This window comes from Bos indicus x Bos taurus, chromosome 29 (genome assembly GCF_003369695.1).
Source record: "Bos indicus x Bos taurus breed Angus x Brahman F1 hybrid chromosome 29, Bos_hybrid_MaternalHap_v2.0, whole genome shotgun sequence".
Taxonomy (NCBI): Eukaryota; Metazoa; Chordata; class Mammalia; order Artiodactyla; family Bovidae; genus Bos; species Bos indicus x Bos taurus.
Window position 1 is genome coordinate 9,425,754 of NC_040104.1, and position 72,089 is coordinate 9,497,842.

Sequence of the window (72,089 nt, forward strand, 5' to 3'; positions counted from 1 at the left end):
TAATTGGATTCTGGATTTCTCACGGAAGTATTTTGTAATTTTGTTGTTAAATCTGTGAGGAAGGAAGGTCTAGGGCTTCTTTTTCTGCCATCTTGCTAAGATGTTGCTAATGTAATTTTGTGGGTTGGAACTTTTGGGCCATCAGGTAGTAGTGATTGATACTGCTGAATGTGTTGTGACACTAGATATATTATATATGTGTAGTACTTTGGTTGTTGTAAAGGATGTTACCAATAGGTGTAACACTGAAGGATGTACATCCCCTTAACCAAGGACCCAAAGAATAGATGTATGCATTAAGTCATACTCTTGTTGTGGCACATCTATCTATATTTTCCAGAGGCATGATATGTTTCTTTTATTATTACCACAAGTTATCTAAAATGGAACAATAAACACTATATCTAGGAAGTAAAACGTATTGATAGATGACAAATGGCAGCTCTGTAGTTGAGATATCCTCATATAAGAGTTTTTAGCTTCTACAGAGTGTGCTGTGCTATAAGAGGCTAATGGTGACTTAGCCTCTTAACCTCTGTCTTGTGATCAACAGCAGCTCACGGACTCTGAACAAAATAGATTCTGGGGAACAAGGCTCAACTAATGTCTCTGAGTTTTCTGAAAAGATTATGTGTCCATGGGATGGTGAAAAATCAACCAACCAACCAAGCAACCAACCCCAGCTTTACTAAACTGCATGAGTGGTGACACAGACAAGCTCTCTAGTTTTCACACATTTTCTTTTCTCAGGTCCATCACAAGACCATATTCCATTCAATAACTTTGAGAAAATATAGAGTCAATAACTTGTTAGCAAGGATACTGGTGGAAACCTCTTTCAGCAGAGATTTCCATGCCATGTCTTTACATGAATCATCTGCTGTCCTATTATAGCTGCACTGGCTTTATGTACCATGCTCATTTAGAAACGTTTGACTAGACTTCATAATGCTATTTCTGAATAATTAATAGACTCATGTTTTATATAAAAATTGTCAAAAATTATATACAGACTCATGGCTTAGAAGGGTATGTTTGAAGGGTCTGTATTAAGGGGTAGTTGGTATCTATATCAAGGAAGATATAATATTACAATAGGACAAAGGATTTGCCATACAGCATTTCCTCACTTGATTTTAAATGTAGCTAGTTCTCTGAATTCTGTTTTTCCTTTTATAAAACTCCTTTTGAGAAATACGACAAAATACAGAGTAAATGAAACATATTCACTGATAATCCTGTTGTAAGACAATGACAATTTGGAAATACTGATGAGGTTTTTGAAGAATCAGCCTGAAAGTTTGTGTTAAACTGAAAGGATACTTGCCCAACCCTGTCACTCCAATTTTCTATACTTGTGCTTACCGTACTTCTCCACCATAACACACATCAGTCTACTGTTTGTATTATGGAGCATTTGCTGGGCCACAACTGTGGATGGTAGCATCAAAGACCATGAAGGGGATTTCCCTGGTGGTCCAGTGGTTAAGAATCCACCTTGCAATGCAGGGGGCACAGGTTCAATCCCTGGTCAGCAAACTAAGATACCCACATGCTGCAGAACAAAATCTGTGCACTGTTACTACTGAGGCCACACACTCAGGAAACCCCATGCCAGAACTAGAGTCTGTGCACAGCAGTGAAGATGCCATGTGCTGCCACTAAGACCTGATGCAGCCAAATAAATAAGTAAATATTAAAAAAAAAAAACCCACGAGGACCTGTGGGGCTTTCTCTGCCACAAAACATCATATTTTGTGGACTGGCAGTCAGTCTTTGGGGTGATGCACAATAGATGCTGTCTGGTCTTTCTCATGATGGGATATCAAACATTTCATTAGAAAGAAGAATGGATAAACCGATGATATTCATCATTGATAGTTCCCTGGCATTCCTTTCTCTCTCGCTTCTTGCAGGTTGTCATTTCTGTTTCTCAGTCTCTTGGAAGTTATTGGCAGGAGAAAAATAAAAGAAGATTGTAAGACTGATTGATTTGATTGAGTGTGTTTCAAAAGCTAAAGCCCATGAGGTAACTAGAGGGTGTATGTAGAAGAGCTAATAAGAGAAAGAAGTTGAGTGTCTGGGAAGTCTGAGAATGAAGGAATGTTAGTAGATCTTGGGGGAGCAAGAACCCAGTCCTGAGCCCTGGCAACACTGCATGGAAACAGAAGACTCCTATGTCTATAGCTGTATAAGAAGCTATGCTGTCAGATGAGAAGCTCCAGATTCCAACATCTCATTATGGTGTGAATGGTAAAGTTGCTGCACCCCAGTGTCCCTTGGGCCAGTAGTAACCTGGTAATTTCTTTGAATAGACGACTGATAACCAGTGCAGTCCTCCTTGTAACCACATTATCACCTTGCCATTGTATATACTCCTAGAAGCTAGATAGCTCTGGTGTGGAAAACTTATGGAAATAACTTCCCAAAGTAACTGATTTGCAATTTTTCACCAGCCTGGAGGGAATGAGGACTTTAAAATAAATCTTTTTTGATCATATAAAATAAAAATAAGATGCCACACCAGTACACATGGACTAATATCTATCACATGTAGATTAATATCTGCTAATATCTGATTTTTTTTAATTTCCTCTGTGTATCCAAGGTTCTTAGCACACTGTTTAATGACTTACATGCTGAATAAATTATTGCTGAATCAATGAAACATTTTTAAAGCTACTTATAATGACACCATTCTGTTTTACACAAATGCATGGCACATGTTATTTTCTAATTCAACCATCAATTTACAAATTTTCATTTACATTCTTTTGGAAAATAAAAGTTGGTATTTTATTTAGTTTGTATGTCTTTAAATTCCAGTGGTTTTGTACATTTTCATAAATTTATTACTCATAGGGTTTTTTTTCTTTTGAAAAGTATATGTTCTTGCCTTTTGACCATCTAATATTGAATTACATATTCTTTCCATGATTATTAGAATCCCACATATTAATATGTAATCATTTTGAAAATTGTTATTTGGTCTTTTTTCAGTTTATTTTTGATGACTGTACAATATTTTAAAATGTTGCATTATCCTTTTAAAACTTAGAATACAGAAACTGATAAAGAAAGTAAAATATCCTAAAGGTACTTTATCATTTTGGTGAATATTAATATTTTTCTAGATTTATCCCATAAGTTTTTAGAGTTTTGTCCAATAGAGGTTTTAAATGAGTATTTAGTCAAATATACCTATATTTAAACTGCTGGTATTTGTTTTTACTAATCAGAAAATTTTCTTAATCCTGAGATATTGTACCCACATTTTCTATTGAATAATGTGACTTAATTGTTCCATTCATCATTTTAAACATGTGGAGTACTTTTTTAAATTGCTGCTGCTGCTGCTGCATCGCTTCAGTTGTGTCCAACCCTGTGCGACCACATAGACAACAGCCCACCAGGCTCCCCCGTCCCTGGGATTCTCCAGGCAAGAACACTGGAGTGGGTTGCCATTTCCTTCTCCAATGCATGAAAGTAAAAAGTGAAAGTGAAGGCGCTCAGTCATGTCTGACTCTTCGCGACCCCATGGACTGCAGCCCACCAGGCTCCTCCATCCATGGGATTTTCCAGGCAAGAGTACTGGAGTGAGGTAATTATTAGTCATTTATTTCCAAAGTTAGTTAGTGATACTTATTACATAATCATTTATTTCCATCAGTGATTTATGCTGTTCCAGTTTCCAAATTTCAAGTGTTCTACATGCCACAAACCTATTCTGGATGTCTTTTGAGTTGTAAATGCATTTGCATTTCATTTCAGCCTGTACTGCCCCAAATACTTGCACCACCTTCCCTCCATTAACTTCATTTTTTGAATCTTGCCTATTATTAACCTGTAGATAAATTTGTAACTATTTTTCAAGTTGTTCCCCTAATAATTATTCCATCAATGACTGTGCCATTAATTGGAACAGAATCAATGGGTTTTAATGCTGTTCTGTCTCTCTATCCAGAAACATACATGTTTTATTATGATTCCTTTAAAAGCATCATGACTTTCCTCAAACTTCATATTATGATCAGTCATAGGTATTTTGTATGTAGTTACTTAGAACTGCAATTGTAAATGAGGTCCATTTTCCTATTACATGTTTTTATTTATTTGTTTTCCAAATTTTACCAGTATTTGTGAATGACCCCAATTTTTCTTGTTTATCTTGCTCTTTGATTAGCAGATAGTGCCTGGAATGGAATTCCTTAAAATTGTGTCACTTTCATGAAAGTACCTTCTGGCTTTGCTTTTCTTGAGTCTTTTCTCCTAGAGCAAATACAATGAAAACAACAAAAGAACAAGATTAAAAAACATGGAAAAGGCACCTATGCCTTAAATTCTTTAGAGAAAATGGATTGTATTGGTCTGGGACTCCTTCTCCTAAGATATATTGTCATCTTAGAGAGAGGAGGGGCTCCTGCCCTCTCCTTGGTCTCCCTCGGGGACCTGCTTCAGTGACCATGGCAGGTCACAGACCTACATACACCAGTAATCTCAGAGAGCTTACTGCCCTCACTGGGCTGAGGGCTGCCAGGGCCTGAGGGGCGAGAATCTGATGTTTAAGTCTGTGCATGTTTGTAAAACACCTTCAGGGGTTGTTTATGTTACACTAGGGCACCTAATTTTGACTTCTTCATCACTAAACCTACTGGTGCCTACTGGTGCTGGTCTGGGTGGTCCAGGGAGCCTTGGGGAAGTCTGAGGTCACTGTGAGGAGGGATGAGGCTGTAGCTAAAGTGAAGGCACTGACCACCTAGAGAAATCTAGATGTAAGCCTTCCCCTGGGGACAATGACCTTGTATGGTGCCTTGGCCTCCTCAACACAGACCTGTATCACATAGCAACTGTAAGGGACAAGCAGGGGTTTACTCACTCCTTTTCCACTTCCTGGATGGAGTCAGGCAGAGGCTTATTCCTGGTTTCAGGTAGAAGTGGGACAACAAGGCCACCAAGGATGGAGCAGACTCCATAGATGATCCAGGGCAGGTGGGGGGAATACACTGTTAAGATCATCAAGAGGGGAGCCAGGGCTGCCCCAATATTAGAAGCAATTCCCAAGAATCCTGAAGCTGTTACCCTTGGAGTGAAAACAACAATACAAAAATAATCTGGTATAAATTCATACATGTAATATGAGATGTATTATTTTGCTTTGATTATGGGAGACCACATGGGGTTCCTAGGTGGAGTTAGAGGTAAAGAACCTGCCAGTGTAAGGGACTCAGGTTCAATCCCTGAGTTGGGAAGATCCCCTGGAGAAGGGCATGGCAACCCATCAGTATTCTTCCTTGGAGAATCCTGTAGACAGAGCAGCCCGGTGGACTACAGTCCATAGGGTCACAAAGAGTCAGGCATGACTGAAGCAACTTAGCATGCCTGCAGGCATGGGAGACATCAGAGCAGTATTTAGACACATGAAGACTAATGATGTATTTTTACATTTAAAATATACTCTTATTTGCTCACAAATTTTTTCAAGTGCACGTGTTTTTTAAAAAGTCTTTGGAAGCCAGGCATGCCGCAGTCCATGTGGCTGCAGAGTTGTATATGACTAAATGACTGAAATGAACTGAACTGGTGGGACTGCAACATACGGCATAGGGAAAATAATCAATAATATCATATTGGTAATAACTTGTATGATTACACATGGTAACTTGTCCTAGAATAGTGATCATTTCATAATGTATAAAAGTATTGAATCTTGATTTTGTACACCTGAAACTAACATAATATTGCAAGTCAATTATACTTTGAATAAAATAAGGTGGAAAGATAAAAAAAAAAAAGTCTTTGTCATTTAAAAATACTCTTACCCACAGCACCGTAATGGTTCAGCAGGTTATGGGAGATGATACATTAAAGGGCATAACATGCCTAACAAAATTGAGATTTTGATTAAAATTTTGGCTCTAATTTTTATTATTAATACTACTATAATCAATGCTTTTGATAATGATTCAGATTAGTTTTCTTCCTTCTGTAAGTCTTAATTAGCTGGGAAAGGTCTGTTTTGACTCTGCTAGAGCTTCCATGAGCTTGTGTACCTGAGAACGGTGGGGGTTAGTTCATTTCCATGGGCAAAAGAACACATGAGAGTCACAGAAGAAACCGCTATTCCCAAAGCTGACACAGCCATACGCAGGGTCTGCATTTCTGGAGAAGAAGATCAGTGAGACTCAGGAAATCTGAGCTGAAGAAATCAACATCCCCCAAATTATAAGTGAAAAAGACACAGTTGGAAACATTTGCATGTGTTAAATACATGGTAGAGAAAATACATGTAATGGAAAATGTGCAGAGACTAATAGCTGAGAAATGTGACTTATCTGTATATTACAGCTTAATGAGAATTTAAAAACCTGAGTATTTGAATCAATTGTATCTGCATATCAGAGATCTTAGAAGTTTCCTAAAGACAGAGGAGGTGACAAAATCAAAATCCCAGAAAAGGTTTGCTTTCATTTATTCTGTCCAGTGTCTCCTCTGTCTTTCATATATAACATAGGACTATCATATGAGCAATTACTGACAGATGTTAAGACTCATCAATATCCTTTAAAACTTGTGTGTTTATACAATATTGACATAGGGCTAGTAATGCAGTAAAGAATCATAAAAGAATGGGGCTCATGTTAATGGATAAGCTAGAAAATTGCCTGATCTAGAATAATATTTTAAGATTCAAGAATAAGGATCTGTTTTAGGGAAAAAATAGACTTTGGAAACCTCTGGAAAGATGTTTCAGACAGTCAGTTTTCTATCCCATTTAAAAAAAAATCATGAAAGTGTTACAACGTTGGAGTGGGCTCTGTTGAAAGGCAGCACATTTGCATTGAAACTGATATTCAAGATGGGATCCTGTATAAATGCCACTGCACTGGGAGTTACCTGAAGCATGGTGACCATCTGGCTTCCCCTATTCATTGCATATGGTCATTTAATTTAGTAACATGGATTTTAAGAGAGGCTCTTAACAGCTTAATGCATTTTCCCCTATTCTACACATCTACTATGCTGAAGGGAAGGGATTAAAAATACCGTGGAGTCAAGATGACAACCTGGAACCAGGTTGAAGTTATGGTGACCTAATTCCGGACACATGAGTGGATACATAGAGTCAGGTAGTAAAGTGTCACTGACACTGTTGTAATAGGAAAGAGACCAGACAGAGGAAGTGGCAGTATTGCGTCCTCATATGAGATACAATTTGATTGGCCAAAGAGTAAGTGATCAATTGCTGTCCCAGGTACCAATTACCAAATACATATCAGATATGATGAAGACAACTAGTTGTCTGAACTGTCTGAACTATTTTACAGCCACTTAATGGCAGAATCTATCCTAAATCCTCAGACTGGTTTTGGAGAATCCTTAGAACCTAGCCTTCACTTCCTACTGGCTTCAGATTCTGTCTTCAAATACCCGGGGTAAGACATTTTCTTATTTCAACCTGTGCTCTTTTCTCACCTTGAGGCACAAATGTGATGGCCAGAATGGAGATTCCAAGAAGAAACAGGAAGAGTGTCTGGCTTACTTGACGGCCCAGGTGATTCAGCGCCCAAAAAGCAACACAATTGGCTGGGAGGTTGACTGCACCAAAAAGAACTTGGAACAGGAAAACATTGCTCCCCATATACTGGAGGTGGAGAATCAGACCAAAAAATGACATGAAGTTTGCAAATCTGTGGTGAACAAAGATGAACAACATTTACCATAAGGTTTGTCTTACAAGTGATGATCCAAACTATTAACCAAGCAGCCAGCAGTTGGTTTTAAAGTATAAAGTATAAAAACATGATAGGTTTTAGGAAATATTTCCTTACACAGTGATGATTTTAAAACTATAAGATAGTTATATATTTGGAGCTCCTAATTATTGTTGTGTTTTGGAGGAGGATTTGGAGTATTTTTGTGGAAGACACATGATGGAACCTTCCAGGGCTTTAGAGTTTTTCTGTATCTTTATCTGGGTGATGGTTGCATATTTACATATGGAAATATTCATCAGGCTATATATTCTTCTTCATTTTATGGTTTGTAATTTTACCTTAATTAAAATGAAAACAAACAAGTGAAGAGAGTTAAAGCCAACATTGTATCATGAGAATGTCTGAAGTTCTTAGCCTCTGTTTCCAGTGATGAACTTGGTAGGGTGATACACTAAACAGAACTGTATGTTGTATACCTAGCTCTGGGCCAGTCTTTTCATAACCCTTTGACTATTCAACACAGTAGTTATCATTATGGCTTTCTCTCTGTTTTATCTCAGATCTGTTCCCACCATGTTGCTCTTTTGATAAGGAATAGATTCATGTCGCCACTATTTTAACATCTCTCACACACTGTGTGAAGCCCACCTTACAAAGGACAGGAGACAGATCCTTTTACGCAGGTTGGGTGTGCGGAACAAGTCAAACACAGAAGATTTGATCTGTGCTGCCTCCAGCTCCTCCTGCATGGCGGATCTCAGGACCTTTAACAACAACAAACTGTTCAGTTGTCATACAGTGGTAGGCATTGTGAGGCCCCCAATAGAGGACAAGATAGACGACTTCCTTTTCTGTCTACTGCAAAATGTAGTCATTGAAAATGTAATGATGGGTGTAAAAGTGATATGAATAGAGAATTGCTGAGTTAAAAGGGACTGAAGGAAATTATGTAGCACCAAAAATATTTAAACACAGGATTTGAGAGGGCTGCAGGGCATTGGAAAGGGATTATATGTCAGATATGCAGATAAGAAAGGGAATCAAATCAGGCTTACTTGGATAATGGTCCAAAGCTCCATTTGTGCCAGATGGGCATGAAAGACCTGGAAACTAAGCTTGGCTATCAGCTGGCTGTCCCTTGCAGAAAAACTGTTTATCTCAGGGAAAAGAACATTTCCTGAGATTCTTTGTTTTGGTTCTTTGTTCAGTCACTTTTTGGGGAGTTCCTGGCACATTGTGCCTCCATGAATGAGATGCCTAGAGTTAAATCTGAGGATGAAATCAGGAGAGATCTTGGAGTAGAATGATTTATATTCAGAACTGGTTATAATATGGAGTTACTTAATAGTCCTGCAATATGCTAGGTATATACCTTGAGAAATGTGATTAAATATTTATAAAACTCAATTCACATCAACAGCTCAATGAACATGAATTTGAGAAACTCCAGGAGATAGTGGAGGACAGAGAAGCCTGGAGTGCCACAGTCCATGGAGTTACAAAGAGTTGGACATGACTTAGTGACCAAACAACTACAACAACAAAAAGAACAAGTAGAGGAATCAGAGTAGGAGAAGAGTAGGTGGAGAAAAATAATAGCATTTCTCTCACAAGGATTTCCAGGGCCATACATGAGGCTATAAATGTGTATATGGAATTATATCCAATTTATCTCAGATACCTATTTATTAGTTATTCAAATAATATAGTCTTAATTCTTATCCCACCTCTACAAATGAAAAAATACCATAAAGTCCATTGGAATAATTTCATGAGGAATTCAGAGAAGTGAAAGCCCACCTTAACTGAGTACCTACAAATGCAATAAGATCCTTTCAGTTATAACCTGAGTAGTGAAAATATTGGACTTAGGCTTTTAGAAGAAAGGAGTCAGGATTGCGTCTTGGATGATAATGTAAGTTTAGTTCAGTTCAGTTACTCAGTCGTGTCTGACTCTTTGCAACTCCATGGACTGCAGCAGGTCAGGCTTCCCTGTCCATTACCAACTCCTGAAGCTTGCTCAAAGTCATGTCCATTAAGCTGATGATGCCATCCAACCATCTCATCCTCTGTCAGCCTTTTCTCCTCCTGCTTTTAATCTTTCCCAGGATCAGGGTCTTTTCCAATGGGTCAGTTCTTTGCATCATGTGGCCAAAATATTGGAGTTTCAGTTTCAGCACCAGTCCTTCCAATGAATATTCAGGACTGATTTCCTTTAGGATGGACTGGTTGGATCTCCTTGCAGTCCAAGGGACTCTCAAGAGTCTTATCCAACACCCGGTTCAAAAGCATCAATTCTTTGGCACTCAGCTCCCTTTATAGTCCAACTTTCACATCCATACATGACTGCTGGAAAAACTGTAACTTTGACTGGATGGACCTTTGTTGGCAAAGTGATGTCTCTGCTTTTTAATATGCTGTCTAGCTTGGTCATAGCTTTTCTTCCAAGGAGCAAGTGTCTTTTAATTTCACGGCTATAGTCACCATCTGCGGTGATTTTGGAGACCAAGAAAATAGTCTGTCACTGCTTCCATTTTTTCCACTTATTTGCCATGAAATGATGGGACCAAATGCCATGATCTTAGTTTTCTGAATGTTGAGCTTTAAGCCAAATTTTTCACTCTCCTCTTTCACTTTCATCAAGAGGTTCTTTAGTTCTTCTTCACTTTGTGCCATAAGGGTGGTGTCATCTGCATATCTGAGTCATTGATATTTCTCCCGGCCATCTTGATCCCAGCTTGTGCTTCATCCAGACCGACATTTCACATGATGTACTCTGAATATAAGTTAAATAAGCAGGGTGACAATATACAGCCTTGATGTACTCCCTTCCCAATTTGGAACCAGTCCGTTGTTCCATGTCTGGTTCTAACTGTTGCTCCTTTACCTGCATACAGATTTCTCAAAGGGCAGGTAAGGTGGTTTGGTATTCCCATCTCTTTCAGGATTTTCAACAGTTTGTTGTGGTCCACACAGTCAAAGGTTTTGGCAGTCAATAAAGCAGAAATAGATCTTTTCCTGGAACTCTCTTGCTTTTTCAATGATCCAGCAGATGTTGGCAATTCAATCTCCGGCCTCTTCTAAATATTCATACCACTCATAACACTATCCTGGGTTAAAATGCATGAAACAGCCCCTGTTTGAACCCTTGCCCAGTTGTGTCCTGGAATCAGTGTGAAAATTCATAAAAGCCCTTTGTTAAATTTTTAGATAGTTTGTTAAGCAGTTACCATCCTGTTGGTGGCTTGAAACTGACTATGGTGGTAATATTCACATCACAGAAATTGATCAGCACCACAAATCTGAGACCTATGGCTTTTTTTTCTTCCTGTAACTAAAGTGTTAAACATTTTCCAGCACACCCTGGCTTGACCCCCACTGTAAGTTCTCTGCTATCTGTAAGAGAATCGCTTTACATTTCCTGTTTTTCAGTCACTCAGTTGTGTCCTACTCTTTGTGACTCCATGGACTGCAGCACTCAAGGTTTCCCTGTCCTTCACCATTTCCCAGAGCTTCTTCAAACTCATGTCCATTGAGTCAGTGATGCCGTCCAACCATTTCATCCTCTGTCGTCCCCTTCTCCTCCTGCCTTCAATCTTTCCCAGCATCAGAGTCTTTTCTAACGAGTCTGCTTTTTGCATCAGATGGCCAAAGTAGTGGAGTTTCACCTTCAGCATCAGTCCTTCCAATGCGTATTCAGGATTGATTTCCTTTAGGATTGACTGGTTTGATCTCCTTGCAGTCCAAGGGACTCTCAAGAGTCTTTTCCAACACCACAGTTCAAAAACATCAACTGGGTAATGGTGTATGATCTTTTTAATTGTTGAATTTGGTTTTCTAACATCTTGTTGATGATTTTTCAGCTATACTCTTCAGGAATGTTGGCCTATATTTCTTTCTTTTCTTTTCTTATGGTATCTTTGTCTCATTTTGGTGTCAGGATCATATTGGCCTGACAAAATGAATTTAGAAGGTTTTTCCATTTCTAAAGTTTAAGAAAACCATAGACTTTAAATAATGGATGAAAAAAGACATTCCATGAAAATGATAACCAAAATAGAGCAGGGATAGTCACCTTGTATAGATAAAATAGACTTTAATCAAAAACTGTCACAAGAGACCAAGAAGGTAATTTATAATGGCAAAAGGATCAATCTAACACAAATATATGACATATAACCTACAAAGACTGAACTGAGAAGAACTAGAAAGCCTCAATAGATGAATAACTAATAAACAGCATGAGGCAGTAATTAAAAATTCCAGAAATAAAAGCTTAATATTATATAGCATTACAGATGAATTCTACCAAACATTTAAAGAATTAATATGAATCTTCTCAAACTCTTCCAAAAAATAGAAGATAGAAATCCTTCTAAATTAATTTTGTCAGGCCACTATTGTCCTAACAGCAAAGTGAAATAAAGAAACCATAAGGAAAGAAAAGAAAAAAAAAATACAGGCCAACATTCCTGAAGAATATGGTCAAAAAAATAAGCAACAAGATGTTAGCAAACCAAATTTAACAGCATATTAAAAAGATCATACACCATTACCCAGTGGGCTTTATTCCTGGGATGCAAGGATGGTTCAGTACAAGCAAATAAATGTGATACACCAAAGTAGCAGAATGAAGGCTAAAGATCATATGATTCTCACAATAAATGCTGAAAATGCATTTGACAAAATTCAACACACTTCCATGGCAAAAATTCTCAACAAATTAAGTACTGAAGGAACTTCCATTAAAGGCCATGTATGAAAAGCCCACAGCTAATATCATACTCTATAATGAAAAGCTGAAAAATTTTCCTCTAAGATCTGGAACTAGACAAGGATTGCACTTCAGTTCAACATAGAATTGGAAGTTCTGGCCAGAACAATTAGATAAGAAAAAAATAAGGCATCCAAATCAGAAAGAAAGAAGTAAAATGATCTTTTTTTTAGACAACATGATCTTATTTGTAGAAAAACCTAAACACATATCCAAAAAGTTGTTAAAAGTGAACTCAGTTAATTTGCAGGATAAAAATTTAACATATAAAATCAGTTGTATTTCTATACACCAGCCACAAGCTATCTAAAAATAACATTAGGAAGACAGTCTTATTTGCAATATCATCAAAAACAATAAAGCATTTAGGGATAAACTTAACCAAGGAGGTGAAAGACTGGCATATTGAAAACATTGAAGAAAGAAATTAAGGCAGATACAAGAAACTTAAAAGACATCCATGCTCATGGATTAAACAAATTAGTATTGTTAAGATGTCCATACAACACAAAGCAATATGCAGGTTCAATAAATCCCTGTCAAAATCCCATTGACATTCTCTACAGAAATAGAAAAAAAAACACCCTAAAATTCATATGGAAATATAGAAGACCCCCCTGACAGTTAAAGCATTTTTGAACAGAAACAAAGCTGGAAGCATCACATATTCTTGTTTCAAAATATATAACAAAGCCACAGGTATCAAGAGCATGATACTGGCATAAAGACATATAGACCAATAGAACAGAATAGAGAGCCCAGCAATAGACTCATGCATATACAGACAATTGATTTCTGACAGTTGTGCCAAGAATTCACAATGGGGACAAGATTGTCTTTAATAAATGGTGTTTATTAAAATTGGATATCTACATGCAAAAAATGAAATTGGAAATTTACCTTACACTATGCACCTGTGGGTGATTCATGTCAATGTACGGCAAAAGCCACCACAATATTGTAAAGAAGTTATCCTCCAATTAAAATAAAGTAAGTGAAGAAAATAAAAAATCAACTTAAATAGATTAAAGACTAAAAACCTAAAGTATAAAATTGCTAAAGAAAATATAGGAGAGAAGCTTGTTGATATTGGTCTTGGCAATGATTTTTTGGTTCTGACACCAAAAGCACAGATAATAAGCAAAAATAGACAAATGGTACTATATCAAACTGAAAAGCCTTTACACAGCTAGGAAATAATTGACAAAATTAAAAAGCAACTGCAGACTGGAAGCAAATATTTGTGAGCCATGTGTCTTATAGAGGGTTAATATCCAGAATATATAGGAAACTCCTACAACTCAGTAGTGAAAAACCCAAATAATTCAATTAAAGTTCTGTCTAGTCAAAGCTATGGTTTTTCCAGTAGCCATGTATGGATGTGAGAATTGCATTATAAAGAAGGCTGAACAATGAATAACTAATGCTTTAGAAAATGCTGGATATATGGTAAAACCAATACAATATTGTAAAGTTAAAAAATAAAATAAAATAAAATAAAAAAGATGCTGGAGATGACTCTTGATGAGTTCCTTGGACAGTAAGGAGATCAAACTAGTCAAACCTAAAGGAAATCAACCCTAAATTTTCATTGGAAGGACTGATGCTGAAGCTCCAATACGTTGGCCACCTGATGTGAAGAGCCGACTCATTGGAAAAGACCCTGATGCTGGAAAAGATTGAAAGCAGGAGGACAAGGGTACGGCAGAGGATGAGATGGTTGGATGGCATCACCAACTCAATGGGCATGAGTTTGAGCAAACTCCAGGAGATAGTGAAGGACAGGGGAGCCTGGCCTGCTGCAGTCAATGGGCTCGAAAAGAGTTGGACATGACTTCGCAACTGAGTGACAACAAAAAATGCGCATACAAACTGAACAGACCTTTCTGCAAAGACCACAAACAAATGGCCAACAGGTACATTAAAAAGTGCTTGACATCACTAATTGTTAGGGAAAGGCAAATCAAAATTACGAGTTACCACTGCACACCAGTTAGAATGGTTATTATAAAAAAAGTAATAAGTATTGGTGAAGATGTGGAGAACAGGGTACCCTTGTACACTGTTGCTGGGAATGTGAAATGCTGTGGCCACTATGGAAACAGTAGGGAGGTTCCTCAAAAAATTGAGACCAAAACTAGCATGTTATCCTGTAATCCTTCTTCTGGATATACATTCAGAGGAATTGAAATCAGGATCTTGAAGAGATATCTGCCCTCATATGTTCATTGGATCATTATTCCCAATAGTTAAGATATGGAAACAAATGTCCATTCATGGATGAATAGAAAAGGAAAGTGCCATCTATATATATGCAAAATGGTATATTATTCAGCAATAAAAGTAAAGAAATTTTGCCATTTGCCACAGTGTGATTAACCTAGAGGATATTATGCTACAAAAAATAAGCCATGTGCAAAAGAACAAATACTACCAGATACCACTTATACAAGGAATCTAAAATAGTCAAACTCAAAGAAGCAGAGAGTTTCTGAATAGTGCTTGCCAGGTGCTGGGGGATGTGAGAAATGGGACAATATTTATCATAAAGTACAAAGTTTAAGTTGAGCAAGATAAATCAATCCTAAAGGAATCTATAGCATTATGTCTAGGGTTATAATACTGTACTGTGCACTCAAAATTTGCTGTGGTGGGAGGTCTTACATTGTGTTATCACAAAAAATAATAAATAAAGAAGGATGGAGAAAGTTTTAGGAGATAATGGATATGTTTATTGTATAAACTGTGGTGATGATATTCAGATGTATACTAACTTGCAAATCCATTAAGTTGTACATTAAATAGGTACAGTTCTTTGTATGTTAAAACCTCAATAAAGTGATTTCAAAAAACTGATCAGATGTGCCAATGAGTGAACTTGCAGAAATGTTTTATTGTTCTTGTTTGACTGTCTAGCCCCTAACCTTCTCTTTTTCCTATTAACAAGGGCAGATGATTTCTCCTTGTCTCTATTAGCATTCTTTCCATTCTCTTATCATTGCAAACAAAAAAAAGTTAATAATGGCCTTCCCTTATAACTCAGTTGATAAAGAATCCACCTGCTGCAGGAGACCCTGGTTCAATTCCTGGGTTGGGAAGATCCCGCTGGAAAAGGGATAGACTACCAACTCCAGTATTCTTGGGCTTCCCCGGTTGCTCAGCTGGTAAAGAATCTGCCTGCAATGTGGAAGACCTGGCTTCAGTCCCTGGGTTGGGAAGATCCCCTGGAGAAAGGCAAGACTATCCACTCCAGAACTCTGGCCTGAAGAATTCCAGGGACTGTACAGTCCGTGGGGTCGCAAAGAGTTGAACACGACTGTTTTTCACTTTCACGTGCTCTTTTCTGCATGGTCACTAAGCTGCCCTTCTTCTTGACTTACCATCTTGACAAAAAAAGCCATTGGAATGTTAATTGGAAAGAAATGGATTAGGTTGTGTTTTTTTGTTTGTTTGTTTTTTACTTTCTCTAACACAAAGGGTGATCAATACACAGTCTTTACAATCATACATACTAAGTGCTTTCTGCCTCTGTTGAGTGAAATATCTGTGTTCAGTCCCTTCAGCAGCATCATGCTCTCTCTTAATATTCACTCAAACAATGTGGGCAGCTATTGAAGACGAGGACAATGAGCTAAGTAGACCCCAACCACACCTGTGTTCCCACCCTTTATTCACTTGGACACCGACTAGGGTGTATGTCAGGTCACGTCATCCCAATCCCCTCTCCTGTTCACCTCCATGGTTAGGGCATCTCCAGCATTCTTCCTTCCATTCCTGTGTGCAGCTTTCTTAAGTTCCTTTAAGCCCTCCTCGGGTCTGTTGGTGATAATCAGCCACCGAGCAGACTCTGCCAGCCACCTGATCAAAGAAGAGAACAGAGGTACAACCAACTCTCATTTCCTCATTTTTTCACATACCTTTTTTTTCCTGAAATACCTCTCCCCTTCCATCTAATGCCTACCTCTTGTTTTGTTACACCAGAAAATATAATGTATATTCTCTCGTACCATAACTAGGGGCTTCCCTGATAGTTCAGTTGATAAAGAACCCACCTGCAATGCAGGACAGCCCGGTTTGATTCCTGGGTTGAGAAGATCCTCTGGATAGACTACCCACTCCAGGATTCTTGGGCTTCCCTTGAGGTTCAGCTGGTAAAGAATCCACCTGCAATTTGGGAGACCTGTGTTCGATCCCTGGGTTGGGAAGATCCCCTGGAGAAGGGAAAGACTATCCACTCCAGTATTCTGGCCTGGAGAATTCCATGGACTGTATAGTCCATGGAGTCACCAAGAGTCAGACATGACTGAGCGACTTTCACTTTCACCATAACTAGGAAACGCTGAAGATGACCTCTGCATGCAGAAACGTTTACTGCCAGAGTATAGACTTGGAGTCATAGTGTTCCCTTCCTATGATTCAGAGGGACAGTATCAGTTTTAGCAAATAAAATATTGTGTTTAGTTAAATTTGAATTTAGATTACTAGTGAATACGAGTAAACCTTGAGTACCACTATGTCCCATGCCATATTTTGTGCATACACTAAAAAGTATTTGCTGTTTATTTGAAATTTTAATTTAACGAGACACTGTATTTTTATCAGGTTAGTAAATAAAAATACAGAAAAGTATTGAAAGTGTTAGATTTTAGTTGTGCCCAAGTCTTTGCGACCTTTGGACTGTAGCCCTCCAGGCTCCTCTGTCCATGAAATTCTCCAGGCAAAAATATTGGAGTGGGTAGCCATTCCCTTCTCCAGGGGATATTCCTGTTCTAGGGATCAAACCCGGGTCTCTTGCATTGCAGGCAGATTATTCACCATCTGAGCCACCAGGTAATCACTCAGGCTCCATTCAGTATTGGGGGTTACTATATAAAAATTTCGTGTTTTATCTAAAATTCACATTTACCTGAATGTCCTTGATATTATCTTGTAACACTAACTGTTCTACTTCTTTAATTGTACACAGGGCACAGATTAGTTAAGCATGTGTTCAAATATTGACTAAGACCAATCAGAATTCTTGCATCCTAACTCCATGTACCTTGCATCTAGGGTCTTCTCAGATAAAGAAAGAAATTTTATACCTTGAGGAAAGAAATAAGACAAATAATGGTACAGAAAACACCAGCTGAAGGGTGTGCCAGTCTCGAATGGCAAAAGCGAGTCCTCCCAGGATGATCTGGCCCAAGCAAGCGGCACAGATCGACAGGGTCATTCCCATGACTTGGAATCGGGGCACTGTCCATTCTACAACTGAAAGAAAACACAAGCAGGATCTTGACTTCAGACAAAGTTAGAATTCAAAAGTCAAATTGAAGGCTTGGAAAATGTCAAAGACCCAAAGTTTTGACTTACTAAGAACAGTACAATTTGTCAGGATGCTCATGGTAGAAAACCCAGCCAAGAAGCGTAGCGAGCAGTAAATGAGGTAGGTGGGAGCAAAGGCTGCACTGGTGTCAGTAATGGCAAGCTGGAGCAAACAGCATCTGAAAATTAACCTCCTCCCAAACCTGAGAAATGGAAACAGGTTAGATACAGTAGTAGTAACAACAGTATAGTAGAAATGAAAAAAAAAAAAAAAAAGAATACACACTTTGAAACTTAGGGGATGTTTTCTAATTTTCTTATTATTATTTTCTTTTTTAAAATTTTCTGTTTTTCTTCCTCCTACCTTGTTTTTTTTTTAATTAAATGTATTTATTTTAATTGGAGGCTAATTACTTTACAATATTGTGGTGGTTTTTGCCATACATTGACATGAATCAGCCATGGATGTACATGTGTCTCACCATCCTGAACCCCCCTCCCACCTCCCTCCCCACCCCATCTCTCTGGGTTGCCCCAGAGCACCAGCTTTGAGTGCCCTGCTTCATGCATCAAACACACTGGTCATCTATTTTACATATGGTAATATACATGTTTCAATGCTATTCTCTCAAATTATCCCACCTTTGTCTTCTCCCACAGAGTCCAAAAGTCTGTTCTTTATATCTGTGTCTCTTTTGCAGTCTTGTATATAGGGTCGTCATTACCATCTTTTTAAATTCCATATATATGTGTTAATATACTGTATTGGTGTTTCTCTTTCTGGCTTACTTCACTCTGAATAATAGGCTCCAGTTTCATCCACCTCAATAGAACTGACTCAAATGTGTTCTTTTTTATAGCTGAGTAATATTACATTGAGTATATGTACCATAACTTCCTTATCCATTCGTCTGCCGATGGACATCTAGGTTGCTTCCATGTCCTAGCTTTGTAAACAGTGCTGCAATGAAATTTTGTTGAGATATAATTGAAATACAGCACTGGACAAGTTTAAGGTATACAGGATAATGATTTGCCTCATGTCATGAAATGATTATCACAATAAATTTAGTGAACATTCATCATCCCCTATAGATGCAAATTTAAAGAAAGGGAAAATTTTTTTTTCTGTGTGATGAGAACTCAGGATTTATTGTCTTAACAGCTTTCATATATAACATGCAGCCATGTTAATTATATTCATCATGTTATACATTGCATCCCTAGTACTTATAACCGAAAGTTTCTACCTTTTGACTGCTTTCATCCAATTTCCCCTCTTCTCATGTCTGCCTCTGGTAATAAAGCTTTCTGTGAGTTTGTTTGCTTTTGGAGTCTAACTGACCTACAATACTAGGTTAGTTCCTATTACACAACATAGTGATTCAGTATTTCTATACATATCAAAATGATCACCATGGTAAGACAAGCTTGTCTCCATACAAAGATATTACATAGTTAATGACTGTACTCCCCACACTGTACATTTCATATCCTTGGCTCATTTATTGCACACCTGGAAGTTTAAACCTCTTAGTCTCCCTCATCATTTTCCCCCCCACATCCCTGTCCCTCTAGAACCACCTGATTGTTCTCTTTATCCATAACTGTTTCTGTTTTGTTCATCGTTTTCTTTTTATATTCTACATATTAGTGAAGTTGGCATTTGTCTTTGTCTGAATTGTTTCTTCATCCATGTTGTCACAAATGGAAAGATATCATTCTTTTTCATGGCTGAGCAATATTCCATTTTAGGGCTTCCCAGGTGGCACAGTGGTAAAGAATCTGCCTGCCAATGCAGGAGCTGCAAGAGATGTGGGTTTGATTCCTGGGTTGGGAAGATCTCCTGGAGCAGGAAATGGTAACCCATTCCAGTATTAGTACCTGGAAAATTCCATGGACAGAGGCCTGGAGAGCTACAGTCCAAGGGTTTGCAAAGAGTCAGACATGTTTTCTCAATACTGGTTCCTGAGGAGGGCCATCTATTTCCATTGTATATTCTTTAATTGCCCATAGACATGTGATGAGTTTGTTTCTGGGCTTTCTATTGGGTCCTATTGATCTGTGTGTCTGGTTTTGAGCTCATATAAAACTTTGATTACTGTACCTTTGTAGTGTAGTTTGTTTTATTTATTTATTTATTATTATTATTATTTTTTACTTTACAATATTGTATTGGTTTTGTCATGCATCAACATTGTCCACCATGGGTGTACACGTGTAGTATAGTTTGAAATCAGAAAGCATGACACTCCAGCTTTGCTCTTCTTTCTCAGGATTGCTTTGGCTGTTGGGGGGTCTTTCATGCTTCCATATAAGTTTTAGAATTATTTATTCTAGTTCTGTGAGAAATAACTTTGGTAATTTGATAGGGAGTGCATTGATTTTGGGCATCACCTTGGGCAGTATGTTCATTTTAGCAATATTTATTCTCTAATCCTTGAGGACAGTTTATCTTTCCTCTTTTGTGGTTGTTTTCCGTTTCTTTCATCAATGACTAATAGTTTTCCAAGTACAGATATTGTACCCCTTCATTTGGACTTATTCTTAGGATTTTTATTCTTTTTGATGCAACTGTAAATGGGATTGTTTTCTTAATTTTTCTTTCTGATTGTTAGTATACAGAAATATAACAGATTTCTGTAAATTAATTTTATATCCTGCTGCTGCTGCTGCTGCTAAGTCGCTTCAGTTATTTCCGACTCTGTGCGACCCCATAGATGGCAGCCCACCAGGCTCCCCCGTCCCTGGGATTCTCCAAGCAAGAACATTGGAGTGGGTTTGCCATTTCCTTCTCCAATGCATGAAAGTGAAAAGTGAAAGTGAAGTCACTCAGTCGTGTCCAACTCTTTGCGACCCCATGGACTGCAGCTTACCAGGCTCCTCCGTCCATGGGATTTTCCAGGCAAGAGTACTGGAGAGGGATGCCATTGCCTTCTCCTTATATCCTGCAACTTTGCCAAATTCATTGATGGGTTCTAGTAGCTTTTTGGTAGCATCTTTAGGATTTTCTGTTTATGATGTCATATTATTTAAAAACAGTGACAGTTTTACTTCTTCCTTTACAATTTGGATTCCTTTTCTTTTTTTTTTTTTTAATTTGATTGTTGTGGCTAGGACTTCCAGTACTATGTAAATAAAAGTGAATAAAAGAGGTGAGGGAGGGTGTCCTTGTCTTGATCCTGATATTACTGGAAACGCTATCAATTTTCCACCATTGAGTACGATGTTAGTTAACTGTGGGCTTGTCACATATGGCCTTTAGTGTGTTGAGACATGTAACTTCTTTGTTGAGAGCTTTTATCATAAATAAATGTTGGATTTTTTCAAGGTTTTTCTGCATCTATCAAGATGATAATATGATTTTTATTCTTCAGTTTGTTAATGTGTTTTATTACACTGATTGATTTGCAGATACTGAACCACTGTTGCATCCCTACCCTGGGATAAATTCCACTTGACCATGGTGTATGATCCTTTTAATGTATTATTGATTTTTTTGCTCTGATATTTATTTTTTTCCTTCTGCTAACTCTGGGTTTTGTTTGTTTTTCTTTTTAGTTCTTGAGGTGTAAGGTTTGGTTATTATTTGAGATTTTTCTTGTTTTCTGAGGTAGACTTGTATAAATTTCCTCTTGGTACTGCTTTTGCTGATTTCCATAGATTTTGGATTGCTGTGTTTTCAGTTTCACTTGTGTCTAGGTATTTTTTTTTTAATTTCTTCTTTGATTTACTCAGTGAACCATTAGTTATTTAGTGGTCTTTGTTTAAGCTCCATATCCTTGTGTTTTTGGCAGTTTTTTTTTCTTATAGTGGATTTCCAGTCTCATAGTATTGTGGTCACAAAAGATGCCTGATAGGATTTCAATTTTTTTAAATTTACTATTACTGGTTTTGTGACCTCTCATATGACTTATCCTGGATAATGTTACATGTGTACTTGAAAAGAATGTGTATTCTGTTTTTTGATGAGCTAATCTATATATACATATGTGTATATATATACACATATGTGTATATATATTAAGACCATCTGGTTTAATGTGCCATTTAATGCTGCTACTGATTTTCTGTCTGGATGATCTCTCCATTGGTATAATCAAGGTGCCGAAGTCCCCTATTATTATTGTGTCATGTCAATTTCTCCCTTTATGTCTGTTAATATTTGCTTTACGTATTTAGGTGCTCCTAATTTGGTGTTTTTTAAAGAACTTAATTTTTTAGAGGAGTTTTAGGTTGACTGCAACAATGAAAGGAAAATACAGAGATTTCTCAATATACCCTGCCCCTACTCATGCAGTGTCCCTCCCTGTTTGCACCAATAGACATATTTGATGCAACTAATGAACCTATAGTGATATGTCATTATTTTCCAAGGTTCATTAGGAATACATTAAGATGCACACTTGCTATTGTACATTCTATGGGTTTTGACAAATGTAATGACATGTGCCCACTGTTACAGTGTCATAAAGAGTAGTTTCACTGCCCTAAAATACCTCTGTGTTCTGCCTATTCTTTTATTTTCCTCCTGTGTGTGCTGTGTGCTTGGTTGCTCAGTCGTGTCTGACTGTAGCCTGCCAGGCTCCTCTGTTCATGGGGATTCTCCAGGCAAGAATAATGGAGTGGGTTGCCATGCCTTCCTCCAGTGGATCTTCCCAACCCAGGGATCGAGCTCAGGTCTCCCACATTGCAGGCGGACTCTTTACCATTTGAGCCACCAGGGAAGCCCTATTTTCCTCCTATCTACCACTTATCATTTTGCTGTTTCCATAGTTTTATCTTTTCCAGAATGTTATGTAGTTGGAATCATACAGTATATAGACTTTCCAGATTAGGTTCTTTCACTTTGCAGTATATATCTAAAGTTCTTCCATATCTTTTCATGGCTTGATAGTTCATTTCCTTTTAGCATTGAATAAGATCCTATGGCTTGATGTACCACAATTTGCTAAAATAAATGCATTTATCCATGCTTTCATCTTCTAAGTTTTGGCTTAGGAGATATGAATAAGGCTGCTATGAACATCCCTGGGTAGGTTTTGTGTGGACATAACTTTTCAGCTCCTTGGTAATTACCAAGGAGTATGATTCCTAGATTATTTGGCAAGAATGTGCTCAATTTTGTAAGAAACTGTCAACATGTTTTCAAAAGTGGCTATATTATTTTACATTCCCATCAGCAATGAATAAGAGAGAGTGCCTGCTGCTCTACATCTTTGCATTTGATGTGTATCTATCTATCTATCTATCTGTATAATAGGTATGTAGTAGTATATCATTGTTTTAGTTTGTATTTCCCTAAAGATATATGCTGTGGAGCATCTTTTCATATGTTTATTTGCCATCTGTACAACTTCTGTGGAGATGTCGTTCAAATTTTCTGACTATATTTTTTTTAATTTAAATTCATTTATTTTAATTGGAGGCTAACTACTTTACAATATTGTATTGGTTTTCCATACATCAACATGAATCCACCACGGGTGTACACATGTTCCCCATCCTGAATCCGCCTCCCTCCTCCTTCCCCGTACCATCCCTCTGGGTCATCCTAGTGCACCAGCCCCAAGCATCCTGTATCCTGCATCGAACCCGGACTGGCGATTCGTTTCTTATATGATATTATACATGTTTCAATGCCATTCTCCCAAATCATCCCACCCTTTCCCTCTCCCACAGAGTCCAGAAGACTGTTCTATATATCTGTGTCTCTTTTGCTGTCTCGCAAACAGGGTTATCATTACCGTCTTTCTAAATTCCATATATATGTGTTAGTATACTGTATTGGTGTTTTTCTTTCTGGCTTACTTCACTCTGTATAATAGGCTACAGTTTCACCCACCTCATTAGAACTGATTCAAATGTATTCTTTTTCATGGCTGAGTAATACTCCATTGTGTATATGTACCACCACTTTCTTATCCATTCATCTGCTGATGGACATCTAGGTTGCTTCCAGGTCCTGGCTATTATAAACAGTGCTGCGATGAACATTGGGGTACACGTGACTTTTTCAATTCTGGCTTCCTTGGTGTGTATGCCCAGCAGTGGGATTGCTGAGTCATAAGGCAGTTCTATTTCCAGTTTTTTAAGGAATCTCCACACTGTTCTCCATAGTGGCTGTACTAGTTTGCATTCCCAACAACAGTGTAAGAGGGTTCCCTTTTCTCCACACCCTCTCCAGCATTTATTGCTTGTAGACTTTTGGATTGCAGCCATTCTGACTGGTGTGAAATGGTACCTCATTGTGATTTTGATTTGCATTTCTCTGATAGTGAGTGATGTTGAGCATCTTTTCATGTGTTTGTTAGCTATCTGTATGTCTTCTTTGGAGAAATGTCTATTTAGTTCTTTGGCCTCTTTTTTGATTGGGTCATTTATTTGTCTGGAATTGAACTGCAGGAGTTGCTTGTATATTTTTGAGATTAGTTGTTTGTCAGTTGCTTCATTTGCTATTATTTTCTCCCATTCTGAAGGCTGTCTTTTCACCTTGCTTATAGTTTCTTTTGTTGTGCAGAAGCTTTTAATTTTAATTAGGTCCCATTTGTTTATTTTTGCTTTTATTTCCAATATTCTGGGAGGTGGGTCATATTTTAATTAGAACGTTCATTTTTCTTTTTTTAAGAGTTCTTTGTTTACATATGGCTATGGCTGATCATGTTGATATACGGCAGAAATCAACACACTGTTGTAAAGCAACTATCCTCCAATTAAAAACAGATAAATAAATTTCAAAGAGTTCTTTGTGTATTTTGGTTAACTATTCTTTTTCAGGTGTCTTTTGCAAGTATATTTTCCCAGTTTGTGGTTTGTCTTCTCCTTCTTTTCGTTATACTTCTTTTTGTGCTGTGTGTGCTAAGTCACTCAGTCATGTCTGACTCTTTGCGATCCCATGGACTGTAGCCCTCCAGATTCCTCTGTCCATGGGGATTCTGTAGGCAAGAATACTGGAGTGGGTTGCCATGCCCTTCTCTAAGGGATCTTCCCAACCCAGGGATTGAACCCAGGTCTCCCACACTGCAGGTGGTTCTTTACCATCTGAGCCACTAGGGAAGCCTCATATTTCTTTTTAGTTGTAGTATAATACATAAAATATGATTGGCTATTTTAACCACTTTTGATTACATAGGTCACTCACTGGTATTACATTCATGATGTTAGGCAACCATCATCACTCTCTACTGCCAAAACTTTTCAAAATCCTCAGTAGAAACTTTGTACCCATTAAGCAATAACTCCTCATTCCTTTTTCTTCCCAGCTTCTGGTATCTCTAATCTGCATTTTTCTTCATGAATTTTCCTAGTCTATATATTTTAGGTAAGTGGGATCATAAGCATTTGTTATATTTTGTCTGTCATTTTAGTTTACATGTTTTCATGGTCCTACAAGTTTTAGGATGATATACAGAACTTTATTTCTTTTTATGGCTGTACATATCACATTTTACCCATTTATCTGTTGATGGATATGTGTAGTTTTCACCTTTTGGCTATTGTGAATAATGTTGCAATGACATTGTTTTATAAGCTATTTGAGTCCTTGTTTTCAACTCTTCTGATTTTATACTTAGCAATGAAATTGTTAGGTCATGTGGTTTCTCTAAATTTAATTTTTTGAAGACGCCAAAAGTATTTGTCATAGTGGTGGTACCAATTCACCTCCCCATCAACAATGTACAAGATTCCAGTTTTTCTACATCCTTGTGAAAGCATGCTATTTTCCATTTTTTTGGATTATAGCAATCCTAGTACATGTGAAGTGGCATTTTATTGTGTTTTGACTTATAGTTTTAAAATGACATCATGTTGAGCATCTTTTTATATGCTTATGCCCTATATATATAACTTTATAAAAGAAATGTATATTCAAGACTTTTGCTCATTTAAAAATTGAGTTCTTTGTCTTTTTGTTGTTGAGTTGTAAGATATATAGTCTTATCCAGTTTTTATATAGTCTGGATATTAAACCCTATTCCATTGGTCTATTCACCTATCTTTATTCTTTATATATGATTTACAAATATTTTCTCCCATTAGACACATTATCTTTTCACTTTATGGATAATACCCTTTGATGTGCTGAAGTTTTTCATTTTGATGAAAGCCCACCTATTTATATCTTCTTTTGTTACTCACACTTTTAATGTTATATCTAAGAATCCATTGCCAAAGTCAAGAAGATTTACCCCTGTTTTCTTCTAAGAGTTTTATGGTTTTAGCTCTTTTATTAAAGTTGCGAATCCATTTTGTGTTAATATTTGCTTGGTTTTAGGTTTACTTGCATCTTTTGCTGTATGTCTAATTGGCACTGCTCTGTTTGTTAAACAGGGCATATTTTACCCATTAAATGGGCTTGAAACTTTTTCAAAAATCAGTCAGCATAGATATATTGTTTAATTTTTATTTCTGCAAGGTAAACAGTTCTGTGTAATTGAGCTGTTAGAAATGAACACTCCGACTCTGAACACTTTTATACACTATGTATAATCTAACAGTTCTGTATTACTGAATGGATCAATGGAATAGGGCTTCATATCCAGACTTCCCTTGTGGCTCAGCTGGTAATGAATCTGCCCGCCATGTGGGAGACCTGGGTTCAATCCCTGGGTTGGGAAGATCCCCTGGAGAAGGGAAAGTCTACCCACTCCAGTATTCTGGCCTGGAGAATTCCATGGATTACACAGTCCATGGGGCCGCAAAGAGTCAGACATAACTGAGCGACTTTCACTTTCACATGTGTTACAGAACTGTTAGAAATGAACACTGTGACTCTGAACACTTTTATAAGGTACCTTTTTAAATAAGGTATCTTACCTTTAAAAAAAAAAAAAGATCATACACTCAGAATTCATTATTTTCAGCTGAGATAATAGATGACATTATGCTAGTAGATGGTAAGGAGCACCTTAATTCCCCATACCCTTTAGAGAAGACAGACTTGGGTGGTTGGTGGAATTGGTTGGGTTGTCTAATTCAGAAGTGTACTGTCAGGCACAGGATACTTCCATTTCTAAGACCACAAGTTGTGATAGAAGTTGTCATTAGATTAATTCCCCTACAAGGTTGAAATTTTTATGTTTACTGTAGTGTTTTAGAAAAATAAAAATCAAGGCCACTGAAATACTTTTTTATACACCACCAAGATACATTGCTATGTATAACACAGGTTTCATAGGAATGTCTACCAGCATATTTGAGAAATAAGGACATGATAACCATACTCTAAAAATCCACAAGCATGCAGATAAGAGACGTTAGGAGGGACTGAACACAGGTTGAATCTCATGACGTGAAACGTGTTCCTCTCTGTTCCCATAGGCACCTATTTTCTTAATCTTTATAAGCTATGATGTGGCACCTCTGCTCCAAACCTCATCCTAAAACTGCTCCCATGTCTGATGGAGATGTTGTTTCTGTATCCCATACGCAATGCTCACAGCTGATAAAGTAGCACTTACCACACTGATAGCAATTCTCCATTTGTTTGTGTTTCTAGATCCCTGGGGACTAAGGAAGCCCCAGGACAGTGTAATTTGCAATAAATGTTTCTTAATGGAAGAATACTTATGAGTTCTTGAAAATACCTGAGTAAAGACAGCTGTGATTCAGAGACACTCACCTGTCTGATAAATGGCCATATACGATGCTTCCCACCAGCATTCCAGCCATGAATAAGAATTTGGCCATTGATTTTAGTGACTGAGATTCACATACCAGGTCCCACTGGAAGAGAAAGAAAGCAGCAAAGGAGAGCTCCACGATTTATAACCTCTCAGTGGAAACCTGATTGAAGCAGTTTAAACAATTCACATGGTTGTTTATTTTATCCCCTTTTCCCTCTCCAGCTTCCTTTTTTACATTAGCTGATTTTTACTATTCAAGTCTCAGCTTAAATATAACTTCTTTTAGGAAGCCTTCTCTAAAGCTGTTAGATTTAACAATGCCTTGTTTTGTTCCATATTAAGTGGTCCTCAATCTTGGCCATAGTGTGCAATATTTGAGGGCCTTAAAAAGTTTCCTGATGCCAGAATTTCATCACAGGTCTTCTTATATGGCTGCTTTAGGATACAGTGCTTGGAGGTTTCCATCAATATCTCTGATATTTCTAATTTACGAGCAAGGCTGAACATTAATGATCTTTTAAACACATCACATAAATTACTTTCTTAACCTTTGGTCTTTCTAACAATAAAAGCCATATAATAGCAAGGTCACATCTGTTTTTGAGTTCATTAAACTTATTAAATATATAGGTGTTTGGCATTCAATAAAGAAGTAATTAATATTTGCTTAAAGATTGAAGAATGAGCACCTAATAGTGACTAAAAAGGCTAGAAACTTATTCGTTACTCAGTTACCCTTAAAGACTCAGACCATATACTCACAAGACATAAATGAGGCCTCTTACCTCAGTCACGATAGTGGAGGTGAAGATGCTTTGGTCATATACCCAGCCGTCCACACAGGACTCTGTGTCCAGGTCAGTTATGTTGGGGAAGGTCCTGTTAAGGTTAAGGAGCTGCCACTGGGGGCGGCTGAAGCGACGACACTTCTCTGGCCTCAAGTTTGAGTCCAGTGGGATGGAGATTCTCAGGAGGGCATCAGGGCTGAGGGTCCCAGTGGCATTAGCAGAGTCAGTATTATTGTTGAGAATGTGGACCCAACATTGATGACCAGGGACAGCTGCAGTGAAGTTCTCCAATAGAATATGAGGGTAGGTGATGAGGCTGGAGATACAAAGCAAAAGCATCTGAAGGATCTGGAATCGCCCCAGGCCTCCAACTTGATCCAGGAGGTCCTGAAAGGCCATCGAGGCTGAGCAGTGATCCCCAAGAGGAAGCAAAATGACTATTTAGAGGAGTTCAAAGAGAGGAAAACTTTCACTATGTCACACACTAAGTGTGTATTGATCCTGATCTCAATGTTAGCTCAGTGGGTCCTGGGTCACCTCCACAGCAAGGGCATGGAAGCCAGTTCCCCAGCTTGTTTGGGGATCAGGTTGGTAACTGTTTTCTTTAACGTCACAGAGAAATACTTTGCTGAGATGCTTCCAGTAATTGACAAAACTGTTTAAAGGTCTACTCTGTGAAAATTCTTTTTGTCAGCAGTGCCCCAAAGTGGCATTGGACTTTGAGCTCCACATCTGTAAATAAAATAAAATAAACCTGCTGCATGGTTTGCAGTCTGTTTCAGAACATGTCATTTGTCAGACTTGAAAGTGAAATGTTTTTTTATTTTTCTGTAAAAAGTACTGAAAGTAGGTGTTTTGCTTGTTTTTTTTTTTTAATTATTATTATTATTTTTTACTTTACAATATTGTATTGGTTTTGCCATACATTGACATGAATCCACCATGGGCGTACACATGTTCCCCATCCTGAAGCCCCCTCCCACCTCCCTCCCCATACCGTCCCTCTGGGTCATCCCAGTGCACCAGCCCCAAGCATCCTGTATCCTGCATCGAACTTGGACTGGTGATTCATTTCTTATATGATATTATACATGTTTCAGTGCCATTCTCCCAATTCATCCCACCCTCTCCCTCTCCCACAGAGTCCAAGACTGTTCTATACATCTGTGTCTCTTTTGCTGTCTCGCATACAGGGTTATCATTACCATCTTTCTAAATTCCATATATATGCATTAGTATACTGTATGATGTTTTTCTTTCTGGCTTACTTCACTCTGTATAATAGGCTCCAGTTTCATCCACCTCATTAGAACTGATTCAAATGTATTCTTTTTAATGGCTGAGTACTACTCCATTGTATATATGTACCACAGCTTTCTTATCCATTCGTCTGCTGATGGACATCTAGGTTGCTTCCATGTCCTGGATATATCAGAGATGGGGAAATAGACCAGTCCTCAAAGCTGGTAACTAAGAGCCCAAACAGAGGGAGTGACCCTACTGTGTCCTCACCTGGGGTATAATTGCAAGGCCGCACCCCTCTATGTTATTAGCATTGTGAATGGACAAAAGGCAAGTGAATATCAACTGTCCTAGAGGAAGCGTGAGGATGAAATGGTACCAGTTTACAGATATTTTAGGATATGATGAAGACAAATATATGTCTCAGCTGCCCCTTACTGACCTTTGGCTCTATCCCCAACAACTTACTAGCAGAATTTCTCATCAGTTTGGCTTGTGGGAATACTTAGCCCTTAATTAGGACCTCTCTTTTCTACTGGCTTCAGATAAGTGTGACCAATATAACCTCTGAAGGATGAGAAAAAGACACTTTCTTTCCCCAGAGTCCAGTCTTCTTTAACGTTGGGGTACAAAGGTGTTGGGCAAAAGGATAAGTCCCACCAGGAACATGAACAGTGTCTGGGTTGGTCAACAGCCCATATGATTCAGTGGTAAAAATGCAAGGCTTCAGGCTGAGACAGTTCCAAAGATTACCTGGAACAGGAAAATATTGCTCCCGAAGAGCTGTAGATTCATAAAGATGCCAAACAAAGGTATTGTGCTTCCTAATCTGTAGTGAACAGAAGAGGGAAGACACAAACCATAGGGTTTAGAGCCCAGCTTTAGAGCTGCAGTCTACGATTGTATTGACCCAGGCAGTCAATGGTCAAGCCTAAAGGATAAAGACCCAGCCTGTATAATATGTCATTTTAAGGTTGTAATTATAAAGCTACCATAAATAATTATATGACAATAGTGAAAATGATACTCTTGTCATTCTTTTGTCTGAGTCACTTAGTATAGAGTTGGCAGTGAAACGAAAACATAACTTGATCAAGTCACCATATTGGATGGTGTATAGAAGTTGAATATAGAAGGGTAAAACTTAGAGAAGGATTTCTTTCTTAAGAGTTGTCAGTATGCTTTGAGTTCTTCCTTTCCTTCACCAACCTCAGTACTATAAACAATTTCCTTTTTCTCAACTAGTGGTTGAAGCAGCAAAAATACTACTGTGTCCCCTTAACCTGGGAGCACAGTGTCTGGTACCTAACACAATTCTAGGGAATTTAAGTTCATGTCTGATTTCTTAGGGCCAAGAGAAATGTAAGAATTCAGGCAAACAAGCATGCATCAACTGCACGATATGAAAGGGAATCAAAAGTTCCCACTGGGGATCTACAATTTACCCAGGAAAGATCTAAGGGAAAGGAATCCACTTTAAAGATCTGTTACACCCAGAGAGAGCTAGACTTAGACATTTCAACGGAAGAAACACCACAGATCACAGCAATCCCAAGACAGTAAGTCCTTTCTTGACCAGTATCTCTACTTTTTTCCCCCTATTCTTATTGTCTAGAGTAAGGAAATCTTAAGCTGATTGTCTAGATTAAGAAACCTATGTATATAGCCCAGTGGGTAGATAAAAGATTGAAAAAGCACAATGCAGTTAAATGCAGAAGTTGTCTGCTAGGATATGCCTAGGAAGAGGTAAACTGTATAATTCAGTAGTTAATTTTTTAAACTTGGCATTGGCTCTATATTATCCTGTATGGGATTTAAAAACACACTTACACACACACTTCAAAAATTCAGAATTAAATATAAAAATTTCCCTCTATACATCTGGGTCTCTTTTGCTGTCTCGCATACAGGGTTATCGTTACCATCTTTCTAAATTCCATATATATGCGTTAGAATACTGTATTGGTGTTTTTCTTTCTGGCTTACTTCACTCTGTATAATAGGCTCCAGTTTCATCCACCTCATTAGAACTGATTCAAATGTATTTTTTTAATGGCTGAGTAATACTCAATTGTGTATATATACCACAGCTTTCTTGGCATTAAAACATATATAATATCATAAAAGAAATGAATCACCAGTCCAGGTTTGATGCAGGATACAGGAAGCTTGGGGCTGGTGCACTGGGATGACCCAGAGGAATGGTATGGGGAGGGAGGTGGGAGGGGGTTCAGGATGGGGAACACATGTACACCCATGGCAGATTCATGTTGATGTATGGCAAAACCAATACAATATTGTAAAGTAAAATAATAATAATAATATAAAAAATTAAAAAAAATTTCCCTCTGATCTCAAAATAAGTACTTATATCCCAAGAGATAATGCACATGATTTGGGGTGCTAATGCCCCAAATTGGAAACAAAAGTCTACCAACATTGAAGTACATAAAGAAATTGTAGTGTATTCATGTAGTGGACACTAAAGCACTAGGGAAGAGAACAACCTACTGTTACATGCAATAGAATGGGTGAATATTCATGAGTAAGCATGAGGAGAGAGGGCCTGTCACAGAACCCTATATCAATTTACACTACTTGACAGCCAAGATCAACAAATACTCATCTATAGTGAAGGAGATCAGAATAGTTATTAATTTTTATTTTGCACAGGAGAGGGAAGTGAGGAGAGAAGAGTCAGGCAGTGGTGGTGGTTATTGCTGTATGGGGTAACTTGAGGGGAACCCCTGTGGAAATAGGATCTTTCTATCTTGATCTGCAAGTTGGTTACAGTTTTACATTTAGAAATATTCATTGATTTGTATATACTCATGATCTCATCCCCCTTTGTGGATCACAGCCTTGTCGTGGTGAAGGAACTTACATAACTCAATGAAGCTGTGAGCCATGCCATGCAGGGCCACCCATGATGGATGGGTCATAGTGAAGACTTTTGACAATACATGGTCCACTGGAGGAGGAAATAGCAAACCACTCCAGTATTCTTGCCATGAGAATACCATGAACAGTATGAAAAGGCAAAAAGGTTTGACACCAGAAGATGAGTTCCCCTGGTTGGAAGGTGTCCAATATGCTACTGGGGAAGAGTGAGTGAAGGGCAATTACTCATAGCTCCAGAAATAATGAAGCATCTGGGCCAAAGTGGAAGCAACACTCAGTTGTTGGTGTGTCTGGTGGTGAAAGTAAAGTCTGATGCTGAAAAGAACAATATTGCATAGGAGCCTGGACTGTTAGGTCGAAGGATCAAGGTAAATTGAATGTGGTCAAGAAGGAGATGGCAAGAGTGAAGATCGACATCTTAGTAACCAGTGAACTAAAATGGATGGGAATGGGTGAATTTAATTCATATGACCATTATATCAACTACGCCATGCAAGAATCCCTTAGAAGAAATGGAGTAGCCTTCAGAGTCAACAAGAGTCTGAAAAGCACACTTTGGTGCAATCTCAAAAATGATAGAATAATCTCAGTTCACTTCCAAGGCAAATCATTCAACATTATACTAATCCAAGTCTATGCCTTAACCTCTGATGCCAACGAAGCTGAAGTTGACTGGTTCTATGAAGACCTACAATATCTTCTAGAGCTAAAACCTAGAAGATGTCCTTTTCTTCATCAGGGATTTGAATGCAAAAGTAGGAAGTAAAGAGATACCAGTAATAACAGGCAAGTTTGGCCTTGGAGTACAAAATGAAGCAGGGCAAAGGCTAACAGAGTTTTGTCGATGGAACATGCTAGTCCTACCACATACCATTTTCCAGCAACCCGAGATAAAATGATGCTACACAGAGACATACCAGATGGTCAATACCAAAATCATATTGATTATGTTCTCTGCAGCTGAAGATGGAGAAGCTCTATAAAGTCAGCAAAATTAAGACCTAGAGCTGACTGTGGCTCAGATCATCAGCTCCTTATTGCAAAAGTCAGACTGAAATCAAATAAAGTAGGGAAAATCAATAGGCATTTCAGGTATGACCTGAATCAAATCTCTTATGATTATGCAATGGAGGTAACAAATAGGTGCAATGGATTAGGTCTGTAGACAGAGTGCCTGAAGAACTATGAACAGAACTTAATAACATTGTACAGGAGGAAGTGAATAAAAATCATTCCAAAGGGGGGAAAAATGCAAGAAGACAAAGTCATTGTCTTAGAAGGCCTTACAAATAGCTGAGAAAAGAAAAGTAAAAGGCAAGAAAGAACGGAAAAGATATACCAGACTTAATGCAGAGTTACAGAGAATATCAAAGAGAGATAAAGACTTCTTAAGTGAACAATGCAAAGAAAAGAGGAAAACAATAGAGATCTTTTTAAGAAAACTGGAGATATCAAGGGAGCATTTCATGCAAGGATGGGCATGATAAAGGGCAGAAACAGCAAGGACCTGAAAGAAGCAGAAGAGATTAAGAAGAAATCACAAGAATACACAGAGGAACCATACAAAAAAGGTCTTAATGACCCAGATAACCGCAATGGTGTGGTCTCTTATCTAGAGCCAAACATTCTGGAGTGTGAGGCCAAGTGGGCCTTAGGAAGCATCACTATGAACAAAGCTAGTGCAGGTGATAGAATTTCAGCAAAGCTATTTCAAATCCTAAAAGATGATGCTGTTAAAGTGCTGCACTCAATATGTCAGCAAATTTGGAAAACTCAGCAGTGGCCACAGGACTGGAAAAGGTCAGTTTTCATTTCAATTCCAGTGAAAAGCAGTACCAAAAATGTTCAAACTCATTTCACACGCTAGTGAGGTTATGTTAAAAATTCTTTAAGCTAGGCTTTAGCAGCACATGAACCAAGAATGTACAGATATACCATCTGGGTTTCAAAGAGGCAGAGCTCAATTGCCAACATTTGGTTGATTATGGAGGAAGCAAGGGAGTTCCAGAAAAACATCCACCTCTGCTTCATTGATTATGCTAAAGCCTTTGACTGTGGGGATCACAACAAACTGTGGAAAATTCTTACAGAGATAAGAGTACCAGATCACTTTACCTGTCTCTTAAGAAACCTGTACACAGGTCAAGAAGCAACAGTTAGAACTGGACATGGAAAAATGGATTGGTTCCAAACTGGGAAAGGAGTACGACAAGGTTGTATATTGCCACCCTGCTTATTTAACTTATATGCAGCATACATTATGAGAATTGTGGTGCTAGATGAATCACAAACTGGAATCATGGTTGCCTGAAGAAATACTGACAACCTCAGATATGCAGATGATACCATTCTAATGGCAGAAATTGAGGAGGAACTAAAGAGAGTCTTGACGAGGGTAAAGAGGAGAGTGAAAAAGCTGGCTTGAAACTCAACGTGAAACAAACTAAGATGACATCTGGTCCCATCACATCATGGCAAATAGAGAAAAATGGAAGCAGTGACAGATTTTCTTTTCTTGGGCTCCAAAATCACTGTGGATGGTGAAATCAAAAGATGTTTGCTCCCTGGAAGGAAAGCTATGACAAACCTATACAGCATATTAAAAAGCAGAGACATCATTTTGCCGACATTAGGTTTATATGATCAAAGCTATGGTTTTTCTAGTGATGATATACAGATGTGACAGTTGGGACATAAAGAAAGCTGAACATTGAAAAATTGATGCTTTTCAATTGTGGTGCTAGAGAAGACTCTTGAGAGTCCATTGAACTCCAAGGAGATCAAACAAGACAGTTCTAAAGGAAATCAACCCTGAATATTCACTGAAAGGACCGTTGATGAAGCTCCAATTCTTTGGCCACCTGATGTGGAGAGTCAACTCATTGGAAAAGACCCTAATGCTGGGAAAGACTGAAGGTAAAAGGAGAGGGGGATGACAGAGGGTGAAATGGTTAGATAGCATCACTGACTCAATGGACATGAATTTTAGCAAACTCCAAGAGTTAGTGGAGAACAAAAGAGCCTGGAGTGCTGCAGTCCATGGGGGTCACAAAGAGTTGGACACAATTTAGCAACTGAACAACAACAATTTGATCTCTTCATATTACGGTTTGCAAAGTTTTCTCCTATTGTGGTCAATACTGAAATCAGACTGATTATATTCTTTGCAGCCAAAGATGGAGAAGCTCTATACAGTCAGCAAAAACAAGACTGGGAGCTGACTGTGGTTCAGATCATGAACTCCTTATTGCCAATTCAGACTTAAATTGAAGAAAATAGGAAAAACCACTAGACCATTCAGGTATGACCTACATCAAATCCCTTATGATTATACAGTGGAAATGACAAATAGATTCCAGGGATTAGATCGGATAGACAGAGTGCTTGAAGAACTATGAACAGAGGTTCATGACATTGTACAGGAGGCAGTGATCCAGACCATCCCCAAGAAAAAGAAATGTAAAAAGGCAAAATGGTTGTCTGAGGAGGCCTTACAAATAGCTGAGAAAAGAAGAGAGGCGAAAGGCAAAGGAGAAAAGCAAAGATATACCCCTTTGAATGCAGAGTTCCAAAGAACAGCAATGAGAGATAAGAAAGCCTTCCTCAGTGATCAATGCAAAGAAATAAAGGAAACAATAGAATGGGAAAGACTAGAGATCTCTTCAAGAGAATTAGAGATGCCAAGGGAACATTTCATGTAAAGATGGGCACAATAAAGAACAGAAATGGTATGGACCTAACAGAAGCAGAAGATATTAAAAAGAGGTGGCAAGAATACAGAGAAGAGCTATACAAAAAAGATATTTATGACCCAGATATCCATGATGATGTGATCACTCACTCACCTTGAGCCAGACATTCTGCAACATGAAGTCAAGTGGGCCTTAGGAAGCATCACTATGAAGAAAGCTAGTGGAGGTGATGGAATTCCAGTTGAGCTATTTCAAATCCTAAAAGATGATGCTGTTAAGGTACTGCACTCAATATGCCAGAAAATTTGGAAAACTCAGCAGTGGCCAAAGTGGAAAAAGTCAGTTTTCATTCCAATCCCAAAGAAAGGCAATGCCAAAGAATGCTCAAACTACTGCATGATTGCACTCATCTCACACACTAGCAAAGTAATGCTCAAAATTCTCCAAGCCAGGCTTCAACAGTACATAAACTGTGGACTTCCAGATGTTCAATCTGGATTTAGAAAAGGCAGAGGAACCTGAGATCAAATTGCCAACATCTGTTGGATCATGGAAAAAGCAACAGAGTTACAGAAAAACATCTACTTCTGCTTTATTGACTATGCCAAAGCCTTTGACTGTGTGAATTACAACAAACTGTGGAAAATTCTGAAAGAGATGGGAATACCAGACCACCTGACCTGCCTCCTGAGAAATCTGTATGCGAATCAGGAAGCAAGAGTTAGAACTGGACATGGAACAACACAATGGTTCCAAATCGGGAGAGGAGTACATCAAAGCTGTATATTGTTACCCTGCTTATTTAATTTATATGCAAGGTACCTCACATGAAACGCTGGGCTGGATGAAGCACAAGCTGGAATCAAGATTGCTGGGAGAAATGTCAATGACTCAGATACGCAGATGACACCACCCTTATGGCAGAAAGTGAAAAAGAACTAAAAAGCCTCGTGATGAAAGTGAAAGAGGAGAGTGTAAAAGTTGGCTTAGAACTCAACATTCAAAAAACTAAGATCATGGCATCCAGTCCCATCACTTCGTGGCAAATAGATGGGAAAACAGTGGAAACAGTGAGAGACTTTATTTTGGGGGACTCCAAAGTCACTGCAGATGGTGACTGAAGCCATGAAGTTATAAGATGCTTGCTCCCTGGAAGAAAATCTATGACCAATCTGCACAGAATATTAAAAAGCAAAGATATCACTTTGCCAACAAAGGTCCATCTAGTCAAAGCTATGGTTTTTCCAGGAGTCATGTATGGATGTGAGTTGGACTATAAAGAAAGCTGAGCGCCGAAGAATTGATGCTTTTGAACTGTGGTGTTGGAGAAGACTCTTGAGAGTCCCTTGGACTGCAAGGAGATCAAAGTAGTCAATCCTAAAAGGAATCAGTCCTGAATATTCATTGGAAGGACTGATGCTGAAGCTGAAACTCCAATACTTTGGCCACCTAATGGGAAGAACTGACTCATTGGATAAGACCCTGATGCTGGGAAAGATTGAAGGCAGGAGGAGAAGGGGACAGCAGAGGATGAGATGGTTGGATGGCATCATTGACTCAATGGACATGATTTTGAGCAAGCTCCAGGAGCTTGGTGATTGACAGGGAAGCCTGGTGTGCTACAGTCCATGGGGTTGCAAAAAAACAGACGTGACTGAGCAACTGAAGTGAACTGATGTGCCAAAATCTGTACTGTGATGGATTACAGATGGAGTACATTCATCTCCAGTGAAGAGACTGACAGTGTGATACAACCTAACTGTTCATCATATAATCAGTTCCATGTGAGTCTTATTTTGTGTGTTTTCCTCATTGTTTACCTTTAAATATGCACCCCTCTCTCACAACACGTTATAATCTTTGACATAAATGGCTTCATGTCCCCACTCTTTGAATGTTGTCAGCCCACCTGACAAGGAGCAGGAGACACATCCTTTTACACAGGTTAGGTGTGCAGAACAAGTGAAAAGCAGTAGTTTTAGTCTGTGCTGCCTCTACCTCCTCCTGCATGGTCACTCTCAAACCCTTCAATAACAACAAACATGTATCACTTGTCAGCGTAGTGCCAGGCATTGTGAAAAGCACAGGTACCCAACAGGACAAGAAAGATGTGCTCCCTTTTTTTGTAGTGTAGCATATTACACATGCAATCGCCAGTGTGGATGTGATATGAAGAAAGATGCGGGGAGTTAAGGGAGACCCCAGGAAATTAGACAGAAGCAATGATATTTTGAAAATGAGGCCATAGAGCCAGGCAGGGATCCATGAGAGCACATACACTGTAGATTCAGATCAGGAAATGAGCTAAATCACAAAGTCCTTGTACAGTGCTCAAAGCTTCTTTTCATGATATAGCCATGAAAGACAAGGGAACTGAGCTTGCATTCTCAACTAACTGCCCTTTTTAGAAAAGCAGCTTGTCTATCTCAATAAAGAGAAGGCAGATGTCAGTTTATTTCTTCCCTCCAACCCAGTAACCACTTTCCCTTTCCTGCTCACCTTCATGTTCAGGGTTTCTTCAGCATTCTTCATTTCATATCTGTGTGAAACTTTCTTAATTTTCATTAAGCCCTCATCTGGTTTATTTGTGACGATCAGCCACTGAGCAGATTCAACCAACAACCTGATTAAAGAAGAGCACACAAGTGCAATCAGCTTTCCCTTGCTTGTTTGTCACCTGATTATTGGCAACAGATACTTTTTGCTTTTCATCTATCTAGAACTTCAGTTGTTGGATTAGGAAAGAAATTATGTTCTATTATACAAATACTAGGAAAATACGAGAATGACTATTGTGGGCATTTTACCTGAAATGTATAGCACACGCAGTCTTATACAGACTTGGGAGTCAAATTTCCTCTGTGCTTAATCAGCAGATTTTCCAAGAAGCTTATGAGGCTTAAGCTTGAGAGTCTTCCACATGCATAATTCCCTTCCAAAGTTTGTCTTAAGTTCTATCAAATTTGTGCTCACAGTATATATTTATAAAATATTCTTTTTTTAAAAGCCCTCCTATTATGTAAGCTTAAAGCCCAACAACATGTGCAAGTACTCCAACCATGAACTGCTCTTAGTAACCTGTTGTTAGTCGCTAAGTACACAGATGAGCCACTAATTTAAATTAGTCTCAGTTTTCTCATCAAGACAGTGGAGAAATTAATGCCACTGTCCTTGTGGGCTTGTTATGAGACTAGAATGAAATAACGGTTGTGTCTGGCATGGATTGCACTTTCCTCTCTCTCTAAACTCCTCTCAGTGTATTAAATCTATAGTCATTTCTTTATGAGTGATGAAATCTCATTCTCCCTAGACTGGTTTTAAGTGTAATGATGAAGCATAAATAAATGTTAAAATTATCTAAGAGGGTAGGGACTGCTGAACACATGATGTAAAGCACCTAAACTGCATGCCAGTTTTATTACTGGAAAAAACTATGCTTCTATTATGTCAGCTAACTATATGGATAAATTTGTTGCCTCTTCCTTTTATCCAATTTCACCTACAAAAATGAAAATAAAAACTTTGCCATGATGTGATTCATTCCAAAGCCAAAAATATTAAAGGTGCTTACTTTTTAAATATTTGAGTGCATTTTACATTAAGGAAAATAACACTAAAATAACTCTATGACTGCTACACAGAGTAAGATACATGAAGAAGGATGGCAGAAAATACTTAGATTTCTCTGGAAGAAAAGTCATTGTCACTCCCTGTTGTGCTTTTCAAATCTCAGTTTGCACAGAGTGAACAAATGAGAGACATGGGTTTTACTTCCAAACAATTAGATATGATCCCTGGAGTAAGACTACTCTGATTCAATATGCATTTTCACCCCAGGTACCCATAAGACCGAGTGAGAGAGAAGGCTCATACCTTGAGGAGAAAAAGAAGACAAAGAACGGTACAGACACCACCAGCTGCAGGGTGCGCCACTCTCGAAAGACAAAAGCCAGTCCTCCCAGCATTGTCTGTCCAATACTAAAGGTACAGGATAACAGTGTCATTACTCTGGTTTGTGACTGGGAACTTAGCCACTCTATAACTGAAAGAAACCCAATTGAGATACTAATGTCAGATAAAGGTGAAATTTCAAGGTCAAATTCAAGACTTGGAAAATGGATTAGATCACAGTTGTGGACTTACCAAGCATGTTGTTATTTGCTCTGATGACTACAGCAGAATAACCTGACTAGAAGCATAGTAAGCAGTCAATGAGGAAGGTGGGAGCAAAGGCTGCACAGGTCCCAGAGATGGCGAGCTGGAGCAAACAGCACCTGAGAATCAACTTTTGCCCAAACCTAAGAAACAGAGAGTCAGCTTAGATTATGGGAGTAATAGTAATACATGGTAAGAAACTCAGAAAGCAAAAGCATACTCTGAAATTTAGACAGTGTTTTAATAAGTGATTCATGAACCTGAAATCTTGAAAAAACAAGAGCTAAATCAACACATTTCCCCAAAAGTAACACTCTTTGTCTATGTAGTAGCCTAAGAATCTAAAAACTTCATTCTCTAGTCAGCAGGAGGCAATTGACGTCAAGTTATATCATATTAAAGAAACCACAGTATTGGAAATTGTAATATTACTGTATTACTCTTGATGAAAGTGAAAGAGGAGAGTGAAAAAGTTGGCTTAAAGCTCAACATTCAGAAAACTAAGATCATGGCATCTGATCCCATCACTTCATGGAAAATAGATGGGGAAACAGTGTCAGACTTTATTTTGGGGGGCTCCAAAATCACAGCAGATGGTGATTGCAGCCATGAAATTAAAAGATGCTTACTCTTCAGAAGGAAAGTTATGAACAACCTAGATAGCATATTCAAAAGCAGAGACATTACTTTGCCAACAAAGGTCCATCTAGTCAAGGCTATGGTTTTTCCAGTGGTCATGTATGGATGTGAGAGTTGGACTGTGAAGAAAGCTGAAGGCCAAAGAATTGATGCTTTTGAACTGTGGTGTTGGAGAAGACTCTTGAGAGTCCCTTGGACTGCAAGGAGATCCAACCAGTCCATCCTAAAGGAGATCAGTCCTGGGTGTTCTTTGGAATTATGCTAAAGCTGAAACTCCAATACTTTGGCCACCTTATGCAAAGAGTTGACTCATTGGAAAAGACTCTGATGCTGGGAGGGATTGGGGGCAGGAGGAAAAGGGGACGACAGAGGATGAGATGGCTGGATGGCATCACCAACTCAATGGACGTGACTTTGGGTGAACTCCGGGAGTTGGTGATGGACAGGGAGGCCTGGGGTGCTACAATTGATGAGGTCACAAAGAGTCAGACACTACTGAGCGACTGAACTGAATTGAACTGAATATTACCGTAAACATCCATTTAACAAGTATGTGTATCCAGCAAAGTAGAGAGTCTCTATAGAGTGTCTAGAATGCATGGAGCTAAAAGTATACTTGAGTCTCTAAATTACAGCTGAAAAAAAAAAAAGTTAGTTGCTCAGTCATGTCTGACTCTTTGCAACCCCATGGACTGTATAGACTGCTAGGCTCCTCTGTTCATGGAATTCTCCAGGCAAGAATACTGGAGTGGGTTGCCATTCCCTTCTCCAGAGTATCTCCTGGACTCAGGGATCGAACCCAGGTTTCCTGCATTGCAGACAGATTCTTCACTGTCCGAGCCACCAGGGAAGTCCTGAGCCACTGCAAAGTATCAGGGAACAATGCATTAAAGTTGTTAAAGCTTTATGTAAAATCACTCAATTGAATCTGGATTTTCAGTTCTCAAGCAACATGCTTTCCTAGAACAATATGAGCTCCATAAGCCAGACAGAAGAAATTACATAATTTTTTCAGGGGAAAGATTAATGTAAGATGGTGAATCAAGGGTAAAAGAAGGTGAAAGACAAATGAGGAAAAGGGAATTTGGTTTTCCTTGGGCGTCAGGAAAAGGGGACCTTAGTGTATATGACTTGGACTACATAGGATGTGCTAATATATACACCCAGTAATAAAAACTAACGTACAAATTTTGGAATTCGGAATTCCTCTGCAAGGTTTGAAATAGAATTCTTTAAAAATTCAAATAGTGCACCAAAAAAACTGGAAAATGTAAAAACATAGGAACAAAAATAATACCAAATAAGCATTTTAGTAATCATTATTATCATCAAGATTGAAGGCAGGAGAAGGGGACAACAGAGGATAAGATGGTTGGATGACATCACTGACTCAATGGATGTGAGTTTGAGCAAACTCTGGGAGAAGGACAGGGAAGGACAGGGAAGCCTGGTGCGCTGCAGTCCACGGGGTTGCAGAGTCAACCCCATGGACTGAACAACTGAACAACAACATAATCATCAATAAAATGGTACAGGGAGGGAGGAGGGAGGAGGGTTCAGGATGGGGAACACATGTATACCTGTGGTGGATGCATGTTGATATATGGCAAAACCAATACAATACTGTAAAGTTAAAAAATAAAATAAAATATTAAAAAAAAAGAAAATTATGTAGAAAAAATTAAAGTGATAGACTGAAACGAATCATAACAACAATCACATCAAACAAGTTGCTAATGACCTAAACCATCTATCACATGAGGGAGATTATCAAAGGGTTAAAAAAAGACCTAATTTTAAGTACAATAGTACTTAAAATATTGTGGGTTGAAAGTAAATTGACAGTAAAAAAAATATTTAGTTCAAATAGTAATTATAAGATGCCTGGTGTCTTTACATTATCATCAAATAAAACAAATTTCAAAACAAAAGACATTTACAGAAATAATAATGCTGAAAAGGTCAAATGTATATGAACTCAACAAAAGCTTGAAATACATGAAATAAAACTGACAGAATTAGATACAGAGTTCATATTCTGCAATCATTAGTTTATAACTCTTCATTCACCTTATTCTTCTGATACCTTAAATCTACTTTCTGCCTCCACTAATTTGCCTAGTCTTAGCTAGTTCTTGTGAATTCTGTTTCACAATGATAGGAAGAGCTGACATCGAAGGATCAAAAAGTGACATCATTGTGAACGTTTGGCGGCCACAAGCCAGTTATCCCTGCGGTAACTTTTCGGACACCTCCTGCTTAAAACCCCAACGGTCAGAAAGATTGTTCTTTTGTAAGTGGATGCATACGTTTGTCCTTCTGTGCCTGGTTTATTTCATTCAGCGTATTTTTTTCATAGTTTATTTATGTTGTATCAAGTACCAGAACATCATTCTATTTTCTGGATGAATAATATTCTATTGTGTATATTCACCATATTTGTTTACCCATTAATCTGCTGATGCATACTTGGATCACCACCTTCAGGTATTATAAATAATGTTGTAATGAATACTGATGTACAGCTATCAAACTCGCTGTTTTTAATTTTTTAGAGTATATACCTAGGAATGGAATTGCTGGTTCATGTGAAAATTCTGTTTAGACTTTTTTTTAATTTGTTTTTTTAATTATTATTATTTTTTTTACTTTACAATATTGTATTGGTTTTGCCATACATCAACATGCATCCACCACGGTTGTACACGTGTTGCCCATCCTGAACCCCCCTCCCACCTCCCTCCCCATACCGTCCCTCTGGGTCATCCCAGTGCACCAGCCCCAAGCTTCCTGTATCCTGCATCGAACCAGGACTGGCAGTTCGTTTCTTATATGATATTATACATGTTTTAATGCCATTTGACAATCTGCCAAACTGTTTCCCATCTTGTTGTTGTTATTCAGTCACTAAGTTGTGTCTGACTCTGCGCACCAGGCTTCCCTGTCTTTCACTATCTTCTGAAACTTGCTCAAATTCATGTCTATTGAGGATTCATCATTTTATATTTCCACTGTCTTTGAATGAGGGTTTCAATTTCTCTACTTGCTCACCAACACTTACTATTTCTGCTTTTTTAAAATTATAGCCATCCAATTAAAATAAATAAATTTATATTAAAAAATAATAAAATTATGGCCATCCTAGTAGGTGTGATATGGTTTGCCGTACAGTTTTGACTTGCATTTATTTAATAAGTGATGACATTGGGATCTTTTTATGTGCTTATCAACTACTTGTATATCTTCTTTATAGAAATATACTCAAGTCCTTTGCTAATATTTAAATTGGTTTATCATTTTGTTATTGGATGGTTCATATATTCTGGATATTAAATACTTATCAGCTGTGTTATTTTAAAATATTTTCACCCAACTTGTAGGTTATCTTTTATTCTCTTGATAATAACTTTTGATGCACAAGGTTTTTAATTTTGATGAAGTCTGATTAAGCTATTTTTCTTTTGTTGTTTGTGATTTGCATGTCTAAGAATCCATTACCAAATACAAGGTTATGAAGATTCACTTCTATGCTTCCTTTAAGAGTTTTAAAGTTTTAACTCTTACATGTAGGTTATTAATTCACTCAGCTTTTGCATATAGAGTGAGAGAAGAGTAAACTTTTTTTTTTTTATTTCGTATGGGCATTTAGGGGCTTATTAGGTGGCACTAATGGTAAAAAAAAAAAAAAAAAGCATGCCTATGCAGGAGACATTAAGAAACGCAGGTTCAATCCCTAGGTTGGGAAGACCCTCTGGAGAAGGGCACAGCAACCTACTCCACTGTTCTTGCCTGGAGAATCTCATGGACATAGGAGCCTGGAGGGCTACAGTCCACAGGGTCGCAAAGAGTCGGACATGACTGAAGTGAATTTGCAGGCGTGAACATGGATATTTAGCGGTTAAGTACCATTTCCTGAAAACATTTTTCTTTTCCACGCTGGGTGATCTTGGCACACTTGACAAAAGTCAGTTGGCTCTAAATGTACAATTTCATTTCTGGACTCAGTTCCTTTTTGTTGGTTTGTACCTCTCCTCTATCCTTATGGCAGTACTATAATATTTGGTTATGGCAGTTTTGTAGTAGTCAAAAAGTGTGGGTCCTCTGAATTTTTCCTTCTTTTTAACATTGTTTGGCTCTTTGGAGCTCCAAATTCATATAAATTTAAAGTTCAGCTTTTCCATTTCTATAGAAAACAATGTTGGAATTTTGATAGGGATTTCACTGAAACTCTTGATTGCATTAAGTAGATTGACTAGTTGCCAACATTAAGTCTTCCTACAGCATTAACATGGGATTCCTTTCCATTTGTTTAGGGCTTTCTATTTCTTTCAGCAAGGCTTTATAGTTTACAGTATACAAATCTTTTATCTCTTAGATTAATTTTATTGATAGGTAGTTTATTTTTTTAGAAGATATTGTAAATGTAATAACTTTCTCAATTTCATTTTCTGCTTGTTCGTTATGGTTATATAATTGTGTGTTTTTCTTGTACCCTACAACTTTGTTGAATTCATTCATGAACTCTAATAGCTCTCTTGTGCATTCTTTGGAATTTTAAATTTGTATAATCATGTCATCTACAAATATAGATAGACTAAAGTTTTTCTTTTCAATTTGGATAAATTTAATTTCTCTTTCTTATCTAATTACTCTAATTAGATTCTTCAGTACAATGTTGATTAGCAACAGTGAAAGCAGACATCCTTGACTTGCTCCCGAAGTTATTGTGAAAGTTTTCCTTTCACCATTGAGCTTAATGTTAGTTGTAGTTTTTTTCTTAAATACCCTTTAACTTATTGGGTTCCCTTTTATTCTTAGTAGTCTTATTTTTATCATGAAAGAGTGCTAGGTTTTTTAAAATGCTGAATTGTACATTTTATAAAATGTATCAATTGAAATTATGCTTTCTTTTTCTATTAAAGTGCTATATTACATTGATTGATTTTCTTATGATGAACTACCTTTGCATTCCTGGGATAAATCCTATTTGTTCATGGTATATAACTTTTTAAATATGCAGTTGGATTCAGTCTGCTAGCATTTTGCTGCAGATTTTCTGTTCATAAAGGATGTTGCTCTGTTGTTTTCTTGTGATGTCATTATCTGGCTTTGATATCAGAGCAGCACTGGTCCCATAGAGTGAGTTAGGGAGCTTTCCTCCTCTTCTGTTTCACGGAAAAGTTCAAGAAGAATTGGTGTTCATGTTGGGTTGGTCAAAGGGTCATTCATTTCTCCCCCATTAGATGACTCTATCAGTGCTTAGTTGTCTTTAACTTCATTCAAAATAATTTTGTTACCTGGTATTCTGACAGCTGCCATATCAGTGTGCCTTTTAAAAACTTATCAAAGTTGGTGAATTTTTGTGTAGCCATTTTAATATTGAAGATGAAAGAGAAAAAGCAACATTTTCAGCATTGTTGCTTGTTATTGTCCCCAGTCACATCCAACTCTTTGTGATGCTGTGGTCTGTAGCCCGTCAGGCTCCTTTGCCCATGGAATTCTGTAGGCAAGAATACTGGAGTGGATTGCCACTTCCTACTCCAGGGGATCTTCCCAACCTAAGGATTGAAGTCATGTTTCTTGTGTCTTCTGCATTGGCAGGTGGATTCTTTATCACTGAGGCACCAGGGAAGCCAACTTATTAACAATTAAAAGCAAATGGGTTGAATTTTCCCATCAAAAGAGAGAGTCACTAAATGGATTTTTTAGAAAAGGACTGAACTATGTTCTCCTTACAAGAGGCTCACTTCAGCTTTAAAGACATACATAGGCTCAAAGTGATGGGACAGGAAAGGATACTCTATACAGAGTACAGTCAAATGAGAATTTTTTTGTCTGATACTTACATCAGACAAAACAGACTCCAATCAAAAATGGTAAGAAGACACAAAAAGGTGCATTACATAATGATAAAGGAACCATTTATCAAGATGATATATCAGTAATAAATAATTATGCAACTAACACCAGAGCACCTCAATATATTAAGCAAATGCTAACATATGTGAAAGGAGAAATAGACAGCAACACAATAATATTGGTGGACCTCATTACTTTGTTTTCAACAATGTTTAGCCAGATTAAGAAAGTTAGAGAGAAGACTCAAATAAAAAATTAAAAACGAAAGTGGAGACACAGGGTTATAAGGTACTACTCAAATATTTCTGTGTTTTAATAAAATAAATAAAACCTTTAATAAAATAAAATAAAACCTTTAATTTAAAAAAAGGTTAACCTATAAGAAATGGGTAAGTTCCTAGACACATACAATCTACCGAGACTGAATCATAAAGAAATGGAAAAATATGAACAGACCAATAATGACTAAGGAGATTAAATCAGTAATATAAACCACCCCTTCTCACAAAAAAAAAAAAAAAAAGAAGAAGAAAGAAAGAAAAACAAAGCAAAACCTGGACAAGAGGTTTCACAGGTGAATTCTACCAAACATTAAAAAATGAATTAAACCAGTTCCTTTCAAACACTTCCAAAAAAATTTGAAGAGGAGGAAACACTCTCAAACTGATTTTAGAAATCCACCACTTTTCTGATTCCAAAGTCAGATAAGGACACTCCAAGAAAACTGCAGACCAACATCTCTGCTGAATACAGATGCAAAACATTCTCAACAAAATATTAGTAAACCAAATTCAATAGCACACTAAAAGGATCATAAAACATGATCAAGTGGAATTCACCCCCAGGATGTAAGGATTACTCAAGATATGTGAATCAATAAATGTGAAAAACCACATAATGGAATGAAAGGTAAATTAGTATGATCATGTCAAGAGATACAGACAAAATCCAACATCCTTTAGTGATAAAAATAATTATTTGGGTACAGAAGAAATGTACTTCAACATAATAAAGGCCATACATGACAAATCCTCAGCTAATATCATACTCAATGCTGACAGGTCGAAGGATTTTCCTCTAAGCTTAGGAAAAAACAAGGGTGCTCACTCACACAGGTCACATTTAACATAATATTGTAAGTTGTAATCAGAGAAAGCAGGCAAGAAAAAGCCATAGAAGTTGGAAGGAAGAATTAAGTTCTCTCTGTTTGCAGATGCTATCATCCTATACACAGAAAATTCTAAAGATTCAACCAAAAATTGAGTGAAGAACAAATTCGGTGAAGTTACAGGATACAAAATCAACACACAGAAATCAATTGCATTTCTGTACACTAACAATGAAATATGTGAAAAAAAGTATTAAAGAGAACAATTCCACTCACAGTAGCATCAAAAGGCACTTTATTGTGAATTATCATAAAGGCTTTGGTCAGAATACTGTCAACTCTTTTGTGAATTACATTTGGGGTAATTGCATACAAAGTTCACAATTTTCAGGTGAAAGATAAAATGGCTTTAGGCTTATGGATGGTAAGGGATACTTTAAGTCTCTCATTTCTCCTGTGAAAGACTTGAGTGTGCCATCGTTGTCTCTTACTTGAGGATGGACACTGCTGGCACAGGATAACCCAAATTTCTCACACCACAAATTGTGACTCCTGAGGTCTATAGATTAATTAACTCATATTAAGATAATATATGATTGCACGAATACTTAATACAAGGCTTTTATAAGCTGGGCATACACACAGAGGAAACCAGAATTGAAAGAGACACGTGTACCCCAATGTTCATCGCAGCACAGTTTATAATAGCCAGGACATGGAAGCAACCTAGATGTCCATCAGCAAATGAATGGATAAGAATGCTGTGGTACATATACACAATGGAATATTAATTACTCAGCCATTAAAAAGAATACATTTGAATCACTTCTAATGAGGTGGGTGAAACTGGAGCCTATTATACAGAGTGAAGTAAGCCAGAAAGAAAAACACCAATACAGTATACTAACGCATATATATGGAATTTAGAAAGATGGTAACGACAATCCTGTATGCGAGACAGCAAAAGAGACACAGATGTATAGGACAGTCTTTTGGACTCTGTGGGAGAGGCGGGGGGGGGGTGATTTGGGAGAATGGCATTAAAACATGTATAATACCATATAAGAAATGAATCGCCAGTCCATGTTCAATGCAGAATTCAGGATGCTTGGGGCTGGTGCACTGGGATGACCCAGAGGGATGGTATGGGGAGGGAGGTGGGAGGGGGGTTCGGGATGGGAACACGTGTACACCCGTGGCGAATGCATGTTGATGTATGGCAAAACCAATAAAATATTGTAAAGTAAAAAAAAATAATAATATAATTTAAAAAATTAAAAAAAATAAAAGCAAGATAAACATCCACAATTATTTTACAATTCCAGTATTACCTCACTATGCACCAGGTTTTATAGAAATGCCTACCAATTATGGTGGGGCAACCAAGACATGATAACCAATGTGGGAACCCATAAGCATTTAGCTCATTGAGTCCAGTAGGGACTTAACATAAAAATCATGGCAAAGGCCAGCAGTGCTATTCTCTATATCTGTGTTTTTAAAGAAGCTGCACCTCCTGTCTTGAAGCACCTTCCTTTCTGTTCCCATAGATAACTCTTCCTCATATTTCTGGATGAAGTATTATGATACTTACCCTCTAAATACTGTTCTGGAATATCCCCCAGATCTTGTGGAGATGATATTTCTGTGTCCAGTACACAGAGCTCTGTGGCAACAAAATGTCATTCATCACAATGAGTTGAATTCTGCATTTCCATCCATAGCTCCCTGGGAACCAAGGCAGCTCACCCCAGAGGAAGGGCAGCAGTGATGTGGAGACACTCACCTGTCTGAGAGATGGCCATGTATGAGGCCCCCAACCAGCACTCCAGCCATGACTAGGGATTGAACCACTGATTTCTGTGACTGATGATCACATACAAAGTTCCACTGGAAGAGAAGAAAACCAGCACAAAGGGGCTTCACAGCATCCCATAATCCCTCAAAGTGCCCTTCGTGAACACGTTCTGTTTGGTTTTTTTTTTTTTTTTTTTTACTATGTTTATTCATCTATATCATTCAAGTCTCAGTTTAAGCATGGCTTTTCTAGAATTTCTCAACCAAGTCTTCTAGGTTATAACAGGATCAGTCTTTATATTCACTTAGCACTGCATACCCCAGCGGTCCTCAATCTTTGCCACACATTGGAAACATTGAGTTTTTTTTTTTTAACTTTACAATATTGTATTGGTTTTGCCATATATCAACATGAATCCACAACAGGTATACACATGTTCCCCATCCTGAACCCTCCTCCTTCCTCCCTCCCCGTGCCATCCCTCTGGGTCATCCCATTGTAAGGAAACACTGAGTTTTTAAAAAAATATTGAAGTCTAGATTTCACATCTAGAGTGAAATGTACTCCAGTCTGTTTCTCTGACAAGTAACCAGGGTATTGAAATATGTTCTAATTAAAAATAATATTTCCAATTTGCAACTAGATTGAGAACAAGTGAGCAAGAATAATTTTTCACAAGTAATTACTTGTCTAATCACCAGTCTTTATACTAAAGGTAAAGCTTTGTGGTGTTAGAATTCATATCCAGTTGGTTGATTTCACTGTCCTCAATTTTAAATGCTTGGCTTTTAAAAAGGTAAGCAATCATTATTGCTGAAAGAATGAAAGGCAGGTGGGTACACTAATACTAAGCACTTGAACAGTATTTATGCTGTTATTCTAAACACCCAGACCATGTACTCACAATAGTAAATGAGGCTTTACCTCAGTCATGATGGTGGAGGAGAACAAGCAGCGATCATACACCCAGCCATCCACACAGGGCTCTGTGTCCACGTCACTCATGTCGGGAAAGATCCCATTTAGGTGAAGGAGCTGCCACTGTGGATGGAGGAAGCGATGACATTTCTCTGGCTTCAATTTAGAATCCAAGGGGATGGAAATTCCCAGGAGGACATCAAAGCTGAGGGTCCCAGTGTCATTATCAGAGACAGTGGCATTACTGAGGATGTGGACCCAGCAGCGATGCCCTGGAACAGCTGCAGTGAAGTTCTCCAGCAGTATATGGCATGCTATCATCATGAGAGAAGGCAAAGCTAAAAGCATCTGAAGGATCTGGAATTTCCCCAGGCCACCAATTTCATCCTGGAGCTTCTCAAAGGGCACTGTGCAAAGGTGATATTCAAGAGAAGCTACAATGACTTTACAGGGACAAGTTCAGGGGCACAAAAAGTTTCCTTATATTAATTCAAACTATCTACGTGACCTCACACCAGTTTCTCATTAATGAGTCCTGTCACCTTACTTACAACAGAGTAGTTTTCCCAGTCCTTTTGTTATCAGGATATAATACTCTTCTTTTTTTTAAGTAAAGTTATAGAGATAATTATTTACCAAAATACTTTCCATTGTTGACAATGAAATCTGTTTAAAGGTTGACTCTCTGAATGTGCTTGTCCTCAGGGGTTATGTAAAATCAGCATTGGACTTTGACATGAACATGGTCTCTAAATAATCTAAGATAAGCCTGCTACACAGTCTTCAGTATTTCTAGAAAGTGGAATTTGAGAGACATGGAAGTAAATTGCTTTATGATTTTTCTGTGGAAAGAATAGGAAACAAATGTTCTCTTGTTTAATACTGAATTTGATTAAAATAATTAAATAAAATTAATTAAATTTAATTAATTTTAATTAATTAATTAATTTAAAAATTAATTAAAATAAAAAATTAAATTAAAAAAAAACTAGCCCTACTAGTTTTCAGTAGCTGATATATTGTGCTTCAGTTTAAATTACACAAAAAACTCACAATAATTTTAAGTTCCTTGAAATATAGGTACAGGGGAAAGGCAGTGGTAAACTCATGTGAGTGTATTTTCTTGGATTTATTTATTGATTTACATAATATATTATTGCTTTACATAATATATGGACTTCTCGATGACTCAGCCAGAAAGAATCTGCCTGCAATGCAGGAGACCTGGTTCAGTCCCTGGGTTGGGAATATCCCCTGGAGAAGGGAATGGCAACTGACTCCAACATTCTTGGCTGGAGAATTCCATGGACAGAGGAGCCTGGTAGGCTACAGTACATGGGGTCACAGAGTTGGACACAACTGAGCAACTAACACTTTACATAATGTATTAAGTATAATTTATGTTCAATTGTTCAGAATACTGATGAACCGATCCTTTTATCACTATGAAACTGGCCTAGTTATCTCTGGTAATACTCTTTGATTTCAAGTATATATTTTCTCCTTTTCATATAGTCATCCAAGTTTCTTATATTTAGCATTTGCAAGCTATAACTGTCCAATTCTTTACATAGTTTATTAAAATGTTTAATGAGATAACTGTAGAGTCACATACAGCAGCAAGAAATAATGTAATGAGAAATTGTCTGCACAGTACCCATTTTCCCCCATAGAAATATTTGCAAAAGTATAGTATATATTAGTACTAACTTACTGATAGTGATACAATGCACTAACCTTATTCAGACTTCCCCACTCAGTTTTACCTGTACATTTGTGTATGTGTTTTGGGGGGAGGTACTTGGTACCATATAGTTTACCACCTGTTCGGCTTTGTGCATCCACCACCACAGTCAAGATACTAGAGATCCATCTCTACTGATATGCATATATATGTATGTATCCCTCTTGAGTATATAAATATATTCACCTCGCACCTGCTCCTGTCTTTCCCTTTGCTATCTTTGGCAACTACTAATCTGTTTTCCACTTTAAAAATCTGTCATTAAAATATTGTTATATATGAATAAAAATATGGGGAAGTGAAGCCATTAGGATTGTGACATAGGTCATTCCTATCTGAGTCCTTCTCCATAGATTAGCTAGCAACTATCCTCAGACAAGTCATCGCTGTGAACATTCCAGAACTTGAGGACAAGGATGAAGCAATCTCTGAAGGACAAAGAGAAAGAGAAAACACTTAAGAAGGACAAGAGGAGTGACTGCACTCTGACCACATTATTCCTCCCCCAGCCCAACACAGCACCACACCAAGAGGGCCCCCTTGAGCTTACAGTTTCTCCAGCAAGAAAAAAAGGATCCAAGTGGACATTCATCTGCCATAGAATTATGAGATGCTTCCCAGGAGGCCTAGTCAGGTCTGACCTTGTGGGAATCACTAGGGTAATTCCCAGGCTCAATCACTGGGAATCAAATTGAGATGAAGAAGTGGGCAGAGCTCACAGTAACCAGCACTGAAGTTTTGGTGGGCTGCATTTCTGCTTGCCACGGAATCCAAGTAAAGAGCCCAGCCAGTGGTTCTGTTCATCTGCAGAACTGAGCTGGTAGCCAAAGAGCTCAGTTGGAAATTCTACCTTATTTGGATTTCCAGCCTACAAGCCATACTAGGCATGGTGCTGGCTTATGGCTCTGCCTGAGCAGGGAAGCAAATTCACAAGTCTGCCTAACTTCTGAGTATAGCTTCCATTTCCACCCAATCAGGAACCCTGCCCAGAGAACCCAGGCAGCCACAGTACCCATCTGTGGACAGGAAGTCAAGCCAGAAGTTCTGCTCTACTTTTAAGAATAATCTCTGAACCCATATAACCAAGCACCTTGAACAGTGACCCTCAGAGCCCAATTATTGTACTACCTAGCTGCAAAGCCTAGAAAACAGCCTCACCTTGTATCACAACCCAGCCTATGACCCTGCCTGATCACTGAACATAGTCTGCAGCCTTATTCATCCCTCTTCCAAAAACCTCACCCAAGTGTAGAACATAGCCTGAAGCCCCACACAACAAGGAAGGTTGTACAGTGACCTTCCCTGCTGAAGCAGACCTTTAAAGTCTAGAAGAGGAGACTGTTTGCTCACAGCATAGATGCCAATACAAGGAATCAAGGATTACAGAAAATCAAATGGACATTAAACCACCAAAGGAATTAAAGCTGCAGGAACTGACCTAAAAGAAATGGAGATCTATTAACTGTTTGGCAAAGAATTCAGAATAATCCTTTTTAAAAATTTCAATGAACTACAATAACATACACACAGACAGTTAAACTGAATTGCAAAAACAGTGAATGAGCAAAATGAAAAATTCAATATAGAAGTGAGAATAACCCCAAAATAAAAATAAACACATATCCTAGAGCTAAAGAATACAACTGAACTAAAGAATTTAATAGAGAACTTCTATATAAAACTAAATATTGCAGAAGAAAGAATCAGTGAACCAGAAGATGGGTCATTTGAAATTATCCAGTCAGAGAAGAAAAAAAGAAAACAAGAATGAAAAAGAGTGAAGAGAAGCTGTGGGACTTATGGGACAGCACAAAGAAAACAATACATGCTTATGAAAATCCAAGAAGGGAAAGAGAAAGGGACAGAAAACTAATTTCAAGAAAAAAATGTCTTAAAAATTCCCAAGCATGGGAAAATAAATGAACATCAGATTCATGGGACCCAGACCCCAAATAAATTAAACCTGAAAGGCATTTACACTGAGACACATATTATTAAATTGTCAGAAGTCAAACACAAAGAAAAAAGTTTGAAAGCACCAGCAGAAAAGTGGCTTTAACTTAAAAGAGACTTCCCATAACATTATGATCAGATTTTTAAAATTTTTCTTTCTGATTTTTTTGGATCACTTAATTAAGGCAGGATTGATTGGATTTTCAGATGTGAGTCCCCACCTTAGAGAACCAAGCCTGTCAATTTAGCCAGCAATGATTTTTGTCTCCCCCTGCCCCATTAAAAAATGTCATTTCCCAAGGTTGACAAACTCTGCTGGTGACTTGTCTTCAATGGATCACTTTTTAGACAATGAAATATCAATTCCTTGGCCTCCTGTTGATTCCTCTTTAGTGGCAAGCAAAGCTGTCACTGAAAGGCTGCCTGGAGCCCGGTAGCTGACAGGATTCGCCAAAGCTGATAGACACTCAACTGATTCTTTCTGTATGCAGATTGTGTGCTCTGTCATGATAGAATGCAGATTTTTAAAAATTTATTGAAGTGTAGTTGATTTACAATGTAGTGTTAATTTCTGTTAGACAGCAGAGTGATTCAGCTGTATATATTCTTTCTCATTATGCTTTATTATATGATAATTTATTTTTACATCCAGGTGGGCCATATGCCTGTGTACTTCCCAGATCCAAGCTGCTCAGGTTTCCAGGTGCTCTGTGAGGGCACAGTCTCAGGTGGACCATGCGTCTCCTCAGGGGAGCTCGTCTCAGGCTGTGACACTCCTGGCAATACAATATAAAGCCCAGAAATAGATCATTTACAAATAGAATCAACTAACATTTGACAAGTGTTAGTTGCTGACTCATGTCTGACTCTTTGTGACCCCATGGACTATAGCCAACCAGGCTCCTCGGTCTGTGGAATTCCCCAAGCAAGAATACTGGAGTGGGTTGCCATTTCCTCCTCCAGGGGATCTTCCCAACCCAGGGATTGAACTCTGCATTGCAAGCAGGAGATGTAAGAGATGAGGATTTGATCCCTGGGTCAGTAAGATCCCTTTAAGGAGGGCAGGCAACCCATTCCACTATTCTTGCCTGGGGAATCCCATGGACAGAGAAGCCTGGTGGGCTACAGTCCATAGAGTTGCAAAGAGTCAGACACAACTGAAGCGACTTAGCATGCAAGCAATATTTGACAAAGGAGCCAAGAATACTTATTGGAGAAAACATAGTCTCTTCAGTAAATGATGCTGGAAAACTGGATATTCATGCGTGAAAGAAACTGGACCCCTCTCTCATAGCACTTACAAAAAAGAATACTCAAAATGGGTTAAGAACTTAAACACACAACCTGAAAATGTGTAACTCCTAGAAGAAGACATAGGAGGAAAGCATTTTGACACTGGTCTTGGCAATGACTTTACTGATGATACCGGACTACAAGCTATATAAGCAAAACTAAACAAGCGGGACTATATCAAATTAGAAAGCTACTACACATTAAAGAAATGACCCATAAATTAAATAGAAACTGTGGTATGACAGAAAATATTTTCAGTTTACACATCTGATAAGAAATTAACATCCAAAATACTTAAGAAACACATAATTTAATAGCAAAAAATCCTACCAATATAAACAAAGCACGTGAATAGACATTTCTCCAAGGGAGATACTCAAAAGGCAAACAGATAAATGAAAGCATTTCAATACCACTAATTAACAGGGAAATGTGAACCCAAACTACAGTGAGATACTACCTCACATCTGTTAAAATGATTATCATATAATCATTAAAGAATAAGTGATAACAAGTGCCTACAGTAAGCATGAGGACAAAAATGAAAGGCATGTAGACTGCTGGTGGCAAAGTAAGTTGGAACAACCACTATAGAAAACAATATGGAAAGTCCTCTAAATGCTAATAATAATTGAAAGAAATGAAGTCACCGTCTTAAAGAGATATCTGCATCTCATCTCTAGTGTACATTACAGCACTATTTACAGTACTCAAGACATGGAAACAGCCTAGCAGTCTGTCAATGGATGGATAAAGAATATGTGCTTTACATATAAAGTTCTCATCACAGAAAATTGTAACTATGTGAGGTGTTGTATGTGGTAACTAAAGTTATTTTATTAATTATTTCACAATACATACATATATTTAATTATTATGCTGTACATCTTAAACTTACACAATGTTAATGTAAGACATATCTCTTACATTATCTCATGAAGCTGAAAATTGTAATTTTAACCAAATAATAATATTGTGTGTAATATTTTGAAGTTGGCTTTCATACAAATCAAAATTATACAGATATTCATTGAAGCTGCTATCAATAGCTTATTTCTTTCTGCTGCTGAATACATGAAATGTAGATACAAATGTTAATTTAACCCATCACCTGATGAAAGCCATCTAGATAGTTTTTAGGTTTTATATTTGTTTGTTCACAATTGAGATATAATAGACAAATAAAATTTATAAGATTAAGATATACTATGTGTTAATTTAATACATTGTATATTGCAATATGATCACCAACATAGTGTTAGTTAACACTTTATTCATGTCACAAAATTATCATTTCCTTTCTGTGGTGAGAACAATTAAGATCTAGGCTGTTACTAAGTTTGAAATTTATAATGTAGTATTATGGACTGGTTTCTCAGTGGTTAAGAACCCATCTGCCAATGCAGGAGACCCAAGAGATGCCAATTTGATCCCTGGGTTGGAAGGATACCCTGGAGAAGGAATTAGCAACCCACTCCAGTATTCTTGCCTGGGAAATCCCATGTACAGAGGAACCTGGCAGGCCATAGTCCAAGGGGTCACAAAGAGTTGGACACCACTGAGCGTGAACAGAAACATGAATCATGGACTATGAAAATCACTAACTGTGCATTACACCTCCAGAACTTATTTATCTATGAGTTGCAAGTTTATACCATTAAAATTTTCACGAATTCCCCCAACTTCCAGCCCCAATAACCACCATTCTACTCCGTTTCCACAAGTTTGACGGGTTTAGATCTGACATCTGTTATACACAGAATGTGTCATTCTCTGACATGTCATTTAGCACAGTGTTTTCAACGTCCATCCATGTTGTCACAAACAGTAAGATTTCCTTTCCTGGCGGGTAAACAATATTTCATCATATATATTAGATGTATGCAACGGACATGTGTGTGCGTATATATACATGGTTATCCATCACCAAGTGGTTGACATTTAGATGGTTTCCATATCCTGGAGATTGTAAATAGTGCTTCAATAAATGGGAGGGCAGTTATCTTTTTAATTTCCTCTTTTCATTCCCTTTGGAAAAATGCCAAGAGCAAGATTACTGGATCATATGGCAATTCTATTTTTAATTTTCAGAGGAAACTCCTTGCCGTTTTCCTTAGTGACTGTACTAATTTACATTGCCGCTGATAGTGTACAAAAGTTCGCCCTTGTCCACATCCTCACCAGCACTTACTATCTCATGTCTTCCTGCTGATAGCTGTTAACTAAAAATCAAATCAAAGGAGAAATAAAGAATTTTATTTGAGCCAAATAGAGGATTATAATCTCAGAGACAGTCTTTAGAAAGCTGAGAAGTGTTTCACTTGTTAGAAGTCAAAGGCACAGTCCTATACACTTTTGAGACAAAGGATCATACATGAAAATGACACAGACATTTTATGAAGTTCACAAAAGGTACCTAGTTCAGATCTGCACATTTGAAGTGAGCAGCAGGTCTCTGTGATCCCTTACAGAATTAGGAAAACAGAAGTTAACCTTCTAAAGGGTTGCTGACATTGGAAGGAAAAGAAAAAAGAATACTGATGTTTATGATCAAACAGGTTTTATCACCTTTCTGGAGGTCTGGTTAATGTATAATGCAGAAGCACATTGCACTATGGTTTGCAAATATTTTCCCATCTGTACAATGTAACATTACTTAGCAGTAAACAGGAATACAATAGTGATACAAAGAAAAGCAGGCATGATTTTCATATACACGATACTGAGCAAAAGCCAAATGCAAAAAAATAATCAGTCTGTAATTATATTTATGTGATGTTCTAGAATAAGCAAAAGTAATACCTACTGAAATATATAGTGGAGGAGAGATGAGGACTACGGGACAATTCTGACTAAAGAATGAACACAAAAGGTCTTTCTAGGCTGATGGAATTAATCTGCCTGTTTATAGAATTGTGGCTGATACTAATATATGAATTTATCCAAATACACTGAATTTTTTGTCTACTCCATACAATCTTGAACGTACCCAATCTCATCAAATACATTGAATTTTGAACTTAGAATTCATACATGTGACCATGTGTGAATTTTAATAAAGGAACCATGAACAATAACAAAGTGATGTGAATGAAAGTAATTAATACAAACATCTAGAGGGTGGTTTTCATGTTGATGTATGGCAAAACCAATACAATATTGTAAAGTAATTAACCTCCAATTAAAATTTAAAAAATAAAAAATAAAATAAAATATTATTCTGGAGGGACAAATATGTGTCTTCTTAGTTATTAGTGTGTTACAGTTTGTAACTTTGATAGTAGTTAATAGCTGTTTTTTAATAATAATTTAAATATATATATATATATATATATATATATACACACACATTTTATATACTTTTCTTTGAAGACAGTGAAGGACAGGGAAGCCTGGCCTGTTGCAGGCCATGGGGTTGCAAAAAGGCTATAAAAAGTTAGATAAGGTTAGAGAGGTAAAGAGACAGAGGAGGCTATATCTAATATTGAAGGTAAGAGTGTTTAATTTTATTCTACATGAGATGGAAGCCACAAGAGATATTTGAGCTGAGATCTGGCATCACATGAAAAATTTTAAAAGACTTCATTGAAAAATTATGTGTGAATTGGAGAAGGGAGAATAGTCCAGGTGAGAAATGAGAGTGAATTAGACTTGCTAAGTAATAATGCAGGTCATTAAGGGCAGTCAGATTTTGAATGTCACTTGAAGAAGGTGGCTCAGATAGTAAAGAATCTGCCTGGAAGGTGGGAGACCCAGGCTTGATTCCTAGATTGGGAAGATACCCTGGAGAAGGGAATGGCAACCCACTCCAGTATTTTTGCCTGGAGAATCCCATGGACAGAGTAGCTTGGCGGGCTATGGTCCATGGGGTCACAAAAGAATCAGAAATGAGTGAGCAATGAACACATGACTGAACAAACATTCGGATGTGAAAATACAGGAAACATTAGGATTTTAAGAAATTTGGTGGGACTGAATGTATTATGTGTATGTCTATGTGCTCAGTACCTCAGTCGTGTTCTACTGTTTGCAAACCCATGGACTGTAGCTTGCCAGGCTCCTCTGTCCATGGAATTCTCCAGGCAAGAATAGTGGAATGGTTTGCCATTTCCTTCTTCAGGGGATCTTCCAGGGGAGGGAGTCAAAAGAGGTGGCCTTACAGATGTCTCCTGCCACCTGCTGACACCCAGGCATTATGAGACTTTACACTGGGCTTCCAGGGGAGGGAGGGCTGGAACTTGGCTCAACCAGAAACCAGACCAGACCAGAACAGAATCAGAATTAATTCTCTGCCAACTGAAGGTGATTAGGCTCTGACCTTCATCTCAGGCTGAGGCCCTTTGACCAAACTTGTGGGTCCAGGACCAGGGCACTAGAAAAAATGGTAGGATAGAAAGCATTAAGAAGATGAAAGAGAGAAGGAAGGGGAGAAAGATCAGTAAAGCCTCTTTTTCCTTACCCAATCGGGGCACTCTGGGGAGTCGTCTCCATTAGGAGGAGACCAAGGACAAAAGGATCCCAGTTGCATCCACTGGGCCTGGTCTATGGGCAGGCAAGCCCATTGTTGAGTATCCCAAGTGGTTAGGATGTCTGTTGCAGGAAAGAAGAGTCCCCACCTGAGTCACCATTTGTTGTAGGAAGGGGAACCCCTTTTCCAGGGCCCGAAAGTAGGCTCTTATCTAACACTTGGAAATGAATTGTCTAAGGAGACACACAAACTGACAAAGCAAGAGACTCTATTGGGAAGGGGCACCCGGGGGGAGAGTGGTATGATAAGGGAGCCCAGGAGAACTGATCTATGGAATGCATTTTGTCTGTGTGTTAGTTGCTTAGTCATGCCCAACTCTTTGGGACCCCATGGACTGTGGCCCACCAGGCTCTTCTGTCCATGGAATTCCCAGGCAAGAATACTGGAGTGAGTTGTCATTTCCTTCTCCAGGGGAACTTCCTGATCCAGGGATTGAACCCAGATCTCCTGCAGGCAGGAGGAGATTGCAGGCAGATTCTTTACCATCTGAGCTATAGGGAAGTCCTCCTGGGACTGATAATTGAATGTATTATAGGAATGGTTAGAAATATAAATAGATGAGAAGAAAATGAGAAAGAATTTTTTTTCTGTGAAAGAAATCAAAGAATAAGGCCGTAGCTGAAAAATAAAGTGGGTTCATCAGAAGTTTATTCTGTTTTCTGTTTAAATTGGAATACCTCACTCCCTGTTTGTACATCAGGAGCCTGATAATTCTTAGATAAAGCTTATCTCATGCTACAGAATTCTTCTATGTCTTGCATTTCCTTGTCTTACTGAAGGTTGGGGCAGATCTGATTCCACTGGTTTAGTAGAATATGTCTTTAGGATGAAGGCAGCATCTTTCTGGGGCATCTTTCTTGGGAAGCCTTTTGAGGAGGCCTCAATTTTCAGAGCAGTCTTACCTAATAGAAGTCTCTCATATGGTCTAGGTGCAGTCTGTCTCCACTAAGCAAACATAGATATGAACTCTGGTTTTGCCCCTTTATGCTGTTGAAGGCTTTCAATGAGATCAAATCAATGAAGTGAGCTGTAGCATATCAATGAAAAGGTCTTTTTGCATGTGTGGTAAGGTACTTTGATACTTTCCTCTTTATCTTTTTGTATCAACTGTCAGGTTTTCCTTTCTGGTTACCATAATTCATGCATAAAATTTTTTCGAGTTTGGATAGTTTATTTTAACCTGATAACAACTAACTTGAATTGCATGCAAAAACTCTATGAATTTACTTGCCACAAACACATAGGCATGTGCTATTGGTGTCAGAATGTACATTTTCTTATTCTATATTTATAAAAAAATTTATGGTCATGAATTTTTAACTTTTGTATTTAATTTTTATGTCGAAGCTGAAAGGTAATTTACATACCACCATCCCAGTGTTATATTATTATTTGTCTTTACATTTACCTCTACCAGTGAGACTTGTCCTTTTTTATGTGTCTGTGTTGCTGCTTAGCATTATTTATTTGCAACTTAAAGAGCTACCTGAACTTTTCTGAAACAATTATTTCGAATTCTTTGTCAGGCAGTTCATAGATATCCATTTCTTCAGGGTCAGTTCCTGAAGCTGCATTTTGTTTCTTTGGTTGTATCATATTTCTCCAATTCTTCATGATCCTTGTAACCTTGCATTTTTGAGGAAGCAGTCACCCTTTCCAGTCATTACAGACTGGCTTTGGCAGGGAAAGTTCTACACCAGTCACCTTGGCCAGAAACTCTGGACAGGCCAGTTGTCAGGGACCCTGGGTAGGCTGCCTTGTGAGGTTCACGGGCAGAGCCTGATGTCAGAATCCACAGACAGGCTTTCTCTTTCTTTCTGCCATGAAAGAACTTTTAGGCCAAAGGGAGTTTTCTCAGCACTGCTTGTGCTTTGTTGAGAGGAGAGTGACAGGAGGAAAGTGAAGCTTTTCTATTTACCCTTTAAAATGAGTCATTTCTCATTTTTGTGCTACACCAGGCTGATGAAACCTCTTGCCTGAATTCCGAGTATCTTAAAAAGAAACTTTCATCCATGGGCAGTTGTTAAATTGGTGTTTCCATGGAACAGGAAGGCTGGGACATCCTCTTCTGCCATTTTTCTGATGCTGATCTTTTTTTATCATTTGGTCTTTCATTCCATGTTTAAGAAACCATTGACTAACCAAAATCATGAATATGTAATCCTTCTGAAAATTCACAGTTTTAGTTCTTATATTCAAGTCCAGGATTCATTTTGAAACTTGTTTGTTAATGGTCATGTCTGACTCTTTGTGACTTCGTGTACTATAGCCCACCAGGCTCCTCTGCCCACAGGATTTTCCAGACAAGAATACTGGAGTGGGTAGCCATTCCCTTCTCCAGGAGATCTTCCTGATCCAGGAATCAAATCCCAGTCTCCCACACTGCAGGCAGATTCCTTACTGTTTGAGCCACCCGGAAAGCCACATGGTATACGATAGAGGTCCTAAAACCTTATGTGTATGTATATCTTTTTCTCTAAGCATTATCTATGAAGAATGCCTTTCTCCCACTGATTTTTCTGGTCCCCTTCATTAAAAATCAGTTGGCCATTAACTTTAGGGTTTATTTCTGTTGTCTCAATTTTATTCCTTTATGTCAAATTCTGTTCTAATGCCTGAATCACACTGTACTATCAGTTCAGTTCAGTCGCTCACTCGTGTCTGACTCTGTGACCCCATGAATTGCAGCATGCCAGGCCTCCCTGTCCATCACCAACTCCAAGAGTTCACCCAAACTCATGTCCCTTGAGTCAGTGATGCCACCCAGCCACCTCATCCTCTGTCGTCCCCTTCTCCTTCTGCCCCCAATCCCTCCCAGAATCAGGGTCTTTTCCAATGAGTCAACTCTTGGTGACCAAAGTATTGGAGTTTCAGCTTTAGCATCAGTCCAACACCCAGGACTGATCTCCTCCAGAATGGACTTGTTGGATCTCCTTGCAGTCCAAGGGACTCTCAAGAGTCTTCTCCAACACCACAGTTCAAAGCATCAATTCTTCGGTGCTCAGCTTTCTTCACAGTTCAACTTTCACACCCATACATGAACACTGGAAAAACCATAGCCTTGTTGAGATGGACCTTTGTTGGCAAAGTAATGTCTCTGTTTTTGAATATGCTATCTAGGTTGGTCATAACTTTCCTTCCAAGGAGTAAGCGTCTTTTAATTTCATGGCTGCAATCACCATCTGCAGTGATTTGGGAGCCCCCCAAAATAAAGTCTGACACTGTTTCCACTGTTTCCCCATCTATTTCCCATGAAGTGATGGGACCGGATGCCATGATCTTTGTTTTCTGAATGTTGAGCTTTAAGACAACTTTTTCACTCTCCACTTTCACTTTCATCAAGAGGCTTTTTAGTTCCTTTTCACTTTCTGCCATAAGGGTGGTGTCATCTGCATATCTCAGGTTATTGATATTTCTCCCAGCAATCTTGATTCCAGCTTGTGCTTCTTCCAGCCCAGCGTTTCTCATGATGTACTCTGCATATAAGTTAAATAAGCAGGGTGACAATATACAGCCTTGATGTACTCCTTTTCCTATTTGGATCCAGTCTGCTGTTCCATGTCCAGTTCTAACTGTTGCTTCCTAACCTGCATACAGGTTTCTCAAGAGGCAGTTCAGATGGTCTGGTATTCACATCTCTTTCAGGATTTTCCACAGTTTATTGTGATCCACGCAGTCAAAGGCTTTGGCATAGTCAATAAAGCAGAAATAGATGTTTTTCTGGAACTCTCTTGCTTTTTCCATGATCCAGCGGATGTTGGCAATTTGATCTCTGGTTCCTCTGTCTTTTCTAAAAGCAGCTTGAACATCTGGAAGTTCACGGTTCATGTATTGCTGAAGCCTGGCTTGGAGAATTTTGAGCATGACTTTACTAGCGTGTGAGATGAGTGCAATTGTGCGGTAGTTTGAGCATTCTTTGGCATTGCCTTTCTTTGGGATTGGAATGAAAACTGACCTTTTCCAGTCCTGTGGCCACTGCTGAGTTTTCCAAATTTGCTGCCATATTGAGTGCAGTACTTTACAGCCTCATCTTTAAGGATTCAAAATAGCTCAACTGGAATTCCATCACCTCCACTAGCTTTGTTCATAGTGATGCTTTCTAAGGCCCACTTGACTTCGCATTCCAGGATGTCTGGCTCTAGGTGCGTGATCACACCATCCTGATTATCTGGGTCGTGAAGATCTTTTTTGTACAGTTCTTCTGTGTATTCTTGCCACCTCTTCTTAATATCTTCTGCTTCTGTTAGGTCCATACCATTTCTGTCCTTTATCAAGCCCATCTTTGCATGAAATCTTCCTTTGGGATCTCTAATTTTCTTGAAGAGATCTCTAGTCTTTCCCATTCTGTTGTTTTCCTCTATTTCTTTGCATTGATCGCTGAGGAAGGCTTTCTTATCTCTCCTTGCTATTCTTTGGAACTCTGCATTCAGATACCTATATCTTTCCTTTGCTCCTTTGCTTTTCACTTCTCTTCTTTTCACAGCTATTTGTAAGGCCTCCCCAGACACCTGCGCAGCCACTGCTCCTTGGACCTGGGGTTGCTCCTCTCAACACTGTACTATAGTTTTGCAGTAATCCTCGAAATTGAAAAGTGAAAGTCCTCTAAGTTTTTCTTTTCCAATATTGTTTTGGCTAATCTGTATCCTTGAATCCATGTTAATATTAATAACAAAGATATTACAAATTGACAATTAGTGATATCATTGACAATTAAAGTCAATTTCTGCCCCAACAAGTCAGCTGAGATTTGGATAGAAATTGTGTTGAGAAGCATTGCTTTATTGACAACACTAAGCTTTTTGATACAAGACTGAGAGCTATCTTTCCATTTATATATTAGAGATCTTTATTTTCTCAGAACACTGTTTTTTTGGTTTATAGTTGACAATTCTTACACTCCTATTAATTTGTTAACAGAAAATACATATTATAAAACAATGTTTGTTTCATGACGAGAGTAGAAGACTAACACTATGAGTCACTTAAAAAGTTCTGGAGCTCAGTCGTAGAAATGGGATGAGCAGCTTTTGTATCACTCTGGGAGGACACCCTCCTGAGGCACCCCATGCTCCTGCAGGACATGTGGGGCACAGCACACATGGGGGAGCGTGTGGCTCAGGTCCTGCTGGAAGCCCAGGGAGCCTGCATGGTCCATCCAAGATGCTCTGGCCACAATGATCAAAGAGAAAAACCTGGGGACAGAAGGGAATTGGTTCCTGGAGGGGCCAGGAAGACTATAGCCTTGCCCCTCCCTATTCTGGACTGTAGAAGAGTCTCCTGGGCTGATGGTCCTGGTTGAGAAGATGGTGCCCAGTGGCCTTATGCTGGGTTTGTCCCCCAGGTGTCTGGGCCAAGGAAAAGCTGAAACTTTTTCTAACATGACCTGCCACTTCTCAATGGTGAGGCTGAAGTACCAAATGTATGTGTGGTCTCAGTGTGTGAGAGCTGCTGGCTGAAATTTTTGTACTTTATGTCCTGTCCATACTGGAGGAAGTGGCCAGGGTTAGCACCTCAAGCAGCAGCTCTGAGCTACAGAAGAAGAGCAAGATGCTGTTCATGATGGCTTCCAGGCGGATCACAGAGGTCTGCAACAGCAGGTAATAGGAGGCCACCATGGTGGACAGGAAGGTCAAGACCACATTAATACCATGTGGCATCTTCCATTGGCAGAGACTTCCCTTTGTACCAAAAAATAATCCAATTACTTCAGTTCCAAGATACAGGAAGAGCATCATCACATCCGGCACTAGACTGGCTGTTGGAAATGGGAGCAGGAGATCTTTAGACAGAAATGCAAAGGGTTCTAGCAGGAAATAGGTAGCACAATACCATCCATTCATAAAGGACAGGATTTCCAGGAGGGTATCTCACCTCATGGTACCATCTTCAGACTTCATCTATTAATTTTTTCTGTGTATTTTATTCTCTGTGTTACTCTTTTAAATAGATTTTTATAAGATTTATTTTTGGATTGTCTATTGCTAGTGTGGGTCAGATGGTAAATAATCTGTCTGCAATGTGGGAGGCCTGGGTTTGATCCCTGGATTGGGAAGATCCCTTGGAGGAGGGCATGGCAACCCACTCCAGCACTCTTGCCTGGAGAATCCCCATGAACAAAGGAGCCTGGTAGGCTACAGTCTATGGAGTCACAAAGAGTTGGACATGACTGAGCAACTAAGCATAGCACACACATTGCTAGTGTAGAGAAATACAACTGAGTTTTACAATTTATTTAGTATTCTGCAAAGTTGGTAAACTCATTTGTTACTTCTGATGGATATTTAGTGGATCCTTGGGAATTTCTACACACAAAATTATGTCATCTACAGATAAATACAGTTGTATTTTTTATTTTCTTATATATATATATATATATATATATATATATATATATATATATATATCTTGTATTTATTTTCCTTCTCTTAGTTACCCTCACTAAAACTTTGAATACATTGTTGAATATACATGGTGGTAGTTGACATCATTATATTTTTCCTGGATTTATGGTGAAGAAATCAGTTTTTCACTATTTAGGATGAGAATTTCTGTAGGTTCTTTATATTTTCTCTTTATTAGGGGTTATAGTTGATACACTCCATAATTGTACATCTTGTGGAGATTGTACATATGCATACACTTACAATACCATCACTACACTAAGGAACTAACCATACTATCTCCAGAAATTCCCTTCTGTTCTTTTGAAATCTTTTTAAATGAACACAACATAAGATCCATCCCTTTAACATATCATAAAATGCACAATACAATGTTGCTAACTAACTAACTATATACATATATATATATATGTATATAATATATAGCCTTATTCATCTTGAATAAAAAACTTTATACTCATTGGAAAATAATTTTCAACTTGCCCTATCCCTTTAGCTCCTGACAACTACCTTTCATTGTACTCTCTTCTTTTATGAATTTGACTATTTTAAAACCTTGTATAAGTAGAATTATGCTGTATTTGTCCTTCAGTAATCAGATTATTTCAGGTATCATAATGTCTATATGCTTATACACGTTGTCCCAATGGCAGGATTTCTCCTTTGTTATGCACAAGTAATATTGCATCTTAAGCAAGACTTAAACACAGACTTGGGACTCTAAAAATCTTCAGAAGAAAAAGATAAGGAAGTGGGGTGGTCCTAAGATGGTGGAAGAATAGGACGGGGAGACCACTTTCTCCCCCACAAATTCATCAAAAGAACATTTAAACACTGAGTAAATTCCACAAAACAACTTCTGAATGCCAGCAGAGGACATCAGACACCCAGAAAAGCAGCCCATTGTCTTCAAAAGGAGGTAGGAAAAAATATAAAAGACAAAAAAAGAGACAAAAGAGGTAGGGACGGAGCTCCCAGGAAGGGAGTCTTAAAAAGAGAGAAGTTTCCAAACACCAGGAAACACTCTCACTGCCGAGTCTGTGGAGAGCCTTGGAAGCACAGAGGGCAACATAACAGGGAGGAAAAATAAATAAATAATTAAAACCCACAGATTATGAGCCCAACGGTAACTCTCCCAGTGGAGAAGCAGTGCAGACGCCTGCACCCGCCACTAGCAAGTGGGGGCTGGGCAGGGAGGCGCGGGCTGCATTGCTTAGAGTAAGGACCAGGCCTGAATGTCCCAAGGGCAATCTGAGTGAACTAACTTGGGCTAGCAAACCAGACTGCGGGATAGCTACCATGCGCAAAGCCCTAACCTAAGACACCGCCAGGCCCATGCACAGAACAAAAGACTGAACAGAACTAGCCGGCTGGAGACCATCCCCCTCCAGTGACAGGCAGCCAGAGCCAGAAGGGGGCAATCGCAGCCCCAGAGAGATATCATCTACCAAACTGCAAGCAGGCTTCTTTCCTAAGACTTCCTGGGGTCCTGGACGTCAGCCTGCAAAGGTGCACTGGTTGCACACCCAGAAAACCAAACTTCAGGGATGGGGGAGGTGATAAGTCGCAGCGACCACGCTTGCCAAACACCTCATCACCTGAGCTGCTCGGACCTGGGAAGGGCACAAAATGCAGGCCCAATCAAGTCTGCGCCTCTGAGGACTACCTGAGTGCCTGAACCTAAGCAGCTTAGACCTGGGAGGTGCATGCAGCCCAGGGCCGGCCTCGGATGGTTCCGGGTGGAGCAACCTAGAGCCTGAGCAGTGTGGGAAGGGAGGGCACAAGCGCCATGAGTGGGGGCAGGCCCAGTGTGGCTTAGACACTGCGAGCACATGCCAGTGTTATTTGTTTGCAGCATCCCTCCCTCCCCACAGCGCGACTGAACAAGTGAGCTTAAAAAAGTGTCCACCACCGCCCCCTTATGTCAGGGTGGAAATCAGACACTGAAGAGACCAGCAAACAGAAGAAGCTAAAACAGAGGGAACCGCCTTGGAAGTGGCAGACGCAATAGATTAAAACCCTGTAGTTAGTACCGACTACATAGGAAGGGGCCTATAGATCTTGAGAAATATAAGCCGGACCAAGGAACTATCCTAAAATGAACTGACCCCACACTGCCGACAACAACAGCAGAGAAAGTCCTAAATCTATTTTTACGATAATTCTTTTTTTTAATTTTTAAAAAAATTTTAAGTTCTCTATTACTCCTTTAATTTTCATTTTTATAACTTATTATTACTTTGCAAAAAAAAAGACGCTATTTTTTAAAGCAAACTTCATATATATATATTTTATAATTTTTGTGACTTTTTTTTTCTTCTTTTCTTTAATATTGTATTTTTGAAAATTAAACCTCTACTCTAGATTTTTAATCTTTGCTTTTTGGTATTTGTTATCAATTTTGTACCTTTAAGAACCCAATCTTCAGTACCCATTTTTACTTGGAAGCAAGATTACTGGCTTGACTGCTCTCTCCCCCTTTGGACTCTCCTTTTTCTCCACCAGGTCGCCTCTGTCCCCTCCCCCCACACCTTCTCTTCTCTACCCAATTCTGTGAATCTCTGTGTGTTCCAGAAGGTGGAGAACACTTAGGGAACTGATCACCGTAAGGATTTGTCTCTCTCCTTTTGATTGCCCCATTTTATCCTCCTGACCACCTCTGTCTCCTTCCCCCCTCTTCTATTCTCTGTATAACTCCGTGAACATCTCTGAGTGGTCCAGACTGTGGAGCGCACATAAGGAAGTGATTACTGGCTAGCTTACTCTCTCCTCTTTTGATTCCACCTCATCTCATTCAGGTCACCTCTAACACCCTCCTCCCTCTTCTCTTCTCCATGTAACTCTGTGAACCTCTCTGGTGTCACTCACTGTGGAGAAACTTTTCATCTTTAACCTAGATATTTTATCAATGGTGCTGTATAGAAGGAGAAGTCTTGAGACTACTGTAAAAATAAGACTGAAAACCAGAAGCAGGAGGCTTAAATCCAAATCCTGAGAACACCAGAGAACTGACTCCAGGGAACATTAATCAACAGGAGCTCATCAAACGCCTCCATACCTACACTGAAGCCAAGCACCATCCAGGGGCCAACAAGTTCCAGAGCAATACATACCATGCAATTCTCCAGCAACAGAGGAACACAGCCCTGAGTTTCAATATACAGGCTGCCCAAAGTTACTCCAAACCCATTGACATCTCATAACACATTACTGGACACTTGATTACACTCTAGACAGAAGAAATCCAGCTCCACCCACCAGGACACCGACACAAGCTTCCCTAACCAAGAAACCCTGACAAGCCACCCATACAACCCCACCCACAGCGAGGAAACTCCACAATAAAGAGAACTCCACAAACTGCCAGAATACAGAAAGGCCACCCCAAACTCAGCAATATAAACAAGATGAAGAGGCAGAGAAATATCCAGCAGGCAAAGGAACAGGATAAATGTCCATCAAACCAAACAAAAGAGGAAGAGATAGGGAATCTACCTGATAAAGAATTCCAAATGATGATAGTGAAAATGATCCAAAACCTTGAAATCAAAATGGAATCACAGATAAATAGCCTAGAGACAAGGATTGAGAAGACGAAAGGAAGGTTTAACAAGGACCTAGAATAAATAAAAAAGAATCAATATATAATGAATAATGCAATAAATGAGATAAAAAACACTCTGGAGGCAACAAATAGTAGAATAATGGAGGCAGAAGATAGGATTAGTGAAGTAGAAGATAGAATGGTAGAAATAAATGAATCAGAGAGGAAAAAAGAAAAGCGAATTAAAAGAAATGAGGACAATCTCAGAGACCTCCAGGACAATAGTAAACGCTACAACATTCGAATCTAGGAGTCCCAGAAGAAGAAGATAATAAGAAAGACCATGAGAAAATACTTGAGGAGATAATAGTTGAAAACTTCCCTAAAGTGGGGAAGGAAATAATCACGCAAGTCCAAGAAACCCAGAGAGTCCCAAACAGGATAAACCCAAGGCAAAACACCCCAAGACACATATTAATCAAATTAACAAAGATCAAATACAAAGAACAAATATTAAAAACAGCAAGGGAAAAACAAAAATAACACACAAGGGGATTACCATAAGGATAACAACTGATCTTTCAATAGAAACTCTTCAGGCCAGGAGGGAATGGCAAGACACACTTAAAGTGATGAAGGAAAATAACCTACAACCCAGATTACTGTACCCAGCAAAGACCTCATTCAAATATGAAGGAGAAATCAAAAGCTTTACAGACAAGCAAAAGCTGAGAGAATTCAGCACCACCAAACCAGCTCTCCAACAAATGCTAAAGGATCTTCTCTAGACAGGAAACACAAAAAGGGTGTATAAACTCAAACCCAAAACAATAAAGTAAATGGCAACGGGATCATACTTATCAATAATTACCTTAAACATAAATGGGTTGAATGCCCCAACCAAAAGACAAAGACTGGCTGAATGGATACAAAAACAAGACCCTTATATATGTTGTCTACAAGAGACCCACCTCAAAACAGGGAACACATACAGACTGAAAGTGAAGGGCTGGAAAAAGATATTCCGTGCAAATAGAGACCAAAAGAAAGCAGGAGTAGCAATACTCATATCAGATAAAATAGACTTTAAAACAAAAGCTGTGAAAAGAGACAAAGAAGGACATTACATAATGATCAAAGGATCAATCCAAGAGAAGATATAACAATTATAAATATATATATGCACCCAACATAGGAGAACTGCAATATGTAAGACAAATGCTAACAAGTATGAAAGGGGAAATTAACAGTAACACAATAATAGTGGGAGACTTTAATACCCCACTCACACCTATGGATAGATCAACTAAACAGAAAATTAACAAGGAAACACAAACTTTAAATGATACAATAGACCAGTTAGACCTAATTGATATCTATAGGACATTTCACCCCCCAAACAATGAATTTCACCTTTTTCTCAAGCATACACGGAACCTTCTCCAGGATAGATCACATCCTGGGCCATAAATCTAGCCTTGGTAAATTAAAAAAAAAATTGAAATCATTCCAAGCATCTTTTCTGACCACAATGCAGTAAGATTAGATCTCAATTACAGGAGAAAACTATCAAAAATTCCAACATATGGAGGCTGAATAACCAAACAAATCACAGAAGAAATCAAAAATGAAATCAAAATATGCACAGAAACGAATGAAAATGAAAACACAACAACCCAAAACCTGTGGGACACTGTAAAAGCAGTGCTAAGGGGAAACTTCATAGCAATACAGGCATACCTCAAAAAAACAAGAAAAAAGTCAAATAAATAACCTAAGTCTACACCTAAAGCAACTAGAAAAGGAAGAAATGAAGAATCCCAGGGTTAGTAGAAGGAAAGAAATCTTAAAAATTAGGGCAGAAGTAAATGCAAAAGAAACAAAAGAGACCATAGCAAAAATCAACAAAGCCAAAAGTTGGTTCTTTGAAAGGATAAATAAAATAGACAAATCATTAGCCAAACTCATCAAGAAACAAAGGAAGAAAAATCAAGTCAATAAAATTAGAAATGAAAATGGAGAGATCACAACAGACAACACAGAAATACAAAGGATCATAAGAGACTACTATCAGCAATTATATGCCAATAAAATGGACAACGTG

The 72,089-nt window shown here is 38.4% G+C and overlaps 2 protein-coding genes, 1 long non-coding RNA gene and 1 pseudogene across 4 annotated transcripts; 1 reads left to right on the top strand and 3 right to left on the bottom strand.

The window, feature by feature from the left end:
• Positions 1–2,717: 2,717 nt before the first annotated feature.
• Positions 2,718–28,786, bottom strand: LOC113886148 (solute carrier family 22 member 9). Its single transcript, XM_027532131.1, has 10 exons — positions 28,208–28,786; positions 27,419–27,522; positions 17,845–17,999; positions 17,574–17,742; positions 16,224–16,347; positions 8,364–8,479; positions 7,474–7,688; positions 6,051–6,159; positions 4,877–5,080; positions 2,718–4,269 (listed from the first exon to the last, which is right to left on the bottom strand). The coding sequence occupies exons 1-10, from the start codon at positions 28,607–28,609 to the stop codon at positions 4,209–4,211; spliced, it is 1,659 nt and encodes a 552-aa protein (XP_027387932.1). The 5' UTR covers positions 28,610–28,786; the 3' UTR covers positions 2,718–4,208.
• Positions 24,836–43,440, top strand: LOC113886151. Its single transcript, XR_003509366.1, has 3 exons — positions 24,836–25,117; positions 39,883–40,029; positions 43,001–43,440. It is a non-coding gene; the product is annotated as an uncharacterized LOC113886151 (long non-coding RNA).
• LOC113886149 (solute carrier family 22 member 24-like) lies at positions 39,932–51,361 on the bottom strand. Of its 2 annotated transcripts, XM_027532133.1 has the most exons (5): positions 50,529–51,361; positions 49,593–49,696; positions 49,401–49,472; positions 40,189–40,343; positions 39,932–40,023 (listed from the first exon to the last, which is right to left on the bottom strand). In XM_027532133.1, the coding sequence occupies exons 1-4, from the start codon at positions 50,868–50,870 to the stop codon at positions 40,235–40,237; spliced, it is 627 nt and encodes a 208-aa protein (XP_027387934.1). In that variant the 5' UTR covers positions 50,871–51,361; the 3' UTR covers positions 39,932–40,023; positions 40,189–40,234. The 2 variants fall into 2 exon arrangements, with proteins under 2 accessions (XP_027387934.1, XP_027387933.1); XM_027532132.1 differs by lacking the exon at positions 39,932–40,023 and having other exon boundaries at positions 40,029–40,343.
• Positions 51,362–64,860: 13,499 nt separating this feature from the next.
• On the bottom strand, positions 64,861–66,015 carry LOC113886444 (annotated as a pseudogene).
• Positions 66,016–72,089: the final 6,074 nt, after the last annotated feature.

Bases quoted from the DNA above. Each gene is read 5' to 3' on its own strand.
- LOC113886148 (XM_027532131.1), bottom strand. From the start codon at position 28,609: ATGGCCTTTCAGGACCTCCTGGATCAAGTTGGAGGCCTGGGGCGATTC. The intron at 6,160-7,473 runs GTGAGAAAAGAG...CTTCTTCTCCAG, and splicing joins CATCACATTTGTGCCTCAAG to AAATGCAGACCCTGCGTATG. The intron at 5,081-6,050 runs GTACACAAGCTC...TTTCACTCCAAG, and splicing joins CTAACCCCCACCGTTCTCAG to GGTAACAGCTTCAGGATTCT.
- LOC113886149 (XM_027532133.1), bottom strand. From the start codon at position 50,870: ATGCTTTTAGCTTTGCCTTCTCTCATGATGATAGCATGCCATATACTG. The intron at 49,473-49,592 runs GTGAGTGTCTCC...TTGTTGCCACAG, and splicing joins CATGGCCATCTCTCAGACAG to AGCTCTGTGTACTGGACACA. The intron at 40,344-49,400 runs GTAAGTATCATA...TCTGTTTCTTAG, and splicing joins TCCAGAACAGTATTTAGAGG to GTTTGGGCAAAAGTTGATTC.